Source organism: Haemaphysalis longicornis, unplaced genomic scaffold (assembly GCF_048455015.1).
Source record: "Haemaphysalis longicornis isolate Haplotype H1 unplaced genomic scaffold, Haemaphysalis longicornis Haplotype H1 scaffold_5, whole genome shotgun sequence".
Lineage (NCBI taxonomy): Eukaryota > Metazoa > Arthropoda > Arachnida > Ixodida > Ixodidae > Haemaphysalis > Haemaphysalis longicornis.
In genome coordinates, this window is record NW_027526385.1 from 195,081,704 (window position 1) to 195,152,829 (window position 71,126).

The window sequence follows — 71,126 nt, forward strand, 5'->3', positions numbered from 1 at the left end:
AATTTTAATGTCGAGGCAGTGCTGTTGCTTAGCTCACCGTGCTTGTGACGTCAGCTTGTGAAATGAGAGCAGCCTTAGTAAAACTTTACTGAAAGAAATGCTGAAGATAAACTAATCTGAAATCCACTTTCACTCGCTAGTAACTTTTTTCCGAAAGAAATTGAGCGCAATAAACCTTTTGCCCAAACAGCATCAGATTGTTTTCATTTTTTTTTTCTGGATCATGCTCCTCACCTTTTCACCCACAGACGATAACTCCGGGTGGTTGATGTCAGCCTCAACTGTAGTTTATGGTCTAGTTTTTAGGTGAAACTGTGCAGACATTAGAGGGTGTTTTTTGGATGGAATCGGTGCAACAGAAACAAAGAGAGGGGAAGAAACATAAGGACGGTCGCTGGTCTAACAACTCATGTTACACATGTTGGATTTATCACGTAGCCATAGCTTTAGTCATGAAAAACATTATGGCTTCTGAGTGCACGACAAACTTTCCCACTGCACTACAACTAACCTGAAGTTGATATTTGAAAGTGTTCGGTATTTTTCAGCAGGCTATTCGACTGAAAATGGTACCCTGGAGCCAATGTGCAGCGAGTTCATACATAGTTTCACTAAGCCTGCCTGTGCAGAAGGAGCTAACATGAGGCCAAATGTGAAAAATATGCAAGATTTTTCAAGTGACAAAGATTTAGTCTCATCTATATGCATTAAGTTGACTTAATTCCTGAACCATATACTGGGTCTTTACAGTGACATTTCACCCTTTGTCCACGGGTAGTCACAAGATTCTCCACACCACAGGAATACATGTGAGCAAGAAATGCCAGATTCCCTCTCGGGGAGTTCGTAGAGAGTCCAGGACTGATAATTGAAAACCCCTACCGTTGTTGCATAACGACTTCTGTTGAGCACTTTTTGGCTTGCAAGTTTTTTCTACTCCCCCTACGCATTTTTTTCTTCCTTTACAGGTTGCCTTTTAGAGTAAAAAAGGGAGACCTAAATGGGATTGAGAAGAAAGTGAGCGAAAGGCTGGGAAAGGCAGTAAAGGAAAGGACAGTGAAGAGTAATCATAGCGGGAACGGTGCAGTGCTATCAGCAGTCTCTCACACAGGTCAACAACCAATAGACTACCTTCACTGCACACACTGCCAAGAATGGCCTTGGTCCCACAGTGGATTATCAGCACCCTCCTCAGCAATAGGTCGGCCTGTCAAGACTGCATTTGTGTGAGAGGAGCTTCCTCCTCCTGGAAACAGCGCAAGCCAGGGAACAGGACATTAGAGGGCAGAGATTTTTGAGCTAAAGAAAACAACGGAACCTGACGGCGGTAACTTGGCAAGGATTCACATAACGCGAAGGGAAAATGTGGTCGGCAAAGTGGTTACAAACATTCAGGCTGTGCTCTTGCAAATACCTGTATAGAGATCTTGAACAGCTACCATGGATACGCTGACAAACTCAAAGCATCATCAAGCTACTTCAGGTGCTTCACTGTGTTGATTGAACTAGCATACACGTTATCTTGGGTCGTACAATGCTTACAGCATTGACAGCACAACATACGTCTAAGAGTACGAGTACAGGTGACGACGTCTGGGTGGGTGAGGTTGCGGGGGTGATTCCCCCTCCTCTCAGTGGAATGGATACTTCTGTGTGCAACACAAAGTGGGCCTGAGAAATAGTAGCAATGACTGTACACCACCACGAGGGAAGGTGTTACGGTCAGAGAAGGCTCGCTGTGAAAATGAGGATAGAGCACCAAGGCCATTAGCAACTGGAGGAACTTCGCTCTTTTTTGCTCTCATTTACAAAGTTTACGCCGTCACCGCAATCACAAGACGAATGTGGCAGTACATCGAGCACTACACCCCGATGCACACAATCATCTTCACCTCACAGTATTCGCCATATCACAGCACGGCATTTGTTCGTGTGGTGATCTCTGGCACATTGTTGCAACGTGGCTTGTAGGATAGGAAGTGCAGAACTAGCGATGGCAAACTTCGTCCTCGATTCTTCAGGAGATGGGTCCGTGTCGTCGTGGTCGCCGTTCTCCGACGAGGGCTTAGCACGCCGGCTTCACCCGTGAGCTGGCTGGCTCAGGACAGCACACAACGCGAAGCCGAGCGTTAGCAGACCGACGCTGCACTTGGTTTAAGTAAGGAAATCATCGTACTAGCGAACACTAAAGTAACCAGCCACGACAACGTAACACGCGGATAGCATCCAAGTTGAGTGCGGAAGGAACTGGGGCGTCCATAATAACACCCGGAAAAAGAAACTCGGCACACGGCACTGCATTGGCTGCATTCGGGCTCGAGGCGTGCGGACAATTTTAAAAGTTATCCGCGCGAGGCGTGCGGAGAGTTTTAAAAATTATCCGCGCGAGGCGTGCGGACAGTTTTAAAAGTTATCCGCGCGAGGCGTGCGGACAGTTTTAAAAATAATCCGCGCGAGGCGTCCCCGAAGTTCTAGCGCGCAGGTGGCGCCATCTTTCGGCCGTTCGCCGCACCGTGGTGCCGACAGTGCTGGGTCGGAGCGCCGAACCTCCGCTTCCGGTCAGCGTAGGCCTCCCATCGCGGCAAATATCTGAACGCCACTTTTAAATTCAGCTCTGATAACAACTCCTAGCACAATTTTCAACACACTAACATCTAGTTTCTCGCATGTAGAGCTTTTTCGTGATCAGATTGATTAGAAGAGTGGCGACAAGCTGTTGCTATCACGGTCTGCGCCGGTTCGAGCCGCAGTCAGGGCCGTACCCAGAGGGGGGGTTTGGGGGTTCAAACCCCTCACGAAATCTTATCCAGGCAGTACGTAAACAATACTTACTGTTGCTTTCAGCAAAACTACCCCCTTCCCGAAATTCATAACCCCCTCCGAAAAAAATTTCTGGGTACGGCCCTGGCCGCAGTGATATTAAAAACGGACGACGGCAAAGACATCGCCGGCCTAATCGCCTGGCCAAATAAAGTTGTTCTGTCTGTCGGGTGGCAGTGACTCATCCGAGTAGTAGTAGTAGACTTTATTGGAGCCCGAAAAGACGGCGGCACCTTTAAGTGCCGGACGGGGCGGTTCCCTGTTCACGGGACCCGTATGTGGCCAGCAGCTCCTGGCCCCTGGCCGCTAGCACAAGTTGAGTCTGCAGGGCGGGGCTGGCCAGCAAGGTCTCCCATCGCTCGTGGAGTGGGGGTGGGGGGGTTGGGGAGGGGGGTGGGGGGTAGGGGTGCCTGGGGTTTAGTGCACTCTGCGATTATGTGTGCAAGAGTGCCAGTGCTGTTGTTGCAGAATGGACATGTGTCCTCTTCTTTCTTGGGATAGGAGGAGGAATAAACATTTAATTGAGCAGTCAATGTTGTTGGGTTGACCGCCAGGTGGGGGACCTCTTTAGTCCAGGAAGCCCTGGGTCTTGGCGGCCTGTCTCGCCCGGTCTACCAGATGTTGTTGGTGATCCGGGTTGGAGCTGGTCAACCGACCCTCCCACTGCTCAAGTGAGGGATTTCGGTTTGGGGCAAGGGATGGTGTGTGGCGGCACTCCCATACCATGTGGTAGAGAGTGCATGGCTCCACGCAGAATTTACAAGTGTATGTGTGCAGTGTCGGATGCATTGAGTGTAGTAATGTACCATGTGGAAATGTGTTAGTCTGTAGCTGTCTGTAGATGACCGTGTCTTCGCGAGACATGTTGAGATGTGGAGGCGGAAAGGTTCTTCGTCCCAAGCGGTAGTGGGCCAGGATGTCACTGTACCTTTTGGGGATTATTTCTCTCGTTGGGCTAATGGAAGGACTGGCTGACATCCCAGAAGGAGGCGCCCGGTGAGTGTGGGCTCGGGCTGCGGCATGAGCCGCCTCATTCCCTTCCAGTGATGAATGAGCCGGTGTCCATATGATGAAAATTTCGGGTAAATCAGGGTGGGCCGATAAAATTTTTGCTGCTGTTGATGAAATGCGTCCAATTTGAAAGTTTCGACACGCCGTCTGGGAGTCTGATAGGATGATGACATGGTCTTTGCCAGTGGTAGCTGCTAGGGCAATGGCTGCTTCTTCGGCGGTGTCGATGTCTTTGGTAGGTATAGAAGCTGAACCCACTGCTCAAGTGAGGGATTTCGGTTTGGGGCAAGGGATGGTGTGTGGCGGCACTCCCATACCATGTGGTAGAGAGTGCATGGCTCCACGCAGAATTTACAAGTGTATGTGTGCAGTGTCGGATGCATTGAGTGTAGTAATGTACCATGTGGAAATGTGTTAGTCTGTAGCTGTCTGTAGATGACCGTGTCTTCGCGAGACATGTTGAGATGTGGAGGCGGAAAGGTTCTTCGTCCCAAGCGGTAGTGGGCCAGGATGTCACTGTACCTTTTGGGGATTATTTCTCTCGTTGGGCTAATGGAAGGACTGGCTGACATCCCAGAAGGAGGCGCCCGGTGAGTGTGGGCTCGGGCTGCGGCATGAGCCGCCTCATTCCCTTCCAGTGATGAATGAGCCGGTGTCCATATGATGAAAATTTCGGGTAAATCAGGGTGGGCCGATAAAATTTTTGCTGCTGTTGATGAAATGCGTCCAATTTGAAAGTTTCGACACGCCGTCTGGGAGTCTGATAGGATGATGACATGGTCTTTGCCAGTGGTAGCTGCTAGGGCAATGGCTGCTTCTTCGGCGGTGTCGATGTCTTTGGTAGGTATAGAAGCTGAAGCTAGGTCCAGTCCCTGGTCATTGACTATGCTGATGGCGTGGGCTGATCTACTGGGGTATAGTGATGCGTCCGCGTACCTAACGTCAGGCCGTTTCCCGTATGCAGTTCGAAGAGCTTGAACTCTTGCCTTGCGTCGTGCTCTGTTGTGGATCGGGTGCATATTTCTTGGGATTGGGGCGACAGTGATTTTCTCTCTAACATGTAGAGGAATGCGTTGTTTAGCGTTAGTTTCTTTCGGGACTTCGTAACCCAGTTTTCGTAGGGTGTGTCTTCCCGTCTTGGTGAGTTTGAGGCGTTCCAATTGGCTAGTTTTGTGGGCTTCAGCCAATTCCTCCCAAGTGTTGTGCAGGCCTAATTGCAATAATTTGTCTGTAGAAGCAGTGAGGGGTAAACCGAGAGAAAATTTGTAGGCTTTTCGGATCAAGATATTGAGTTTTTCTTTTTCGTTATTTTTCAGGGCTAGATACGGCGTTCCATACGTAATTCTGCTCGTTATTAATGCTTGCACAATTTTAATTGTGTCCTGTTCTTTGAGGCCATGTCGGCGATTTGTGATACGGCGTATGAGATGTAGAACTTGATGAATTGTAGTTTGCAGTTTATGGAGCGTTGCCATGCCGGCTCCGTCTTGCTGTAGCGTAAGTCCTAGCAGGCGGAGAGTTTTGACCTGGGGGATTGGAGCGTTGTTGACTCGAAGTTCGATATCAGGAACTGGCGCCGGGGGTCGACCTCTGGTTCGCTTTTTAAGGAGCAGTAATTCGGATTTATCTGGAGAGCAGTACAGGCCACGTCGGCGAAGGTACTGTTCGGTGGTTTGAATTGCTTCTTGCAAGGCGTCTTGCTGTGTGCCGGCAGAGCCCGTGCATGTCCATATTGTAATATCATCGGCGTAGATACCGTGACTGATGCCTGGGATATTATCCAATTGTGCTGGAAGGTCTTTCATTGCCAAATTGAAAAGTAGAGGGGATATGACAGAGCCCTGGGGTGTCCCTTTCGGTGGTGTCGGTAGTTTGTCTGTTCTAAGGTTCCCGATGCCAATTGTCGCTGTGCGGTCTGTCAAGAAATTTTGTACAAAGTTGTATGCCCGCTCGCCGCAGTGGGTTGACTGTAGGCCTTCTAATATAGCATGGTGTGTGACATTGTCGAAGGCCCCCTTGACGTCAAGGTCCAAGATGGCGCTTTTGTGTTGGCTGCTTAGATTGTCCAGGATGTCTTCTTTGATTTGGAGGAGTATATCTTGTGTAGAAAGGTGCGAGCGGAAGCCGTACATGCTGTGAGGCCAGTGATCCTTGTCTTCGAGGTAAGGGGCAAGCCTATTATGCACCATATGTTCATATAACTTGCCTACGCACGATGTCAGGGAAATTGGACGTAGGTTTGCGAAGTTTATGGGTTTTCCAGGTTTGGGAATTAAGCTGATGTCAGCATGTTTCCAGAAAGCAGGTACTTGACCCTTTTCCCATTGCTCGTTGATGTAGTGCAGCAACCATTCTATGGCACGAGAGTCCAGGTTCCTAAGTGTCTTGTTGTTGACTTTGTCGTGACCTGGCGTTGTGTTTCTTGTCAGGGTCTGAAGAGCTGCGGTTATTTCCGCCTCCGTAAAGGGTCTGTCAAGGTCTGGGTTGGGGTTACCGGCGTAAGCGGGCAGCCGACGATGGGTGGCGGGGATGGGACCTATGTAACGGTCAGCCAGGTCTCTGAGTAATTGTTGGTCGTCCCCTTGGTATTGGTGAATGAGACGGCGTATATGGTGTGTTGTGGCTGCCCTCGTTTCTGTATTGCCGATAAGCTTTTTCAGAATGTGCCATGTTCGGCGGTTGCTCAGCGTGCCTTGTAGTTGGTCGCAAAACTGGTCCCAGTTCTGTCTACTGAGATGATGTGCATATTCCGTGGCCTCTGCAGTAATTTGAGCTATGCGTAGTTTGAGGGCACGGTTGGTTTTCCTTTTTTTCCACCGCTTGATCATGCTTCTGCGAGCCTCCCATAGGTGTAGGAGGTGCGGATCAGTGTCAGGGTTATCGGTGGTAAGCTGAATTGTTTTGGTGTGTTTGGAAACCGATTGGATAATTCCTTCTGACCATTGCTCGATGGAATCGAAGTTGCTCGGCTGGGTCTCCTCACGGAATGCTTTCCAGTCAGTGATTTTTGCTTTTCCGATGCGTTGCGGGGTTCTGTGATGGGCAACAACAGACTGTATTATATAGTGATCGCTCCCTAACGTCTCATCCAGTCGCAGCCACTCCAGGTTTTTGATGTTATAAGAGAAGGTGAGATCAGGGGTTGTGTCCCTGGATACACTATTTCCTATTCTGGTTGGGGTGGTTAGGTCATTCCAGAGAGTTAACTGATATTGCTGCGCCATGTTGTACACGTCTGCTCCCTTTTTGGTGGTTACGCGATAGCCCCAGGCTACATGGGGAGCATTGAAGTCACCTAAGAGGAGGAGTTTTTGCCCCCGAGCTTGTTGTTTTGCTTGTTGTATCAGGTGACTCAAAGGGGCGAGGGATGCCTGTGGAGGACTGTATATGTTTAATATGAAGAGGCTTGCTTGGGATTTTGTCTTTGGCAGTAGCTCAATAAACGTGTATTCCAATGACGAAGAAAAATGATGCTGCACCGTTGTGTGGTGTTTCTTGACGAGGATTACAGTGCGGCACTTGCCTGTAGTAAAGTAGGTATTGTAACCACGGAGACAGATGTGGTCTGTTTCTGCCTCTTGAATCGCGATGACATCTGGGTCGTGTAACTGACTGTAGTGAAGCAAATTTTGTTTTTTATTATTTAGGGATCTGCTATTCCACTGCCAAATTGTGAGCTTGTTGTATACTTCAGTATTATTCCGCGGTCTGGTCATCCGGAGGGAGGGGGGCATTCAGATGCGCGTTTTCTTCAGATAATGTTTTTTGTTTCTTGTGGGCTAGATCGCTTTTCTGTTCTAGGACGGAGAGTCGCTGATGAATCCTATCGAGCTGTGTACGTAACTGCTGGACAGCTTGTTCGACTTTGTTTTGGTGTTGACGAAGGGCTTGGTCGAAGCGCGACTGTTGTTGCCGAAGGGCTTGTTCTGAGGGTGCTATCCTGGATTCAAGGGCAGCTACGCGTTCATTTGTCTTTTCGCAGAGCTGCATTAGGGTCTTTATGCCTGTCGTGATGTTTGCCGTGAAGACGCTAAATTGAAGTTCAATTTGTTTTGCAATCACTTGTTGTATGCTTGGCTCAGTCTCTGGCACTGAAGTACATCTTGGGTTTACAGCATTTTTGTCCTCGTTGTTCTGCGTGGGGGATTTTGAGGTGGATGGCTGTTGAAATGTGGTAGATGGAAGTTGTGGTGTTTGCTGCATGTTGGGAGATTGCGTAGGGTGCGGTGGGAGGCGTTGAGCAGTGGAAGGATTGGTTAGCGTCTGTGACCAGCTCACCTTGTCGGTTGTTCTTGCTTCTTTTGTGGGGCTTGGCTGGGTCGGAAAGGGGGGCCATTGTTCCCTGTCCTGTGGAGGGTTCTGCGTAGCCGTTGATGTTCGGTTTGTAGTTGTGGTCTGCTCCGCTAGGTTTCTGGGGACACGCGGGGGTGGGTTGGGTTTTAGACGGCGTTTACAGTCCTTGCTTGCGGTTTCGTGGGACAAACCACATAGTTTGCAGTTAGGGACGCAGTGGTGATCAGGCAGCGGATTGTCCAAGCCACACGAGGAGCAGATTTTTCTATCCGGAGTGGGGCATACGTCTGGTCTATGGCCAAGTGCACCGCAGAGAGAGCAGTACTGGTGTGTTCGTTTGTAAGGTCGGCATCGAGTCAGTGTGCAGGCTACTTTGACGTAAAAGGGAACGTGAGGTCCTTCGAACGTGACAACAGCGGTAGTAGAGCGCCCCAGCATCCTGGCGTGAAGAATTGGGGGACCAGTGGTGATTAAAAGGGATGCCAGTTCTTCCTCCGTCGTCCCGGCTTCGAGGCCATGAATGACCCCGCGGGATGTATTTGGAGGCGGCTTGACGTATGCAGAGAGTTCGTAGGTTGCGCCTTCCAGTTGAAGTTGGGTGATGGTGCTGAGTACTTCTGCCAGGTCCTCGCTTGCGGTACTTGCGACGATCAAGTTTTGATCCCACTGTGTTTGTATGGTTACTTGGCTGTAGAAATCTCTTAATGGTACGTTCCCAGCTGTTGCAAATCCTTGTGTGATTATTTTGTCCGACCATTTTGACAGGCAAAGCCCCGTGCGTGGACGGTAGATAATTTTGTATTCGTTGTCAGGAAGCTTAGGTAGGGTGTGTCGGCGTGATTGGTTAGCTGTTGATGTGTTTACGAGCCCCTCAAAGGGTTGAGTGATCTTGTTAGGCATTGGTCCTTTGGCTGGCGACGAACGGCCAAGTTGAGTGGGGCTTGAGGCGCGTTGTTTAGAAATTTCAGCGTGTCTTACTTGAGTGCTTGCTTGTTTGCGGGCCCGAAGGATCTTTATCCACGGTCCTGCCGGAGCGATGGTACGGCCGCTGTTGTAGTCGTATTCCATGGCTTGGTTTCCGCCAGGATCACCTGATGAGTTTTCAGCAGTGACCATGTTTTGCCCAGTTGCAGGGTAAGTCTTGCCACTCGCGCTTTGGTGTGTGGTCAACGCGGCACAAGGGTGAGGAGCAGGCGGCACATCTGCGGCGGATGCGGCATCCGGCAGTGAGCACTCGCATTCCATGGTTTGGTTCCCGGCGGAATCTTCTGAGGGATTTTCAGCGGCGTCCATAGCTTGCCGTGGTGCAGGGGCTGGAGTTGAGATGGTGGGAAGGCGAGTAGTCGGTGCCACAGCAGCAGTTGCAGCTGTCAGGCGACAAGCGCCCGACCTTCGCGGCTAGGGTTAGGTGAACGCTGGGGCCGGTCCGGGTCTTTCAGTCAGGGAGACAGTCTGTACTCACACCAGTAAAACCGACGAGTACTGTCCGACGCAGGGTCACTTCAGGGTCACACTGGCGCCATTTTAGGGAGATACTCAACGAAGAACCGCAAAAGTAACACAAAAAGCATCAGGAGCAGTCGGAACCGAAGTGCTGAGCTTCTTCCTTCTTGGGATACATTCTATATGTAACAGGACGGGGTGTGTGAGCGACCCTGCCTGTAGTCTCCCGAGTATTGTTTGCTGGTCCCTCGTCAGGGTGCGGTGTGGCTCAGGGAGGGTGCACCGCTCTTCTCGATATGATCTCGTTATATCTCTGTACGTGAGCACTGGGGTTGGGGTGTCTGCGTCGTGCCCTGCCCGGAGGGTCATTGCTCGGGCGTGGTAGTCGGCGATGGTGTTGACGGCTACCTTTGAGTGGGCGGGCACCCACGTGAGCTCTATGGCTCTCCCCGGTGCTCGTTTCTTGGAGATGATTGCAGCCGCCACTGAGGAGATCGTCCCCCTCCGGTAGTTGCCGTACGCTCTTTTGGAGTCTGTGACCACTACCTCTGCCCCCGGTTGAACGAGTGCTAGGGCTATGGCCACTTCCTCCGCCGTCGTTGGGTCTTTGGTCTTAATTGCGGCGCTGGTAACAAGCCGCTCCCTGTCAGTCACGACTGCTGCCGCGCGGTCGCTGCCTTTCTGTAGTGAGGCGTCGGTGTAGAGGACTCCTGGGTGTCCGTCTAGTGCTTGGAAACGGTTAGTGATCTTGCTTCCCTCCTGCCATCGTCCTTCCCAGGGGTCATGTTACGGGGAAGGGGCTTTGTGTATATGACCTCTTTCCATTTCTCGGTCAGGGGCGTTGTTGTAGGCATTGGCTCTATGCGCCATCCTATTTTGGTGAGTATTACGCGTCCGTGGGCCGTTTGGCTTAGTCGTACGCGCTGACTAGAGAGATGGGCCTCTGTCAACTCATCGACCGTGTTATGTAAGCCCATGGCTTGCAACCGGTTGGTTGACGAATAAATAGGTATGCCTAGGGCCTGTTTCGTTGCCTTGCGGATAATCGTGTCTATAGTATTCTTCTGCGTTTTGGTGAGACTGAGGTAGGGGACCGAATATGTAATTCTCGAGATTATGAAGGCTTGTACCAGTCGGATGGCGTCGTCCTCCTTCAGGCCTCTGTTCCTGTTAGCCACCCGACGGAGCATGGATAGAATTTTGTCTGCGCTGTTCTTAATTTTGCCTACTGCAGCATGCGCCTTGCCGTTGTTTTGCAGGAGGAGACCGAGGATCCGGCATTGCTCTGTTGGTTTGATCACCGTACCATCTATTGTGACTGAAATGGTTGGTGGCGGGGTCTTTTTGGGTTTTCCTGGCAGGACCACCAGGAGCTCAGACTTCTGTGGTGCACAGCTCAGACCGCATGACTTGGCATAGTCGTGGACTGTGGACGCTGCCAGCTCGAGGGTTTCTTCAATCCACCCATCCGATCCGGCTCGCTCGGTCCATATCGTGATGTCGTCTGCATAGAAGGCATGTCATATGCCTTCTATCTGCTCGAGCATGCGGGGCAACGGTAGGAGCGCCAAATTAAAGAGCAGGGGTGATAGAACTGCCCCCTGCGGGGTGCCCCGCTCCCCAAGCTTAATAGGGTCCGACCTTTCGCTGCCAACCGCGATGCTAGCCGTTCTTGCGGCGAGAAAGTTCTTGACATAACTGTAGGCCCGTTGTCCGCACCTCGTCTTGTTCAGGTTTGTAAGTATGCTGGCGTGGGTGACGTTGTCGAATGCCCCTTTCAGGTCGAGGGCTAGGATTGCCCTTGGGCTGTTTCGGGTAGCCTTCTTGATGACCAATTCCTGTAGTTGGAGCATGACATCTTGCGTGGAAAAGTGCTTCCGAAAGCCGAACATGGTTCCAGGCGTTTGTCCCGTTTCCTCCAAGTGGGCTTGTAGTCTGCGCAGGACCATCCTCTCCATCACTTTTCCAGCGCAAGAGGTGAGCGAGATTGGGCGCATGTTTTCTATGGAAGGGGCCTTGCCGGGCTTGGGGATAAAGCGGACTTCCGCCTCCTTCCATTCCGGCGGTAGCTGCGAGCTCTCCCATGCGTTGTTAATATGCTCCAGGAGAGTCTGCGCCGTCTTACCGCTCATGTTGGTCAGGAGTTTGTATGTTATAGCGTCCTTTCCTGGGGCGCTCTTCTTATTGCTCTCGTCGATAGCTAGCCAGAGCTCCGAGATGGTGAATGGCCTGTCCAGGTCTTCATTTTCGGGTCCTTCATATCCCTCCGGGGTTGGGTACTGTACTTTTTCCGTTTGGAGATATTTGTCTGCTAAAGCCTTGAGTAGTCTGCTGCCATCACCATCGTACGTGTTTAGCACCTTCGTCAACGTACGGTTAATTGCTGTTTTACTTCCTGTAGGGTCGATGAGGTATCTTAACAGCCTCCATGTCTTCCCCAATGAGAGTTGGCCTTGAAGACTGTCGCATAGTTTCAGCCAATTTTCTTTGCTAAGCTTTGCTGCATATTCGGATATTTGCGTGTTTAGTAGGGCTATGCGGCGGGCTAGCTTTCTGTTGCGCTTCTGCCGCTTCCACCTTTTGGTTAACGAGTGTCGGGCTGCCCACATGCGAATGAGTCTGGTGTCGACAAAAGGCGGCTGCGTTGTCGTCGTGATTGTTTGCGTGAACTTCTCAAGTGCCTGCTTCTGTTTGTCGGCCCACTCCTTGTATGACTGTCCTTCTGCTATTCCGTCGTCGGGTTCCTCCTCGACATCCTCTTGCTGGGTGTATTTTCGCATCTTGTCCCAATCAGTGATTCGTACTTTTCCTAACTTGGCTTGGAAGTTGGGTCCTCGTATCGTGATGGTGATGATGCTGTGGTCTGATCCCAGGTCTTCGTCCTCGCACTTCCACGTGACGTCGAGCGACCCACTCAGCCATGACAGGTCGGGTGTAGTGTCTCTTGCTACGCTGTTCCCTCTTCGCGTTGGAATCCCTGGTTCGTTCAATAGGGCCACATCTTGGTCCTCCATTGTTTTGACGAGAGCTTTGCCTCTCTTTGATTGAAATTTATACCCCCATAGCGTGTGCGGGGCGTTGAAGTCGCCGAGGATCAGGAGCAGCCTGGTCCCCGCCAACCTTTTCGCCTCTTGCACAACGCGGTCGAAATCATATTGCTTCTGAGGCGGTCTGCAGTAAACGCTCATTATGAATACGTTACTCTTGCTTCCAATTTCTCTTGCATGTACTTCGATGAGTGTGTGCTCACATCCTGCCTGAGCCGTGACGTGTTGGGTCACCGCCACGTGATTCTCTACGAGGATTGCAGTGCCCATTCCTGTGGGGTCGGTGTATGTAACATACCCCGGGATTTTCGGTCTTCCGTTTGTTTCCTGTAGTGCTATGATGGCAGGTTGATTTTCTAGTGTGTTCATATATAACATAAGCTCCGTATCTTTGTTTCGGATGCCTCTGCAATTCCATTGAAATATCGCTGTGGGCTCCCTGGTTCCCCCTCGCTTACTGTTCCTGTTTATTTTATGCTTCACCCTTGTTGATCATATCGAGCCGGCCACGTCGTTTTGCTATGGCCTCTTTAATCCTTTCCGTCCGGTCGTGTTTCAGCGATGCGGATTTCATCCTAACTTCAATCGCGGCAACTCGCGATACCTGTCTTTCGTGTTTCGCTTCTAGTGTGTTAAGGCGGTCTTCTATCCGTCCTAACGCCGTCAGGATCGCAGACTCCCCTTGGGTAAGTTGCATTTGTTCCGCGGCTTTTGGCGGTTGTGCAATTTGCTTGTTGGCTGGGGCTTCTTCGGCCTCCATTGCCTCATGCTTCTGGTCTGGCTGCTCTGGCGTCTTGTCGTTAGTCGGAGGGGGTGACCTCCTGCGCGGTATTTTGCGTGGTCCTTCAGCTACAGCTGCTGTCCCTTCCTGACCATTTGTAGTAGCCTGCCCTGACTTGGCGACCAGCTGCTCTATCTTGTTCATAAGATTTCTGATTTGAGCGTTCTGCTCTTGTATTTGGGCATTTTGGCGAGTAATAATTTGCTTTAGTTCTACGATTTCTGCATTTTCCTTGGGGGTTGTCTGGGTGGGGGTGGTAGGGGAAGTGAGGGGGGGAAACTCATTATCGAACGTGCGAGTTTTGGGAGACCCGCTAGCCCGGCCCACCTTCGTGTCGGCTGGTCCGCGTTGGTCTCCGGGTCCTCCTCGGGATCTCGACCGCTCCGTCCTGCTCGGCACCTCCTCGTTCCCGGGCCCGTTCCGCCGTCTCGAGACGCTCAGCGTGATTGGCTCCGCTCGTTCCGCCGTCTCCCATCGGCGGCTGCTGCCCTTCGTTGACTTCGACCGGGAGCGTCCTTGACGGCCACCTGCGCCGCCCCGCAGCCGATACTTTGACCGGGAGCGGCTGCGCTGGCGACCGTCAGCGCTCCTAGCGGGGGTCTTGGATCTTGATCTGCCGCTGCGTTGGGGTCCGCCTGCAGGACCTCTACAGTCCCGGCTGCGTCCTCGTTGTTGCTGGTCCTGATGTCTTCGTTGCCATCTTCTCTGGCGGACGATGTAAGGAGTCTTGTATTTAGCTTTACACACTCGGTCGGCTGTGAGATGGTTTCCGCCGCACAGTCCGCACTTGGGTTCGCAGGTGTGGTCTTCCGCCGGCCTGGCTACTCCACATCCCCTACAGATCTTGTTTTTGTCTGAAGATTCAGACGACATGTCGACTGCGCGGGCGAGTCGCGGACCATGTACAATCGTAGCAGACGATGCGGCGAACGCATGGAGGAAAGAAAAACGTCCCTGACGTCACGGGTGAGACCGTGACGTAAGGCTGCCCGCTTGCAGGCTGGCCTTCGAACGGCCATTTTCCCGCGCGGCGACCAAATTTGAAATTGGTTGCAATAAACGTGCTATAATTAATTCTGTGTTGGCGGCTGACGGCTTTCGGTTCGATTTTCGTAATTACTGGGCCAATAGGTATTCTTTACAGCATAAAAACTGAAAGCGAGAAATTTCGTGTCAGTACTCCTTTAAGGTCAAGGCTTGTCCGGCGTCCGTGCTCACGGCACAGCATCATGTAAATCGAAACATCTGTGAACGAGGTTAACAAGAACAAAATAAAAGGTTCACAAAAGGTTAGAGAGAGCGAAAGAGAGAGAAAGAGGGAGATAGAGTGTGTGTGTGTGTGTGTGTGTGAGAGAGAGAGAGAGAGAGAGAGAGAGAGAGAGAGAGAGAGAGAGAAAGAGGGAGTGTGTGTGTGTGTGAGAGAGAGAGAGAGTGTGTTCCTGGAGAGCCATGCTACGCATGCACGAGGAGCATTGAATTGGATTGAATTAAATTTGGATTAGATTAGATTGAACTGAAATGGATTCGATTGGATTGGATTGGAAATCGTTTTAGCAGCAGTACGCACCCTCACGGGTGATTTACGGAAAGAACAACCCCCAGTGCTTCCCCCACTCGTCATGATTTACTTCGTGAAAATGCGTGATCTTTTTCTTTTTTTTTTTTTTTGCGGAAGGGCGCACCTTTGTTGTCTCGGGTCCAAGCGGCACCGATCTTGCCTTGTTACGCCGGCGAAATTTCTAGCTATTTCTCGGGGGGTAATTACCGCATTATATATCGTGCAAAGCGCGGCTATAGGCACTATATATAGCGCGGGTGCGTCCTGGTCGGCAGGGTTGCGCTCGCTGCCAGGTCATTTGTAGGGCCTGTGCTCAATACAGAAAGGCGAGCCGCCGCGCCTGGAGAAGTTCACTGTCACGAATTCCGAAGTTCAAAAATTCACCGTCTTCATTAGCGAAAGCATTCTGCGTGAAGAGAGTTTGCTGAATTTCGCGAAGTGTCTAGGTTTGCTCTCACTGCCGCAGCTTTGCAGCGCTCTAGCCATAAAAAATAAAATTTGTCTGAAGTGGACAAGTTCTATATCTTGTTAAGGTTCATGTGCTTTGTTAAGGCCTGAACAATAAACAAAGAAAGGTCACAGGCAATGACAAAAGCCCCTTAAGCTGTGCCGCTACTAGTAGTGGGAAGTATGCACAGTTTAGGTTTGACTCCTTTCTTGAGTATCCGATTTGTTCTGTCACTGCGTTCAGTGTTCTGTAAATAAAGTGCTTTCTTTCATGTCTGCTGTAACTGCAAACTTACCCAGAGTTTTATTTTCATAATTTTACCGTTTTTGTAATTTCCAGGTATCCGTAGATCTAATTCGTAAAGTGGCCCGACTCCTTGGGACAAAGCAATAGACAGCGGTGTAAAATACGCCTTTGTTGGAAATAGCTTGCTATTTTTTCCAGGGTGCGAAAAGAGGAACAAGTTAAACAGCCGGCACGCTTTTGGCATACCAACCTCTGCGCGCTGCGTTGAACCCAGTTCTTCAGTTCGTAGCATCACACTGAGCTATCTGGCAGGTGGGTTAGTTGAATCACGACGAAAGTCTTGCGATCGGTTAAGGTATAATAAATCGCGGTTGTAGCGTTGTGGGTTAGGTGCTTCATGACAACCAATTTAAAGTAGTAGATATAACAATGGCTTAATGTCCTGCCTTCTGAAGTGCAATAGCTTCTCTAAAACGCCGGTGTAATGTCATTTTAACATGTTTTTTTTACAAACCTAATAAATATACGTTCTGTGCACTTTTTCAATGCCGTAATAGTTGGAGTTTTTGTTAAGTTGTTGATTCTTCAACAAAGACAGTGCTTTACAGACATTTTCAAATATCAATATTCATTTAAAACAAATCGAAGGTGTCACGTTTAATTTCGCTGCTATAATGCTTTCCGTTTCACCTCTGATATACAGCGCAACAAGGTACTTCCGAATCTCAAAGTTGCTTTAGTGTCCGGTCAATTGCTTAATTTCTTAATCCGGTTAATTTCTTTTCACTTCATCTCTGGCCGAATGCAGGCTATGTGGTAAGGGTTTTCAAACTTTGTGGTATTTATGCTCTCAAAAGCAAAATATATAAAAAATCGATTGGGTGGTTACTGACAGGTTAAGTTTTTTGTGGGTGGGAGCAGACGACGAAGTTTACGTGACGCATTTATCTACATTTATTATTACAGATTGCATTCACTGCAAACGCACTCGCGAAGTTCTTTTATAACATGGCGTTTTGTAACGGACACTCCAAAAATACACGAAAGAAATTGCGGTGATCCTCCTTTCGTAGGAATCGGTAAAACACGAAATTGAAAGGTTCCTTCAGAGGAGCAGTTGAATGTTAAAGGAACCTCCTTCGTGTGCGAAGGGTTCGCGAGCCTGACCCCGCCAGATGAAGTGACGCCAACACGCAAGAAACAATAACAACAAAAAAACGGTTTATTCCGTGACAAACCAAACATGGCATGCACAGAAACAGCTGCTTGAAACACATAACGGTCATGGGAACAACGCGATAACAGAGGGTGCCTCAATTCACGCGCGTCCCCCGTACACGAAGCACTGGCATCGAGGCGCCAACTGTCGGCGCTCATTAGCGACATGATGCGCCACTTCCCTTCGCCTCTCCTAGACGGCAGCTCCACCTGAATGAGTCATAGGGAAGGACATAAGGCGCGTTCGTAGAGCTGCTCCCGTCTCTGTTCACAGCGCATTAGGCAGAGCGCCACGTACCTCCTGTTGTGTCGAGAAGCTTGTGGGCTCGAATCCTGGCTCTGCCCCGCCAATTGCACTTTCTGGTGACGTCACTTCCGTGACGGATATGACGTCAGTGAGATCTTTGTGTACCCGGGCATAAAACACTTGTCGTGTTAAAAAAAATTGGCCGCGTATCTGCTCCTTTCGTTGCAAATGTCGTTAAAAGACGATAGTCTTTATCGAATTTTGCAAAGTAAATGCCTCCCTTCGCTTTCCCGCTTACCTCTCATGTTGTTCCTGTTGCGTCGCGCTCCTCCCAAGGTAAAAACGCAAAAGGTTTGCTTAAATCATTTTAAATTTCCCGCGTTCCACTGCTCCAAACCGGGTGTCTCGATTCCAACGCTGCCGTACGGCGAAGACGCGTGTTAATCGAGGCGCCCTATTTCAACGTTTATAGAACCGCGTTTCCCTAGTCCACGTGCGTTCTACGCAGAACGTGGAACCTATCTAGTGGAACCTTTCGTAACTCTTGCCACTTGATTTCTTCAAATGCCGCCAGAAGCTGTATGGCACGGGCGACAGCAGGCGACGGCGGAGTGATATTTTTTTTCTTCAGTTGATGAAGTATTTTATCTCGCCAAAATCAAACATGTACGATTTTTTATAAAGGAACGCTGCAAATATCACTTCTGTATTAATTTGTGGTCTTATATATGCGTAATATCTTGTTGTTCTTCAACAATATTGACAAGTGTGAACATTACACCGGACTTAGACGGGCACATTTAGCTGTGACTATATAAGACTATTGCACAGGCATTGTTTTACTTTGGCCGGGTGGCTGAATCGAGTCACAGACAGACAGACGGACAGACAGACATACAGACAGACCAAAATTTCTGGGTTTAAGTAGCCGAAGAAAGACTATCGTCTTTAAAAGTAAACGCTTGCTTCACGCTACTCGACTAACTTCAAGCTGCGCAGCGCTTAGGGAGCGCGCAGAGCGCTGCGCGGACGGCGCGGATTGAACGCTGATGCACCCTCTCGCACAGCAGCGCACCAAGCGGGCGCCGCCGCAAGTCATCACAGTCGAGGCCTTTTCCTCGCCCGTCCTCAGCACACTAGCCAGTATATATTCTAGGCACTATACCTTTAGGCATGCATACCGGCGTTGGAAACTAAGGTGACGCCAATGATCACCACTGCTTTTGGGAGCCCATATCTACAACTTTTATCAAGTACAACCCCCAAAAGATTCTTCGAAAAATTCCCAAACACTATATTAGGCATGTTGGCAAGCCCCGCACCTTAGGGTGACTGGCAAGATTAGAACGTGACTTAAATTTTGAGGCATTCTCGTTGAATATCAAAATGCAGCGCGTCGACTCAATACAGCGTGAACAGTGCCCCAAAACTACAAACGTCCGCTGGAATACGTATGTAGTACCCGCACGAGGGCCCGCTTCGACTCTCAAACCTAGTCGATCGAGTCGCCACCATCTAAAACGGTACTATATGAAATGTGTCATTTTGAAATTACAAAGTATTTGGGGACATCGTGATGTTAGAAAAAAAGTTGTATCTCACTGGTCTACGACGAAGCACAGCCAAATCCGAGACAGCCTTTTCTGCAAAGGTGTCGAATTTCTAAATTTTTAATGTCTACGGGACGTCGGAAATCACTGCCACGGCCAAGACGTAAAACACAATCACGTCTAACAGCTTCTTGTTATACGCTAATTACTCCCCTGGCGCGTCGTCCTTCGTTGGTGTTCACAACTGCGTCACTTCCGGCGTATTCGAGGGTAGCCAGGTGTCACACCGCGCGGAACAGCGAGCAACAACACTGGACACGCTGAGCACCACTGTCGGAGGCAGGCGTACAAGTTCCAAAAGGAAATTTATGGAAAGTTCTTTTCACAGACACATCACGCAGGTAAACTACTTCCCGCTCTGAGTAAACACCCCAGCGCAGACAACGTTGCAGACGACGTCTCGTTTATCCCTGCTGCAGGCGTTCCCTTAGCGCGGCTCGACAGGCTGTTGACGGACTCCTTAGACACTAATTGAGGAATCTAATCTTGCACCTTAAATGGTGGCATCTAAGGTTTCGACGCAGGCTTCCCGTCGTCGCGCGGCTGCGGCTTTGCGCCGGGAGGATGTGTCTTCGGGTCAGCAGGCTTGGCCGGCTTCTTCCCACCGGCAGGCTGTCCCTTCCCGGTGTCAGGAGGCTGTCCCGGCTTCGCCGTGCCCGGAGGCCCCGAGGCCGGCGGCTGACCCGGCTTGATGACTTCGTCGGCCTCGCCTTGTGGCTCCGGAGGCGGGCTCCTGAGGTGGCCGTCGTGGCGGCGCGCGGGAAGGTGGCCCCGGCAGTTCTCGCAGTCGCCCTGCTCGTCGTCCGGCTCGTCCTCGCCGAACTTGGTCGGCTTGACGTAGATGCAGCAACACTTGGAGCTCTTGCGGCCCATGTTCTCGTTGTCGACCGTGCTCCCCGCAAAGGACACTCTCCTGCGGTACAAAATTTGTCCTGGTTCATCGTTAGGACCAAGAGTAAAACTGCGAGGTTTTTGGTAGCCGTACGGCTGTATTCCAGGTGGATGTCAAACTTTCACTTGCAGAAACTCATTCCATCTTGGGGATTTACCCTGAACTGGTTTATTTACCTTCAGATCTACAACGTGCCTAAAAGAAAGAGAAAAGTTGATATGTTGGCCTTTGCTGAAGCCCCTTGAGAAGCCCTGAACGTGCTGTGCACAGATTTAGATATCTTTCCGACAAAAGTAACGCTACCTGTAGACACCCAGGATTTAAAATAGTCATTCCTATACCAAATTCATGTGTACAAAAATAAATTGAGGCCATTCCACTAAATGTGAAAGCTGTCAGAAGTGCAGAGCAGTGATTCGCCATAATGGGCTGCAGCACCGTTATCCGCTCACTGCTGCCACCCAATGCATTTTAAATTTCCCGCCTCCGCAGTGCCCCCCCCCCCCCCCCCGGTGCGCCCCCTGCCTGAAACTGCGCCAGCGGGAGTTCTGTTCTTTTTGCGCATCCTTTAATTTCGTATGCTGGAGCTGTATTGCGTCATTGCAAACGCGTAATTTTTCTCTTGCGCGGCTGGAGCCTTTTTGCGTCATTTCGAACGCGCCATTTCTTTCTTGCGCGGCCGCTTTTTTTGCTCACTACCGTAAAAACCAACCCAACTAGCATTTCTAGCTGTATGAACGGGGGGCTGGCGGTTATATACACAGATTTCGCCTAGAGAGACAAACATTTATTATACTGGTGAGCAGGACGATGTTCGTAGGGCCTCCACCGAGTGAGAGGCATCCTTATTCCAAGATGCCTTGGAGCTGGCTGGCCGTCCGGGCCCGTTCCACCAGTCGGCGCTGGTCCGAGAGCTCGGAGCTGGTCAGCCGCTCCACCCACTGCTCATAGGTAGGGTTGAGATTTGGGGTTAGAGTGGGGGTCTGTTGGCACTCCCATACCACGTGGTATAGGGTATTTCGCCTAAAATGTACCTGCAGTTTTCTTTGCCCTAAATAACGGGGAGATGTATGACAAGCGCCACAGCTTTACGAGGTTTGAACGGTTATGACTATTTAAACCACGTGGTTTTCGAAGGATCAGCGTGACTTCCGGACGCCGGTACAGAAGACTCTAATTGGGTCCGTTATCTCGCTGCGCCGCCTGAATCCGGCAGTCGGATCGACCGTTAGCGAGCTAAGATGACAAGGCCAGCCCATAAAGGGCGCTGCACAAAACAGGCTATAGAAGACGCTAAAGACACCCATAAGAATGTCGATACGAATAGCTAAATACAGCCATAGAACCGGCTATAGAATAAGCTAAAGACACCCATAGGAATGTCAATAAGAATAGCTAAAGACAGCCGTAGAACCGGTCATAGAAGAAGCTAAAGGCACCCATAGGAATGGCGATAGGAATCGCTAAAGACAGCCATAGAAAAGTCTAAAGATTATTGGGCCAAATAGCTAAAGATGACCATAAAAAGGATTTTATATAGCCGACCATACAATATTTTTGTATGGGCTCTGTCAGTATTACTCAAAAAAGTTTTATTTACATTGCTATTTTCTAATGAAATCCAACGTTTGACAAAATCTCGTCTCGTCACGTAAAAGGGTCATACTTAAAACTTGTGGTCACCGACCAAAGTTTGTTAAAAGGGCAAGAAAGACGTTTCGTCTTCCGTACGGAAGCCTTGTTCACTGAGCGAATAAGCGCGGAGCACGAAGCTTTCAAATGCGCCGACGTAATCGCCCCAGGCATCTTGCATACGTCGGCGGGAGATTGCCTGCATTGGAGTTCAGGGTTTTTTCGGTCGTTTGAATAACCAGAGGCTCAGGATATTGGCGTGACAGTCATTTGTTTTCTATGGCGATACCTGGTGCATCTTCCACACTAAAAACAGCGCAGAGACGAAGACGGAAGAAGTGAGAAACTAGAGCAGGGACTCCGGAACCGGGGGGGCAGGGGGGGCGGTCGCCCCCCCAACATTTTGCACAGGGGGCAGGGCCCTCCCACTTTTCGACCGCTTACTCTGAAATCAATTTTTTCACAAAACCTATAGTTAAGTGTTCAAACTGGCGGTTGTGTGGTCCAATGCTTTCCAAAAGTCTCTCTTTGCGAGCTTTGCGAGTCTCTCCCCAGGCTCCAGAGGCTCTCGCACTGCGCACTGCCGCGTGAGGTCGTTCTTCACAAACGACAGCAGTAAGTCAAAGACCCTCGGTGTCACCCTGTAAAACTTGAAAAAAAAAAGCGTGGTCGCCCTCCCGCATGAGCCGCATCTGAAAAATAAGGAAAAAAGATCTGTCTGGAGGGTGGGAGAAATGTGCGGCATCGTAAAATGCACCCCCTTTCAAAATGCAGAATGAGAATAGGTCTGCATAGCCGCAGGCCAAGTTTTTTTCCGGGCAAAGCAAGTGCGAAATGTAGGCGAGAATATACTCATGCAAGGCAGAATTGGATGCATAAAAGGAAGTTTATACTAGTGCCGTCCAGTAGACCCCTTCCCGTTTCCTGGCAAGGAAAACCGGTCGGACCCAACAGCCCGGCAGATCACGTGTGACAAAGTCGCATATCCTTCGAACTGACGTTGTTGCTTCGAGCGTGCGACCATTAAAGAAATTCGCGTCTAAACACCTATCAGATGCATGGGCTTACAAATAACGAAGCACAGCAATCAAAATAATTGCGGAGGGGTGCAGCCCCAGGCGACGGCCCCCTCGGGTCAGCTCAGCCCCAACCACGTTCAGCGCAAGGGACGCCAAAGCCACGCGTTTTCGTTTGTAAGGTGAATTCCTTGTACAGAAAACTGCAGTTTTCTGTACAAGGAATTAGCGGTATTCAAGGAATTCAATGTGTGGTCGGGTCACAACATACATGAAAACAAATAAATATACTCCAACCAAATACCTCTTCAAAGCTTCATAGGTTCCCTTTATCAGAACTGACTAAATTTGGCCATGAACGGCAGTTATACAGAAAATGTTTCTTTTAAAATTTTTTTCTCCCCATGGCGCACCGAAGGTCGTGCGTGGCCTCGGAGGGGGAAGCACCAAGAAAACTACTATTCAGCTTTCCCCGACTTGGCCTGAGGAGAATGCCTCGAAATAATTTCTCTCGGTGTCAGTCACCTGCGCCCTTCCGAGGTATATGCGGTGGTCTTATGTTTCGCAGTGTTAAGCTAATGGGCTGCGCTGCTTGACATCAGGACGTCATTGTGTGTCGGCGGAGTCATTCCGGGAAGTTTTGCGTTTCACCGCTGTAAATGGTATGGCACTGCCCAAAGGAATTTCGCAAATAACCCCTCGCGCTTTTTCTTATGGTTTTGTGGGCTACAAGAAGGCCTTCCTTTTTGGGAATTCGGGATATCGTCTTGCTTTCCGCTTCGGCGTACACGTAAAGCAGACGCGGGGAGGTCGTCGGGAGATGGGCTTGACTGGGCGTCATTTCGCTTTTCCCCGCTTCTTGTAATATGTTGTGCCCGTACTGACCGAGACCCGTCTGCGCCTGCGCGCGAGGAAGGGCGAGGAGGCGCGCGCGGAACTAATCCCCCAACCGCGACGAATGCCCTCTCTAATACCACACCTCGGCGACGCTACGTGCCACCGGACATGCCCGGAAGGGAAACGCAAGGCTTCATCTCAGCGGGGAAAATTGGCGCGTCACGCTTTGGAGGGGGAAGCAAGGAAGCACTGGAGTAATTTGAGGCGGGGAAGAGAGGGACGCTTGTCATTGATTGCTGAAGAGCGCTGTGATATATTCTCCGAAGGGGACAGGTAATCTTCCCCTGTCTATGCAGCACTGCGTGAAGCACAAGCACACTGCAGCACAGGCACCGGCAGACTGCTACAATAAGTGGTCAATTAGCTCTCCCAAGCGGCAGAACAGTGATGGGTCAATGTATCCTGCAAATGGGTGCTTTAGCTGGAAGTGAGTCGAGCGCGGGCAAAATTCATGGAGGTTTTGCGGAATAAGCACGCAATAAAAGATGCCCATGTTCGTTGTGTGTGTCACCCCTGAACCCCTCTCTCCCGTTTCTTACGAACCGGCAAGGGTGCCGTGCCCGTGTTGACTGTACCATGCGGTTCCCACATCCCCGTATGGCGGAACCCCTCCCGAGGACGGTTTTGCAGAAAGAGGCATTTTCATTCTTGCGATTGGGTAATTTTGTTTTGCTGTGTTTATCCCTAGCCTAAGAGTCTAGGGAACGGTGCTATAAAATGGCAGTGCCGAGGCTCTCCGGACGCAACAACGGCGATGTCTAAAAAACAGAAACGCCTCTCCGAGTTTTGGGAGAGCTCATCATTAAAGCGTCCACGTACAAGCGATGCCTCGACCTGTAAGTCAATTTCTTCAACTGATCTTACTTTACATTGTAACTGATGTCTTGTGTTGGCTGGCAATGTGCACAATTTTTCTGAAATATATGCATGTTGACTTCATGATGTTTACGCGAGTTCATAGTAATTTTGAAGTTCATTAATTTTGCCTCATTTTACTTGTTTCTATTCCACCACTTCCACATTCTTTTGTATAAATATTGCCATTTCCTCTACGGAGAGACATCGCCTTTCCTAACAAACTATTTCAATGGCTTTGTTCGCGCTTTCGTTTTCGTGCATGCATTTTGTATTTTTCCATGACATATCGCCCGTATACATTCTTTCACAACCTGTTTTACGAAGAGGTTTTTCTCACACTTGTTTGTGTTGATGGTCATGTCTCGCCCTCAATTTTTAACTTTAATGTTGTATATTTTTGTTACACATCGCATAGCATTGTATTTATTCTTTTACTTATCTTTTAAAAACTGCATTATTTTTGCCATTGCCCCGCCACCTTCCCCTAGTGGCTTTTCCACATGAGCGGTGCCATGAATGTTTGAATTAGAACTTTACAATTCTTTTCTGAACGATCGCCATCTGCGGGAGATTACAACTGCGCACGGCAAAATACAACCACAATAATCAACGTCACTAGCATAAGAGACCCGAAACGCGCTTTATAAACCCCCGAGCGGACGGTTGAACCTTAGCCCCCCTCCCCCGAAAAAAAATCTTGGCTACACGCCTGTTCACAAGGTATATTGCGTCACATTTTTTTTGTCGACAGTTTGATTATTAATGTGTTTATAATGACCCTTCGTATTTGTGCTTGGGCTGGCAGCAGGAAACAACTGTCATGAAAGTCAACCAGATGACCATGCGAAAGGAGCAGCGAATATTGACGGTACGTCTTTGCGATGTTTTTTTTTTCTACCATGCTATTCATGTGCTTTTCATACTCTTTTGTGCGTGTCGCGCATTTTTAGCACTTCTCGCTATTTTTTTCAACGCATTATAAAAACGACTCATACAGTGTGGATCGACTAATAATTATTTTTTATCTGACTTGTTACAGAGACCCCAGAAATGGTGGCACCAGGTGGTGAGGCCCGCTCGGCAACAGACTTCAGTCAGGCAACCTCGAATTGCGGCGCCTGCGCTCCGATGGAAATGGCAAGCCACAACGACTCGCCCCCGCATGTTCGATCACTGCCGCCAAAGAGCTACAAATTCCCAAGCAACCACAGTGGAAGGTCCTGTAAATATGCATGGTTTGAGAAATTCACGTGGCTCTCGTACGACTACGAACGCGACGTCGTGTTTTGCCATTTATGTCAACTAGCCTTCAAGGAAACAGGAGAAAAAGACGTTGCAGCAGTGGAACAATGTTTTATTCGCAATGGGTTCAATAATTGGAAAAAGGGTATTGAAAAATGTCAGCGCCATGAGAAGAGCCAATTTCACTGCCTCTCCGCGAGCCGCCAACTGTCGAGAGAAAAGGGAATCCGTGTAGTGCAGTTGTTATCTCAACACAGCAGCAGACAGCAGGAGGAAGCCAGGCAGGCTCTGCGCGCAATAGTGAGTTCAGTGCGCTACCTATGCCGTACGGGACAAGCTTTGCAAGGGCAAACCAAGGATGACGGAAATCTCCTTGACCTGCTAGATGAACGATCACAAGACGTGCCTGCTTTGAAGAATGGCTGGAGCAGCGAGATAAATGGCTCAGCAGCGACATACAGAACGAGCTCATTGAAATCATGTCGCACACTGTGCAGCGGGACATCATCAAAGACATCAAATGCAGTCCATTTTATGGAATCATAGCTGACGGTACTACTGACGTAACAGGGAATGAGCAATTCACATTTTGTGTGCGTTGGGTAGACGGAATAACACTGGAAGTTCGCGAGGAATTTCTTGGCATGTACAATGCACCCGACAGCAGGGCTGAGACCTTGTATAAAGCCGTGAGGGACATGATTTTGCGTCTGGGCTTGGACTTCCATAACCTAAAGGGGCACTGTTTTGATGGGGCCGCGAACATGGCAGGCAGATTTACTGGCGTGCAGAAAAGGATTACCGAAGCGGAACCACGGTCAACATTTGTGCACTGCAGCAACCACTGCCTAGACTTAGCACTCCAGGAGGTAGCAAGGAACTGCGGTGTCGTCGGCGACGCCCTGAACATTGTAAAGGATGTTTCCAATGCAATCCTGGAATCGAAAAACAGGAAGACTGTTTATTCAAGCGTCGTACTTCCTCCGGGTAATGATGGTGGTGAGCAGGATTGTTCCGGGCCAAGCACCCTACTGTTACCACTGTGCCCAACGAGGTGGACAGTAAGAGTAAAATCAATGGGAAGGTTCGTTGAGAACTATGAAAGGGTGCAGGCGACTTTGAAGGAACTGCTAGAAGTTCAAAGCTCTCTAAGTGGCACAAGTAAGACAGCCATGAAGGGATATGAGAAGGTATTAAAGAAGTTCGAAACTTTACTAGGGATTAGCCTTTCTATAGCACTGTTTGGCCCATGCGAGCAATTAGCGAGGATTCTTCAATGCCCAGTTTACCGCGCTGCAGGAGCCAAAGAAGCAGCAGAAGTCCTTTGTGACCGCTTGGCAAAGTTACGGTCTGACGCATCATTTGACGTCCTATGGCAGCGCACAAACTCAAGGGCAAGAGAGTTAGGTCTAAAGGAACCTAGTGTGCCTAGAGTTTCGCAGCCGCCCAGAAGGCTTAAGTTCACAGACAAGCCTCGGGAGCCTGCAGCGCTTGACACCAAGTCGTCACAGAGAAAACAGTTTTTTGCCGCTATCGATCGTATTACCAACGAGATCCGACGGCGATTCGAACAGCCTGGCATGGAGCAGCTGATTGGCCTCGAGCGCATTTTCGCCGACGCTGCTGAAGGTCGATACTTCGCGGCAGACGACCTAAAGGATCTTTTAGGAGTACACGCTGCAGATTTTGACATCAGTAGGCTTTCAGCGCAACTCGTGCTTCTCCCAACGCTCCTGCGTGACGAGGGTCCGGCCGCAAGTGAACGCATTCTACAGATACTGCAGGGTAAGTCTGCAGATCTGCGAGAGATGATGGACCAGGTTGTGCGGTACCTGCAACTCGTGTTTTCTGTGCCTGCGTCAGCTGCTTCAGGAGAGCGATCTTTCAGTGCTCTGAGGCGAGTAAAAACATTTTTACGCAATCGAATGACGCAGAGGAGGCTGACACACCTTCTTTTGCTCCACGTGCACAAGAAGAGAGCTGCGGAACTGCAATTGGATGCCGTTATGAGAGAGTTTGTGTGTAGAACGGCAGAACGAACCTTAACCTTCGGCCGCCTTTGAGAGCCTCCCCTGCCCTATCCCTCCCGTGCCAGCCATGAAGCTCGTCTATCAGCGCTAATAGCTTTGTAACTATAGTGTCTACTTTCTTGTTTATTGCAACATTTCTGGAGTTTCGCCCGTTCAAATTTACTTCACTGCAGGAGCGAATGCTGAAATATTAAAAAACATGTTTTTCCAGCTTTCGAACCCGTTTCATCATTTGCGCAGTCTGCGCAAGCATTCCTTACTTCTGAAACTATTTTAAGTGTATACCAATGCAGAATAAACGAGGATACAAACATGTGAAATAAATACGAATAAATTTAAACAAAAAATAATAGACGTCAATAAAATTATACCAATTAATAAAATAATGAAATAAAAATATATAAAATGGCAAAATATGAGAAATAAAAAGAAAACAAAACATACAAAGCCGACAGATGAGATCAAGAAGCTTGCGGGTATAAATTGGTCGCAGTTATGGGAGAAGCTTTGCCCTGCAGTGGGCGTAGACAAGCTGATGATGATGATGATGATGATGATGAAAAATACGGCAGTACTTGCCCCCCCACTCCCAAAATAGTTCCGGAGTCCCTGAACTAGAGCGCTGCTAATGCGAATAATGTGTACCCTACTAGCCACGCGTCAAGCCTTATGCATCTTCCCAGTCTATTTTATGAGTCTTGCCTTCCACGTGTTCCGCTAGCGCGTTCGAAACTATCTTGTTTCTGACGTCGTTCTTGTGCTCACGCAATGGTCTCTAAACGTTGCCGCTCTCACCGATGTATTCTGCGCAGGGAATTTCATACACTAGGGAGTATGTTGCAGATTTAGTAACGAAGAGGAAGAGGACAAAGGCGGCTAACCGCCAACTATCATTACTATCGGAGAGAGGAGAAAGAGGAGAATAAACTCGGTCCGGCTCAGCCATGGCCTCGCGTCTGCGTCCCGTTCCATAACATTTCTGGTGCCGACTACCCTAAGGAATTTCTCTTTGTTGATCCTATTCACAATGACAGTCTGCGCAGGGAATTCCGAACACTATCCTAGGGAACTTCTCTTTGTTGATCCTATTCACAATCACAGTCTGCGCAGGGAATTCATACACTATCCTAGGGAACTTCTCTTTGTTGATCCTATTCAAAATCACAGTCTGCGCAGGGAATTTTGTACACTATCTTAGGGAACTTCTCTTTGTTGATCCTATTCACAATTACAGTCTGCGCTGGGAATTTCGTACACTACCCCAGGGAACTTGTCTTTGTTGATCCTATTTTCGACAGCCACCAGCTCGTGCCTCAGCTCGTGAGCGACGTGCACGTCGTAGGAGCGCAGATTTTAGTACGGGAATGTTTTATGCCGGGATACACCAAGATTTCACTGACGTCATATCCGTCACGGAAATTACGGCAGTATAACTTTGCCGAAGCGACCCGCCAGCAGGACGTTGCTCGCCAAGCACACCCACAACACAGCCGCCGACCAGCAAATCATGCTCAGCAGCAGATTTCACTGCACATTTCACTTTCGTGTTGTACTGATTCCTATGACAGAGGAATTGACCACAGTTCTTAAAGAAAAAAAAAACGACGATTTTCACTTGTCTGTTGAACGGCCCCCGTTTGTTTTAACGCCAAGCTTTTTAAGTACCACTGATGGCGTATGTCGCGCCGAAAACGCACTGCAGGCAAGCCAACTTTCCCTGACGATGATTATGACCATGGAGGAATGGGTGAAGCGAAAGCGAAAAAACGATTCCCGCGGTCGGAATCGATCGAGGGCCCCTAGCGTTAGGAAGGCGACGTCCATCCGGTTGCGCCAATCCGACACGGTCGAAGCAGTTTGGATTTGGAGAGCGGTGCATGGACGCGTACAATTGTACAGAAAAAAATCATGCAGCCCTCCGTCTAACGACGACGATAGTTGAACGCGAGGCTTTTTTCGAGAGAAATGAAATGGCGAAGTGTCCGCGTCAAATCCACTGCGATCAAAAATCCAAACCCTCGGCGAGTCAAAGTCAAAGCTCAACGAGTCAAAGTTTAAACTCAGGCGACAACCAAGCTAAGAATCCCCCTCGAGACAGCGTCCCTTTTACCATCGTCGTCGTTAGACGGAGGTTGCATGATTTTTAAAGCAAAGCTTTCTACCTCTACGAGCCAACGGTTCTTTCGCGGCGTGCGGGACAATAAACTCCCAACCCGGCGGAGGCGGCGGCGTGGGGGAGGGGTGGACGGAGGGTTTCACTCAAGTTGCACACTGTAGGTGGCGCGGCGAATTCACCCAGCGTTCCCCGCGTGAAGGCGCCAGTTCACTGACGGCCGCGTCAGCGGTACGGCTTTGTCGTCTGCTTTAGCGACGGTTGTTTTGGGCTTGTTTTGGTGCAGCTTCGTGTCCATTGCGCGCCTCCTTCGCACGGCTTGATTACCTTTTTAGACAGCTTGATTAACTTGTTCGACGGGTCCGACGGAATTAATCGGTCGTACGGCAAATATACGTTAAGGATTGGTTTGCAGGGCGGGAAAACAAAATGTAGAGACCACATACAGACATCTGGCCGTTAGAGAAACATATACCTTTTGAGCACTGCTTACCACGAATAGGACGCCGTTTTCTAAACTGATGAATATTACAAAAGGCGAAAGTAGCAAGTGGTCCTGATAAAAAGCGATTATAAAAGCTCCCTCAGCTTGCTCACAATTCTCAAACTTACTAAACTAACTAGTTTAAATCGGCATAAATGGGAATCACTATGCTCACATGCCGAATTGTTTCGGCGTCTGCGCTTGTGTCGCGCGGTGGTGTAGCCCCGAGCTAGCACATCAGGATGGCTAGGTTCCGCTGTCTCACCCTTCGGTAGACGCTCCTCTACGTTTTCTTACTGCCGACGCACGACCGGGCTACAGCATCGGCGTCCACCGCTCGAACCCGGCCGTGGCCGACGCTGCTGCGTTCGGGACGCCGCCCCCGCGAATTCCAGGTAACGGCTGGCAGAATCTCTGGTTTCGCTCTTTGTAGAGCCACGTGTGTGAGTTCAAGTGACGTCGCATGGGCAATTGTTGTGGGTGTCGTTTAAAACTTTGCTTTCCAAGCCTGTTCACAGCGTGTATTGGAGCCATTCTTTTCGTCGTATGTAAACAGTCTCCGAGGTATAACATGAATAAATACCAACTAGCCCACATCATAGCGCTAGACAGGATCTCGCGTAGTTCCCTAACGTGAAGGGTGGGCCCTGCGTAGTCGTATTACCTTGACATGGGGCGCTTGGCCTTCTTGTCGATCTTGAGCGGCTTCTCGGGAGCGCGGGCCTTGGCCTCTTCGGCGTTGAGCTGGCGAGTGGTGCTCGCGGACCTGTCGTCGTCCGTCTTGGTCGTCTTGGACGACATGACTTGCGGGCCCCCGCGGAGGGCCCACGCCTCCGCGTTTTATTTCGCCTGCTGGCCCCAGCGCATGACGTATGTGCACAGGAGATTGGCCGCTGTTCGAGGCGTGGATATTATGGCATCGTTGGGGAACTGTATTTCTCAACCAGGGATGGGGCGCATTCGGCAAGCACTCGCAAATAATGAAAAGTAGGATGCCTCTATCCCTAAAAAGAAAGGTATTCAACCAATGCGTCCTGCCGGTGATTACATACGGAGCGGAAACTTGGCGACTTACTAAACAATTGGAAAGCAAGCTTAGGTCGGCTGAACGTGCCATGGAGAGAATAATGTTATGAGTAACGCTTAGGGACAGAAAACGAGCTTCCTGGATTAGGGAACAAACTCGGATAGATGATATCATAGCCCAGGTTAAGAAAAAGAAATGGACTTGGGCTGGCCGTGTGGTACGACGAACGGACAACAGGTGGACCACAAGGACAAGAGAATGGAGGCCGAGAGACGGGACCAGAAGAAGAGGAAGGCCATTAACTCGATGGAGAGATGAAATAAGAAAATTCGCTGGCAAGAAATGGACACGGGCAGCACAGGACAGAAACGGGTGGTGGTCGATAGGGGACGCCTTCGTCCTGCAGTGGACACAAATAGGCTGTTGTTGATGATGATGATAACAGTGATGATGACGATAATGACGAATAGGACAGGCATAGAAGGAACCTTATTATTACACCACCAATTGCGCTAGGGCCCCTGCATTAGTGTTAACGGGTGTTGCGCATCGTGATGGGGAAACTCGGCGACCCCCTCTAGGGGGCGCAGTTCTTGTAGAGAGGGTATAGTCTCTAGAAGTTTGGTAGGGATCCGGGTCGGTGACGATAGGGATGCAGAGTTTCTCACTAGCCTGCTCCGAGGGTATGAATGCCAGCATGATTTGTTGACGGGAGGCAGATAGAGTCATGCAATTTAGACAAGCATAGCGGCAGATTTGAACTATCTATAGAAGAAATTCCCCCGCATTTCCCCGAGGGGGAGAATGTGAAAGTGCGAATGCACGGTTGTCGGCCCGCTTGCGGCGCTTGCGCTCGGCCCCCGCAGCCCACCGCCTCGCCGCCTTCTCTTCCATCTCTTCCATCGGGTTTGTAGTATCACGTGTACACCACGCAGTTATCAAGCCGCTATAACGCCGCTGAGTCGCCAACGCACGCCGCTGACGACGTAGTTTGAATGCGTTAAAGATATAAGGCGCGTTACTCACGCTAATATCAGCGTGGCGTCCGTGGCTTAGTCGGTAGCGCGTCGCGGTGCGGCCGCAAAGTCCTCGGATCGAAACCTGGCGCCGGATGCTGTTTCTTTTTTAAATATAGAGGAGCACTGCGGACGCCGACGCCGCCGCCGCCGCCGGCGGTGGATGGTTTGGGGTCGCTTACAAAGTGCATTCGCACTTAAAAGGAACGATAGACAGCGGAGCGATGTGGGAAAATTTCTGGACGCGAAAACACACGCTTTTTTTTCTTTTAGATGCGACGCTGAGAGCATCTCTTGTCGGCGGCCCTGTTCTTCCTGCGTGCGTCCGTCGTCATCGTCGTCGGCGTCCGCACTCTCCTCCGCTCACCTCCTCTCCTCTCCGATAGCAAACACTCTCTCGCGAGGGGCATTGGATTGGATTCGATTGGTTTGGTTTGGCTTGGCTTTGATTGGATTGGATTAAAGTGGATTTTGTTGGATTGTGTTGCGTCATAGCCGCGGCAGACCCACTGGCGCCGGCGCGTGCCCAGGTGAGAGCGAACACACTCTCAACATCTGCGGGTGTGCGGCCCAGCGCGCTCTCACTCCGCCGGTGGGCGGCGCTGCGCGCGGTGCTGCGCATGTGCAGTACTCTCTCTCCGCGGTCTCCTCTCCTTCGGGCGCGCTGCGCATATAACCGGTGTGCCGCTCTCCGGCGGCCTTTCGGTCGTCGGTTGCTCTCCACTTGCGCTTGAACCCCCCTCAGCGTCGCATCACACCAGGGTTCCCGCGAGGGGAGGTGGGCGTAATTTTTGGTGAAACAAGTAAAGTTGACCATTAGATATATGTGCTGTTATGGATAATTCTGGGCTGTGCTTATTCGTACCAGGCTGAATACAAGAAAATCGCACAAAATACTCAAGCCACAGCTGTTTTCAACGCCCGTGTGTCTTGGAGTCTGATCTTTGTAAACAAAGGACACGACACCACTGCAGTGATTCAGGCAGCAATATTTCTTTCTGTACTAGGGTGGCCAACCGATAGCGTATATTCTATAGAAGGTGGGAAACGGTAATTGGCTGGCAGTAATCGGACCTTTATTTTTGCGGCGTTCTCAACGTACCTTTGCCGTACGACCACTTAATTCTGTCGGGTCCAGGTGAACCAGGAGGTGCTGTCCAACCAGTTCATCAAGCCGTGCGAAGGAAGCGCGCAATGGACGCGAAGCTGCGCCAAACAGGCCCAAAACAACCATCGCTAAAGCAGACAACAAAGCCGTACTGCTGACGCGCCCACCGGCGAGCAGGCACCTCCGCGCGGGGAACGCTTGGTAAATGCGCCGCGCCATCTACAGTGTGCTTCGTGAGTAAAACCCTCCGTCCCCCCCCCCCTTACCCCCCGCCCACTGCCGCCTCCACCGCGTTGGGAGTTTATTGTCCCGCACGCCGCGAAAGAACCGTTGGCTGGTAGAGGTAGAAAGCTTTGCTTTAAAAAAACGGCTACCACCGCGACCTGTCAGCAGCAGACGGCAAGCTCCGTACGGTTTGAAGGTAATCGCGCGAGCTTGGGCCGGTAAAGACGATAACGCCCGCGCGCGGCATTCTCGGCACACCTGGGACCTAGTTTATGCATTCTCCGGTCTCGATTGAGCAGTGGGAGGAAGTGCTGGCCAGCTCTAGCCTCGAAGAGCAGCTTCGGCTGATCCACCGGGCTGAGGCGGCTGGACGCTCCAACGGGGTCCTGAACTGAGGAAACCGCCCGCTCGACTCCTCTCATTAAATAGAGTTTATTCTCTCTCTCTCTCCTTCGGTCGCTGTTCCTTTGAGCAGTCAAAACTCCCGCGGCTAGTAAACCACGCTTTCCGGTTTTTGGTGATTTTGTGTGGTAATCACGTCTGCGCTTTCTGATTGGCTATCGTCAGCAGTGATAGCACGCATTGTTATAATTGCCCTGTATTTCCCGACGAAGTGTTTGCGCGCACCTTTTCGAGAACTGCTGTCACTTGCAACGCCCCTGTACTATATATCTTGCACAGCTTTAGATAAAATTTTATTACCATCTCGTTTTGTTGTACTTATGCACCAATCAAAATTTTGGGCTTGTCGTTATATGGGATATATTAGCTGGCGAGAGACGCATGCCGGCAATCATGTGAATGTGTCGTCGCTGGTTACGTAGGGCTTCGCATGATGGCGGTACTTGTACGTGCTAAGCACATGATGCGTGTTGGACGTTCCAAACTCTACCCCAGCGAACCCAAAGGATTGCCTCGACTCCAATGTGAGTGCGATTTATAACAGCTCTGTTGACCCCACCGTTGAGAATCTGGTTGAACCGGGGCAGGCGACGCACGCTGGTGTTTTTTTTTCTTTTCTGAGGTGCGGGCGCAGCGGCACAAGCCGCGCCATTTCCGTGGCGCATTGGCCATGTCCGTGGCCGTTTCCAGTGTTGTCGAGTGAAGAAATTGAACACTAAGCTTTTCAGTGAATACCATCTATGAATACTGCATTAGAAACACCAGAACAATTTAAGCTGAAAAAATGCCACGCCGAGTATCCCTGGAAGAGTGACGAGAAATAATTAAGCTTAGCCAAGTTTTGTCTCAGAGAAATTGCCAGGAATGTTAACCGTCCACAGAAGACAGTTACCCGAATCCTACATGCGTTCTAGCGGCACAATCGTTTGGGGGAGGCACAGCATCAAAGGAGGGCGGGGAAGACAACTCAAGTAGAGGATGTCATAATCATTGCTGCCGCCGTCAGTGATCCTTTTATAACAGCGACTAAAATCAAAGAAGAGCTCTGGCTGTGCATCAGCGCTTCTGCCATCAGGCGCCGTCTTAACGCCAATGAGCTAAAAAGCTGTGCAGCAGCAAGAAAGCCGTCCTTGACATCAACGAGTCGGCAGAAGCGTCCAGAGTTTGCAAGCGACCACGAAAACTGGGCCACGGATGAGTGGCAACAGGTCATCTTCAGCGATGAATCTACGTTCGCATCAAGCTGGGACCAGCGACTTCGTGTTCGGAGAGTCCCCTGTTCATGGTAAGGGCACTGCATCTGTGCGTACATTAATACATAATCACTGTGTTTCGTCGGTTTTGTTGCTGCTACGAGGAGGGCAACATTCGCGACGTAGCAGCAAGCGGTCAAGTCTCCGTGAACGTTTGGGGCGCCTTACTGGGTCCCTTCCACCGGGTTCCCGGATGATGCGGCTGACAATAACATCATTGATGCCATCTTGCTTCCTTTCGCTGTAAAGGTCCCATTCTCGGACGGCTGTTTTTATTTTCAAGACAATGGTTGCCCTGTCCACACATCATCATCAGTGCAGCGTAACTTAAATACAAGTGGTGTCACGCAGCTAAGCAGCCCCCCAAAGCCCCCGAACATAATCGAGAATGTTTGGGAATAACTGAAGGCAAATTTGGCTCGGTGCAACGTCTAAAACGTTAATGCAGACACTTTGGGCGGCAGTGGAAGCAGAATGGAATCGTCTCCTACATGACCCCGACTTGGTGCCTTCATTGTACGCTTCTCTGCCGCGCTCGGTTGAGCAGCTGAAGCAAAACAAGGGTGCTGCGACAAAGTTTTAAGAGCGACATCGTGATGTCGTATGCTGTAATCGCTATATTCAACCCGATTTCCTTACCGTAGAAGTATAATGCAACAGACGCAAATGTATTTGTTTTTGTTTTGTTCATTGCTTTCGCTTGTTATATTTGCCAGACATGCCCTGCAAATAAATGCAATCGCAAGTAAACAGTTGTGCCTTTTTATCTCCCATTTGTGCTGCCCGCCATGCGGTAAGCCACATGCGTGCGCGAGTCTGATTGTCTGTTGAAAACGTACGAAAAGATACAAGCTGGACGTCGTCGCTGCGTGTGGCATAAAAAATTAGCAGTGGCTTAGCTCGGCTATGCCAGGATATACGTAGCGTGAGATAAGGTTCAGCAACCCAATCCAATCCAATCCAATCCAATCCAATCCAATCCAACTCAATTCAGTCCAGTCCAGCCCGGTCTAGTCCAGTCCAGTCACTGCTCCTCGCGCATGCGCAGCACGGCTCTCCAGGAGCCATGCGAAACGGCTATCAAGTGGCTCCGGCGCAGCGTCAGACTTGGCTACTGCGCAACAGAGGCGCACAGCTGGGCACACGCCGGCGCCAGTGCGTCTGCCGCGGCTATGACGTCACTCCTCTGGAATGCGCCGACCGGCGAATGTGCAGACCCAATTCTCTACACACCCGTACTCCAATTGGATTGGATTTCCATTCAAATACAATGCAATACAATACAATTTAATCCAATCCAATCCAATGCTCCTCGCGCTTGCGCAGCACGGCCCTTCGGGGTCCACGCGACACTGCTCAACCTCGGCCAGTGTAGCTTACGCTACAAAAAAACAAGATGTTATTTGTTTTGCGGCGGGAGAGTGATGGCTGCTTCAATAAACAGCGAGCGAGGGAAAGAAGAATGCGTAAATTAGGAAGCAGGCGCAGTAAAACAAGCAGTGCGGGGACGTCATCGTCGTGGTCGGTCGACGCTCACGCGACTACCTTCAAATCGCACGCGACCTTACTGGCGCCAGGCGGACGGTAGCAAGAACCTAGTAGTAGTTTGGTTGTATTTTTAAAGGGGCCTTGAAAGGCGTTTTGAGCACACTAAATGAACTAGCGCAATCGTTAGATGGGGTCGTCACCGTCATCTGTGCCAAGTATTACTCTTTTACGCGCAGCGGAAAGCTCACACCTTTGTTGCAAAGTTTGTCACTTTTTTCTCACCCTTCCCTTCGTGTTTTTGGACGCCGCCATCTTCACATGTCTACGTCATCGATTCCCAGATGTTCGTCATGAGCTAGACATCTTGCTATTGGGCGGCTTTTCACGCACTTCCGGCAAAGAGATGAGTCGTCTGCAGCGTCGGCTCGCCGGCTGATCTGCCAGCGGAGTGCCGGAGTGCTTGGACATTTTACGACAAACGAAACAAGTGTAAACAAACGCTTAACCGTTTGTATTGAATGCAATACAGCCATAACACGACATGGATATTCTCTTACCTGATTACGTTCCATAAAAAAAGCGTTGAAGCCCCGTGGCACTTATTTCGTGCAATCGCAGAGAACGCCCTGAGCCGAATGCCCGGGTTTGACGCATACATTTTATTCAACTTCAAAACAATCCAGAGATGCGTTTCGAACGAACACAACGTCACGACATGCGTTGCAAGTCTGAACCGCGATTGACAGATGATGGGTTGCCTCCTCCTGCCCGTCGTAAATTCGGCACTCACCTCGCGCGCGGTTTGCGGGGACGAACAGCACGTCACTTAACTCTGGCGCACAAGCCGAGATGGCTTTTAGCCACGCACACTGCACATACCCCATGCGAGGTTGAGTCGTACGTCGCTCGAGAAAGATAATCCAGACCATGGGAAGCACTATCCACCCGCAGAAGCACAACGTCGCATTCCATCGCGAAACAAAGGCGTCCACAACACACACACCATCGCCTCCTGTAATGCCAAACGCATCTCGAACTTCCCAATGGGAGTGAGTGGTACGCCTTCAGTACCCACATGTCGCGAGGGGGAGACCGAGCTGAACCGGGATTACGCAACCGTAATTGACTTTAGAGCGGTTTGTGCCTTGTTGCCAAGGCAACCGATGTTTGAGATTGTCAAAGAAATGGCGCTCGCTCCAGCGCTCGAAACATCAGAGCCGCGGCGGAGCATGTTTTGCCAACGTTGCCGCTCTCCACCACGCGTCGCTCCAAGCTGAACTGGTCACATGATTGAAGCGTTTTGTGCACGGGTTCTGTATCGGTTTAAAATGTCTTTTTCACATGCCGCCGGCATGAATTACCACCGCCGCAAAATAAGACCCGGCACCAGCGGGGCCACATCTGATACGGCGCTTTTTGGATAAACAGTGTCGGTGCATCAAAGGGGACGAGCGCACGATCCTCCCCGTGCGGCTGCGAATTCGCCGCCGATAAAAAGTCACGTGCCGCCGATAGCAACTGCAGCAACGTACACCGCGAAAGGGCAAGGCCAGGCCGCGGCACACATGCGGCCAGATTTTTCGTTCGCTTTTCCAGCCTTGAGCGGAGTGCGGGTGGTGCGGGATTCATGGTGTCAACAAAGCTTGCCCGTAGCAGACGCCGCGGAGCGTAATAGCGGAAGTACGTCACCGCCGAGGAGCGCAGCATCATGGGAGGGAGTGCTCACGCGCTGTCAACAGCGAAGAAAGGAGGAGGAAACGCGGCGCGACGATAATGCGCGGTTTTTGATTTACGATTTCTCAGCTAGTACTCATCGCTTTAACAAAATTCTTGCGGGAGGAGATTGCTAATACATTGCTTTATTTAGTTACGTGTACATCCACGCATCGGCGGAAGGTATTTCAGGACCCCTTTAACACGAAAGTGTTTTATTCCCGGATACACGAACATTTCGCTGCCGTCATATTCGTCACGGAACGTCCTGTTTCCTGTGTAGCGTGTCAGCAATTGTTAATGTGTAATGACGCATTATGGCGGGTGCGACCTACTAAACTAGAAAAATTTAAAAGGTAACAATAATTGGACAAGTGAATACTACTGTAAGAAGATATAATGAAGCATCAAAATCTGCTGCCACTATGCGTATTTTCTCTTGGGCGTCATTTTTGTCGCACGTGAACAACCATTTCGCGTGTTGGACACGACCAGTGTTCCAGTAGGAAGCAGAAGCATTTAAAAAATATAACCACGCAGTTGAACGTTTTTTTTTTCATCTTCGGACAATTGGATTGGTAGCAACCACAAGAATACACCAAAACCAAAGATGCACTATTACTGACGATCGCCTAAAACTTTCCCATTAGTTTTTATGTTGTTTATTTCTCTTATAGCAGTGCTTCACAGAACCACAAAGTCTGAGCTGCCAATGAAAGAACATTATAAATACAGCTGTTGACATTTTTGTTGTTTCCTGCTCTCCGTAACAATCCAATCCCGATTCAGGTGTCAACTTTTCAGTAGGGTTTGCCAAACCACACCAGTTGTTGGTTGAATGCTGGCAATAATTCCAGATAACACGAGACAACAAGTGCGCAGCCAATAAAACTTCAAAGAAAAAAAAAACCAAAATCGTAATGCTTAAACAGACCAGAAATATTTTTGCTAAGTTTAGGAATTATATGGCTCGTCCAGCTAAATTATGAGCGTTCAGTGGGGCAACTTTCGCTGCAGCAATCTCACACAACATTTTGTCTTTCTGTGGCGGCATAATGATAGCTTCAAAGACACTTTGAAGAAGCTGAGCGTGCTACTTCTCGTGCGGGTAGTTCCTCCTGCCAGGTGTCGTCCTCATAGCGAAGCCTAGGTTCTCCCTTGATTCAACGACCTCTCCAAGTGTCACAACGTCAACTAAGCAGGGCGGGAGCCAGTTTGATACGCAAACGCGGTCTTCATTTTGGGCGCACTTCAAGCAAGACAACGAATTCAGACGTAAGACATTGTTTATTTTACTGGGTTTAATACCTGCGACACACGGCAACGCTAGATCTCCTTTAAACTAAACCCCGTTTGCCACGTCATGAGACATTTTGTGGAAAGGAGTGGCGCTCCCATGGAGGAAAAAAAAGCTTAGGAGAGGCCCCCAGCTAGCCCCGCGCATTGGCAAAAGTGGGGAGGAAGTCACGTGTTTTTGGCGGCCATTGGAAGTAGCGTTAGCAACGGCGTCCTAGCAACGGCCCGCCCACCGTCCGCCAGTCATGGAGGAAAGGCAGCGCCTGCCTTGTCGTCCGATTGCGAAGATTGCTGCTTCGCTTTGCTGCGCTGTGGTCTTGCGGAACTGGAAAAGGATGCTGAGAGTTGCGACATCTGCGCCGATGTGAATATGTCATTTAATTTCTACTTGCAAGTGCACCTTGTACCGCGTCAAGCTTTTGCTCCGGTCGCGATCAGTACGCGCCTATTGAAGTGCAGATATCGTGAACCCGCCGTCCCGTCGTACGCGCGGACACCCGTCAAGTAGATTTTCGGGAAGTGCAGTGTGCAGTGCAGTGCGTAGGCGACTACGCTGAACAAGTGCGTAGGCGACTTGCAAGCGAACGATTCGCAACTGAATTTTTTGGTTATCGCCGCTGCATGTAGTTTGCTAGGCCGGCGATGCGCGGCAGTGCCTTTGCAATCGTTACAAGGTAGATTCCAGGTTGATATAATTCCATCGTCCTATTACCTTGGTAGGTGTCCGTCTGTTGACTGGAAGAGTGCTGGATCTGGAATCTGTATCTTTTTTCTGGTCTCGCTCTGGATTTCGCTTTTCAACGCTTCAGACTGCGAGGTTAGTGTATGAACGTTTTCAGCATCACCTTGAATTTATTGACACTGAGACAAGTTGAAACTTGGCGAAAAAAAGTTTATTGACGCCACCCACCCTCTTTTTTTTTTTTTTTTTGCTCGATAAAACGTTTGCCTCCCCCTCCTCCTCCTCCTCCTTCGCAAAAAATTCTATCGAAGGCACGCGAACAACGGTAAAAACATTCCACAATTTTTTAGCTTGAAATCTACATGAAGTGCTGCTTACCTATATATATAGAACGGCCGTTTAATTGACTAGTCATCTCTGGGATTGCCAATGAAACTGCAACGCAAACTTGGGCACTTTCCGGTCCGGTAGCCGCACGGAGTTCGCCCACTGTTTGCGGCGTTCTCCATCGCTTGGGAACCAATAAACGGCGGCGATTGCAAACAAAGGATGAATGCACACCAATGTACAGCAATACTTGTCAGCGGAATGATGCATTCACCGTTGGAAAGTGACGCCCAATTCCTTGGGTACCGATCGCGACTTGCAGCCTGGCACAGAGCATTGAGGCATTGTTAGAGCGAGCCGCTTCGCAAAACTGCTGCGGCCACACTGAACTAGCCTTCCTCCTCTCCTTGTGAATCTCTGGGTGCATATTTCTAGGGAGGGTAAGGTCTTTATGTGTTTCCGCTGCTCTGGCGTTAGATCGTGCTCCTTTTCTAGGATTTCCCTTTCCGGTGGGTCTCCGACATCCCACAGTATGGTTGTTGTTGTTGCGCCTTTAGGAATGGCACATACCCAATCAGGGGATCGGCCAATCAACAGAGGATGGTTAGAATTAATGGAATTCTTATCTAATCACGAGACGTTTAGGAAAGATAATTTAGACCGGTTGGAAAAATTTTTGAGAAAAAATGGAAAAAAAAATCCTGAAAAATCAAAGCGAGGGTGACCAATCGCAATCATAAAGAGAATTGTTTTGAATTTTCAATGTAGCGCAGGAGTTAGAGCATACATCCCGGCGGCAGAACCCCGTTTCGGATTCCCCGAACGATAGAATAGCCGGCACTGTTAGGGATATCCCCAAACTGCAAAGCGGCACCTCCAGGGACTGACGTCTCAGTCGGGAAAAACGTCGGCATGTCAAAAGGTAGTGATCGACAGACTCGTCTTCGTTGCAATAGCTGCACAGAGCTGTTGGCGCCAGACGAGACCTGTGGAAATACCTATTTAACTTGGGTACTCGACAACGTAAGGCTGTAATAACCACCTCTAAGTTGCGTGAAGGGCACCATTCAAGTTTCCAAGAGAATTTAAGATGATTAAAATCCCTTAATGATAATAAAACCGATTCTTGCTGTACTTGAAGTTTCAGCATCCTACGGTACCTAGCTGCTGTTATTAAAGGTGTCGGCTCTGCGAGGTCTACTACAGGCCCAGAAAGTGCTACCCTTGCTAGAGAGTCGGCAGTCTCGTTGAATGTGATCCCTGCATGACCAGGGACCCAAAGAAGGTGAATTTCAGTGAAGTGAGGTGGCAGGAGTGACCGAAACGTCCGCAGAAGGGGAGTGTCTTTAGGGGAAGAAAGGGCTAGGCATACAGAAAAAGAATCGGAAATTATCATTGGAGATGTAATTGACATATCCAGCTTTCATATAGCGCCAGGACAATTGCCAGGAATTCCGCAAAGAATATGGGGATAAAATCACGCAGACGAACCGAAAAGGTCCAGTTAAGGGAAAGGGAAAATATTCCGATACCGGATTTTTCTTCTCGTTGAGAGGCGTCTGTATAAATTATAGCACCTGGCTGCATAGAGGCCAAATAATCTTCGAGAAGACGATTGAGCAGGCGGGCTGGTAAAAGGTTAGCATTTCTGGGGAAAATGTTCCGGAAATTGATAGAAAGAGGTGAACTCCTGTCAGTATATGGAATAATCTGATTTACTGCTACACCTAATGGAGAAAGGAAGCTCTGTATCAAAGTGCTTTGTGGACATAAGGACCTGGGCCATTGGTGCACCATAAACGCACTTGGTTCTGCAATAAAGATAAACTGCTCCCTGTTCACCTCAGAGCTATAAGCTCTCAGAAAAGTTTCAACAGTCAGAATCCGGAACCTATTAAGTAGAGGAGGAACGCGCGCTCCCTAGTAAACTACTGCATTTGCTGCATTCTTAGGCAACCCTAAACAGCAGCGAAGAGCCTGGCGCTCCAGAATAACACGCACCCAAACTCTAAAATGGGGCGAACGTACATTCTGTATAACATAAGAAGGGTCTCTCGGCGCATGCCCTTCTTTCTATGACAGACTACTCAACATCCCAACAACACGTGCACCTTTAGCCTCAATGAGGGCTATATGTGGGGTCCAGTCAAGTTCACTGGTGTAAATAATCCCGAGGTACTTTAAAGAAGGAACCTGAGGAATCATGCACTGTCGGTAACTGAGAGTAATGTTAACAGGACCTGAGATTGGAAAAACCAATAAAGAACATTTGTTCACATTCATAGAGAGACAAATACTGTCCAACCAGGAGGCAATAATGTTCAGATAAGACTGCAATAATTTGTAAAAAGATTGAATGTCAGGTGCTGATGCAAAAAACGCAATATCGTCGGCATATACATATGTAGAAACACCAGAAACCACCGGAATAGCGCTTACAAGGATGTTAAAAAGAACAGGGGGAAGGACCGCCCCTTGCGGTACGCCCCTAGACTGTGGCCGCTGTGAGGAGGTAACATTAAATTTTACACAACTGAACTGCCTATCTCTCAGAAATTTACAAATCCAAGCTATGATATACCTTGGGAAGTTTAAGACTTGTAACCGGGACAACAACACAGGGTATTCGACGCTATCAAAAGCTTTTGCTACATCTAGGGTTAATAGGGCCGAAAACTGGTTAGTGCGACGGGCTAGTTTAATCCGGCTTTCAAGGTCCATATGCGCACTCCAAATCGAACACCCAGGGCGGAAACCAATTTGTCTTGGGCTAAAGATTCTAGAACTGGACACCAATTGCATTATGCGCTGCTGCGAAATCCGCTCGATTAATTTAACCACATTCCTAGATGTCAACGCAATAAGCCTGACGTTTTCAATCAAGAGGCCCTGACCAGCATTCTTAAGTACCGGAAGTATTTTGGCGAGACGCCAGACATCGGGGATCCATGCATGTCGAATAGAATAATTGCTCATGTTAAGTAAATGATTGGGAGCCTCGTCAAATAATAACTTCATCATTTCAGTTGTAATGCCATCTGGGCCAGGAGCTGCAGCATTCAATTTAGTCATGACGTCAGCGAGCTCTGATAGCGTTACCTCTATGAAGTCGCCTACCACGTCTGGCGGAGTAAATGACATCGCTAAGGAAGACGAAAAACGAGCTTGAAGCCCGTCAGCTATCGACTCTAGGGACTCTGAGAGTTCACCTGAAGATAGCACCACATAGTCTGTATTATCTGGAGAGGGTACTGCTTTCCGCGATCGAAGAAAGCGCAAAAGCGCACGCTTATTGTTAGGCTTGGAGAGACACAGAGATCGATCTGTGTCATAAGTCTGTTTAGCATTAGAAACAGCGCGTTTGAATACCGCTGAAAAATATTTGTAGTTGCACCAGTTAAGCGGGGATAGGTTATGGCAAAGTTTCTTCCAGGCCGCCTTTCTACGTCTAAAGCTGCGCGAACATTCTTCGTCCCACCAGGGACTCGGCAATACTGACTTTCTTCGACATCACTTCAAATAATGACGACTGAGCTGAAGAGGAAAGGGCGGAACAAAGGCCTGTCGCACATTCAGCTTCATTTTGTGTGACCAGAGAGGACAGGGACTCCTTCAGAGAGGTTTGAAACCTTTTATAGTTAACAAAAGAACGGCTCTGGCGGTTAACGAAACGGATGGGACACCCAATGTCAAAAACTATTGGGATGTGGTCACTACTCGACCCGCCATCAACGGTCGACCAAGAAGGCACTGAAACACCTCGAGAAGATATAGTTAAATCCAAAACAGATTGCGTTTGTCCCTTATGGTAGGTTGAAGAATCCGAATTTATGCATGTTAAGTTGTTATCTGTAATCCAATCCAACAAGCGATTACTGCAAGAATTCGTCCGGAAGCCCCAAGTAACGTGGTGGGAATTAAAGTCTCCTGCAAAGATAATGGCAGGTACAGCCGAAGCAATAGCCAAATCAAGTGGTTCGGAATCAACGACGCCACTAGGAAAGTACACGTTGGCCAATGAGAAGGGGAGGCAACCAGGTAGCTTTAATTCCAGCACTAAAATTTCACAGTCTGGGCGTTGAAGTTGGAAGGACACCTTCGCGGTGTGGGCAAACTTTGTAGATATCAAACTTAACAGACCGCCACCTTGGGTTGGCCTGTCTAGTCGAAAAGTGCGGTAATTATAAAGTCCAAATTTTTGGTTGCTACTAAGCCAGGTTTCCTGTAGCAAAATTACGTCTGGGGAAAATTGGGAGCACAAACAAAGTAAATCCGCAAAGCCTGCCGAAACGGAGCGATAATTCCACTGAATGACTTTTAGAACCCCTATGATTCAGAGAGACCGGCTGCAGCAACTGCAGCTTGTAATATCTGATCCTTGGGCTTTGAAACAGATTTACCTTTCTTGGATTTTGCTTTTGGCTGCACTTCCAGAGTTTCGGTACTAGGTGATCCGGAACGTTTACTAGACTGAAGAACAGTCTCCATAGGCCAAGCCTGAAGCTCCATGTCCGAGTCTGAAGAGGGCGAAAGGGGAGGCAAATACTCGTTGTCGGCCGTAGGACCACGAACAGACGAAGTACCAGTCTCAGCGTAAGTAGGATGTTCCGATCCACGCACCGAAGTAGCGCGAGTAGACGAGACTTTAACAGAATCCGAGGCAAGATTAGCTGCTGATAGCAGCGGACTTTCAGGGGCGGTGGAAACTTGCTGGATCACTTGGGGAGAGGAGGTACACAAAAGGGGAGCGGGCTGCAAATGTGGCGCCAGCTGAGTCACCACTGTGCGAGACACGCACTCGATTATGGTGGAAGTTAACTGGGTGATTACTGAAGAGACACCCTTCTCAACAGCCGCTGCTACAACGGAAGCAAAAGCTGGGTCAGCGAAGGAAGACTGTTGGAGCTTGGAAACGGCTTGTTCAACCGCTGCAACAATGGTATTCACTACGGCTGCATCAGTGAGTGATGGAGAGTGTTTGGCCGTAACTCCAGCATAACCATGTGTCCTTTCTTTGACAATTGTAACAGCATCCCCGCGCGAGCAGCGACGCTTACCCATGACCTCGACAACTTGGACTTCTTGAGCTCTCGCAGGGCAATTAGAATAGTCAGCTGGGTGTGCCGCTCCACACAAACAACATTTGGCATCTTGGGCAGTACATAGCTCGACAGAATGGCTCTCACCGCATGCACGACACCGGGGAGACGATTTGCATGCCTTAGATGTGTGGCCAAAACGCCAACAGTTGTGGCACTGAAGAGGCCGGGGAGAGAGAGGTTCCACACGGTAAATGAGTGGCCATACTTTAATCTCCGATGGACATGCGGTCCCTACAAATGTAGCGATGACAGATTCTGTTGGCACCCTGTTTTTCTCTACAACACGGCTGCAACGGTAAACTGAGGTGACTTCCGCTACCGAAAACTGCTCTAGTACCTCCTGAGGTGTCATCTGAACATCAACACCTCGAACGATGCCCTTCACGCAAGCAAGGTGAGGGGGGATAAATGCACTCACCTGAACAGAGGTAAACATTGTACATTTCAAGAGGTCAGTGACACAGGCCTCGTCTGACGATCGGCTCAAGACGCCACCTTTGCCAAACGGGCGGACACCGTAATGTGCTCGAACTTCTCAGTAGCCGCTCGAAGTGCCGCCTGTACAGCCCGCGGGTTTTTCAGCCGGATGAATCCGCCACTTACTGGCACCAAGGCCACGGGGATGCTGCCCACCCCACTGCGCTTTAGGGCTTCCAATTGCATGTCCTGCGGACGAATCGAGGCCGCCCAGGGGGAACTCCCCCGGCCGGGAGACTCAAAAGACATATAGGCGCGGAAACCAGCAACCTGGAAGAAAAGAAAAGACCAAAAGAATGGCGGGAAACAACCGCTAATCCGCCTGAAGGTTGGCCGATCACCTGAACCAGGAAAGCGAAAAACCAAGCAGCTTAGAAGCAAGCGACCACGCAGACAGACACGTCAGCGTGCCTCTTGCCAATGGCACTTCTTCTTCTTCTCCTTCTTCCTGCCGGTGTTTCTTTTTTTCTTTTCTGAGGTGCGGGCGCAGTGGCACAAGCCGCGCCATGTCCGTGGTGCATTGGCCATGTCCGTGGCCGTTTCCAGTGTCGTCGAGCGAAGAAATTGAACACTAAGCTTTTCGGTGAATACCATCTATGAATACTGCATTAGGGTTCCCAGACAGTTTATCGAACGCCGTTTTATCGAACGCCGTTTTATCGAAAAAATGCCCGTTTTATCGAACGCCGTTTTATCGAATGCCGTTTTATCGACCCACCTACGTCCGTTTTATCGAAAGTGCGGTTTTGCGGCTTGCATTGTAATTTTCGGGGTTTATTTTGTTTAACTGGCCATCGCATTAACCTAACCTGCAGTAACCTTGCTCCTACATTGTCTCTGCCGTGCATTACATAAAAAACCTATCTATATATGTTGACGCGCCTTTACAGTGCTTTCGATAACCTTTGTTTTATTAAATTATTTTTATTTTTTGAGTCTTTATTGATTTCACTCAAGCATGTATGACCCCCTTGTTTATATTACAGAATTTGTCCCTATAGTATCAACCCGAACCCCGTGCGCAATATTCCTTAGATGTGTATCGGCGTGTTTAGGTTAGTGTTGAAAAATATATCCCTTGCGCCATGGTTCATCATTACGTGATCCAGAGTCTTGTACCCCACATTTGTTCTAGTCACGTGGTTTACCCGCGACTCCTACTCGGACCTTGGGGTCACACTGTTTGCATCTGGAGAAATGTTGGGCCAAGAACTTCTGAAAGATTAGTGCTATGTGACTGGAACAGGGGGGTTCCGACAGTGATAGTGAGACCCCAACAGAGGTGGTGGAGTCTAGGAGAATCGTCACAAGGGAACCTGACACAGCCAACTCGTCATAGGTGAACTCGTCAAGTAGGACAAGTCGTCAGAGGTCATCTCGCACTAGGGAAACTCGTAAGCTAGTACAGCTGGACAATTGCCCATCCCACCACAATTTACGTTTTTTGTTAATCATGCTCAAATAAAAAAATACAGGATTTCGTATAATTTTCTACTTTTGCGTCAACACTCTTAGCCCCTCTTTTGATTCACCAACCTTACGTTTTCGTGGTGGCCTTGGAGGAACACGCCCGACCAGGCAGCGCATTTTGTTGGTTTTTTGTGTGCCTTGTTCAGGTATAATCGCACGGGCCATAGTATTGCTCGTTCTCATTTTTTTAATTTTTCCATTTTTATTTAGAGGTAATCGGGTCACGACGCTGTATTTTGAGTAGACCTTCATGATTTCTCCATTTTCGGTGTTTACTATTTTGATCGTACTGTTTTTATGCCTTATGATAAAAAGGCAAAAGCATGCACCCCAGCAGACATGCTGGGGTGCAACCAGAGGGAGATGAAAACGAACCAACCTGCAGTACGGTGACAATTTTGTACCTAACGTTTTTCTCGTTAGTTCATGCAAGGCAACGAGAACAGTAGTACAAGGCTTGGTAACCTCTTAGCAACTGAACTCAGATCCCATTAAGAATTAGGAATGCAGAAATCGGGAGAGACTTTTGCTAGCGTTCCAGTTAGGTTTTTGACATTGGACCCTCAAGCGCCAAGAAGTGCTTTACTTATGTACAACATACGCGGCGAAATAATTAGATTATGTGTCGACACAAAAGCGGTTTATACAAAAAGGTACGAAGCATATCGAGGCATTTTAATCAATACGCCACAATGCCGTGATATGCTTCGGATAAGAGGGGATAGAGACACAAGGAGATTCGTTATGGCAGTACCAGTTGCGCAATGAACACAGCAAAAAATTCTGGTGACATATTTCGCGCATCACAAAAACAAACAAAAAAACACGCAGGAAATAAAAGTTAACTAGAAGACAGACTATAAATGTTTTTAAATAGGCCTGCTGTGGAGACAAGATTTGCAAATTACATAGCGAGGAGGAAATTAAAATAACGTATCGCAAATTCTGTTACTCGAAAAGGCCGAGAAAAACACTTTCGATAAAACGGCTTCGATAAAACGTCCGTCGATAAAACGGCGTTCGATAAAACGGCGTTCGATAAAACGACTTCGATAAAACGGCGTTCGATAAAACGGCGTTCGATAAACTGTCCGGATCCCCTGCATTAGAAACACCAGAACAATTTAAGCTGAAAAAATTTCAGATAGCTTTCTTGCTAAAATCTACAGCGTGATCAAAGTTAAGTCGGCAGGTTTTTTTTTTTTTTTAATTAGGCGCTGATATTTACGTGAAGACCACCTCTACAGTGAGGTTATGGGCCCAGGGGGACACATAATTAGGAGGTAATTATTGAGTTCGGTGGCTTAAATAACTAAAATTGGTTAATTAACTTTTTAGTGGCTACAGTAACCAGGCATGTTTGTATTGGAAAGTTAGGTGCAATCGTGTTTCTACGCCGTTTCATTTGACAGAATTGTTCTATATAGCGCATCCTTACCCCGAGATATCAAACTGCGGAGTTTAATTGCCGTTCACATGATTACGCACGCAAGACAGTGAGGACCGGCGCAAAGCTCCTCCCTTCTGTGACGTGCCTGCTGTGTACGGTGTTTAGTTCGACAACGGGGTGGAGGCACAGGCAAAAGTGATAACTGGTACCCATTCAGTCTTGGCTGGTGTTATCGCAATTTGCAGTACTAGGAACCGCTATCGAAACACAGAAAATAAAAAACATCCCCCTCGCGAGGGGCACGATCAAATGCAGAGCATTTCTGCGGGGGGGGCGCGCCTGCAAGTCGTATGGATTACGTATTGGTTGTTGTTGTAATTGTTGTCTTCCAGCGTAGACATTGTCGATGAAGTCGATGGTGAAACGTGCCGTGAACCCCCTGCCGCGGCTATGACGCAACGTGGAGCGGCTATGACGCAACGTGGCGCGGCTATGACGCAACACAATCCAACACAATCCACTTTAATCCAATCCAAATCCAAGCCAATCCAAGCCAATCCAATCGAATCCAATCCAATGCCCCTCGCGAGAGAGTGTTATAGCGCCGAAATCGCCACCACGCGAACGCGTGATGCTGACGTCACGATCACGCCACAGATGTTAGCGACCGCAGCGCGCGCGAACGACATATATGGTTTAAGCGCGAACCGACCGCGGCGAGTAGTAGTAGTAGTAGTAGACTTTATTGGAGCCCGAAAAGACGGCGGCACCCTTAAGTGCCGGACGGGGCGGTTCCCTGTTCACGGGACCCGTATGTGGCCAGCAGCTCCTGGCCCCTGGCCGCTAGCACAAGTTGAATCTGCAGGGCGGGGCTGGCCAGCAAGGTCTCCCATCGCTCGTGGAGTGGGGGTGGGGGGTTGGGGAGGGGGGGTGGGGGTAGGGGTGCCTGGGGTTTAGTGCACTCTGCGATTATGTGTGCAAGAGTGCCAGTGCTGTTGTTGCAGAATGGACACGTGTCCTCTTCTTTCTCGGGATACATTCTATGTAACAGGACGGGGTGCGTGAGCGACCCTGCCTGTAGTCTCCTGAGTATTGTTTGCTGGTCCCTCGTCAGGGTGCGGTGTGGCTCAGGGAGGGTGCACCGCTCTTCTCGATATGATCTCGTTATATCTCTGTACGTGAGCACTGGGGTTGGGGTGTCTGCGTCGTGCCCTGCCCGGAGGGTCATTGCTCGGGCGTGGTAGTCGGCGATGGTGTTGCCGGCTACCTTTGAGTGGGCGGGCACCCACGTGAGCTCTATGGCTCTCCCCGGTGCTCGTTTCTTGGAGATGATTGCAGCCACCACTGAGGAGATCGTCCCCCTCCGGTAGTTGCCGTACGCTCTTTTGGAGTCTGTGACCACTACCTCTGCCCCCGGTTGAACGAGTGCTAGGGCTATGGCCACTTCCTCCGCCGTCGTTGGGTCTTTGGTCTTAATTGCGGCGCTGGTAACAAGCCGCTCCCTGTCAGTCACGACTGCTGCCGCGCGGTCGCTGCCTTTCTGTAGTGAGGCGTCGGTGTAGAGGACTCCTGGGTGTCCGTCTAGTTGCCTGGAAACGGTTAGTGATCTTGCTTCCCTCCTGCCATCGTCCTTCCCAGGGGTCATGTTACGGGGAAGGGGCTTTGTGTGTATGACCTCTTTCCATTTCTCGGTCAGGGGCGTTGTTGTAGGCATTGGCTCTATGCGCCATCCTATTTTGGTGAGTATTACGCGTCCGTGGGCCGTTTGGCTTAGTCGGACGCGCTGACTAAAGAGATGGGCCTCTGTCAACTCATCGACGGTGTTATGTAAGCCCATGGCTTGCAACCGGTTGGTCGACGAATAAATAGGTATGCCTAGGGCCTGTTTCGTTGCCTTGCGGATAATCGTGTCTATAGTATTCTTCTGCGTTTTGGTGAGACTGAGGTAGGGGACCGAATATGTAATTCTCGAGATTATGAAGGCTTGTACCAGTCGGATGGCGTCGTCCTCCTTCAGGCCTCTGTTCCTGTTAGCCACCCGACGGAGCATGGATAGAATTTTGTCTGCGCTGTTCTTAATTTTGCCTACTGCAGCATGCGCCTTGCCGTTGTTTTGCAGGAGGAGACCGAGGATCCGGCATTGCTCTGTTGGTTTGATCACCGTACCATCTATTGTGACTGAAATGGCTGGTGGCGGGGTCTTTTTGGGTTTTCCTGGCAGGACCACCAGGAGCTCAGACTTCTGTGGTGCACAGCTCAGACCGCATGACTTGGCATAGTCGTGGACTGTGGACGCTGCCAGCTGGAGGGTTTCTTCAATCCACCCATCCGATCCGGCTCGCTCAGTCCATATCGTGATGTCGTCTGCATAGAAGGCATGTCCTATGCCTTCTATCTGCTCGAGCATGCGGGGCAACGGTAGGAGCGCCAAATTAAAGAGCAGGGGTGATAGAACTGCCCCCTGCGGGGTGCCCCGCTCCCCAAGCTTAATAGGGTCCGACCTTTCGCTGCCAACCGCGATGCTAGCCGTTCTTGCGGCGAGAAAGTTCTTGACATAACCGTAGGCCCGTTGTCCGCACCTCGTCTTGTTCAGGTTTGTAAGTATGCTGGCGTGGGTGACGTTGTCGAATGCCCCTTTCAGGTCGAGGGCTAGGATTGCCCTTGGGCTGTTTCGGGTAGCCTTCTTGATGACCAATTCCTGTAGTTGGAGCATGACATCTTGCGTGGAAAAGTGCTTCCGAAAGCCGAACATGGTTCCAGGCATTTGTCCCGTTTCCTCCAAGTGGGCTTGTAGTCTGCGCAGGACCATCCTCTCCATCACTTTTCCAACGCAAGAGGTGAGCGAGATTGGGCGCATGTTTTTAATGGAAGGGGCCTTGCCGGGCTTGGGGATAAAGCGGACTTCCGCCTCCTTCCATTCCGGCGGTAGCTGCGATCTTTCCCATGCGTTGTTAATATGCTCTAGGAGAGTCTGCGCCGTTTTACCGCTCATGTTGGTCAGGAGTTTGTATGTTATAGCGTCCTTTCCTGGGGCGCTCTTCTTATTGCTCTCGTCGATAGCTAGCCAGAGCTCCGAGATGGTGAATGGCCTGTCCAGGTCTTCATTTTCGGGTCCTTCATATCCCTCCGGGGTTGGGTACTGTACTTTTTCCGTTTGGAGATATTTGTCTGCTAAAGCCTTGAGTAGTCTGCTGCCACCACCATCGTACGTGTTTAGCACCTTCGTCAACGTACGGTTGGTTGCTGTTTTACTTCCTGTAGGGTCGATGAGGTATCTTAACAGCCTCCATGTCTTCCCCACTGAGAGTTGGCCTTGAAGACTGTCGCATAGTTTCAGCCAATTTTCTTTGCTAAGCTTTGCTGCATATTCGGATATTTGCGTGTTTAGTAGGGCTATGCGGCGGGCTAGCTTTCTGTTGCGCTTCTGCCGCTTCCACCTTTTGGTTAACGAGTGTCGGGCTGCCCACATGCGAATGAGTCTGGTGTCGACAAAAGGCGTCTGCGTTGTCGTCGTGATTGTTTGCGTGAACTTCTCAAGTGCCTGCTTCTGTTTGTCGGCCCACTCCTTGTATGACTGTCCTTCTGCTATTCCGTCGTCGGGTTCCTCCTCGACATCCTCTTGCTGGGTGTATTTTCGCATCTTGTCCCAATCAGTGATTCGTACTTTTCCTAACTTGGCTTGGAAGTTGGGTCCCCGTATCGTGATGGTGATGATGCTGTGGTCTGATCCTAGGTCTTCGTCCTCGCACTTCCATGTGACGTCGAGCGACCCACTCAGCCACGACAGGTCGGGTGTAGTGTCTCTTGCTACGCTGTTCCCTCTTCGCGTTGGAATCCCTGGTTCATTCAATAGGGCCACATCTTGGTCCTCCATTGTTTTGACGAGAGCTTTGCCTCTCTTTGATTGAAATTTATACCCCCATAGCGTGTGCGGGGCGTTGAAGTCGCCGAGGATCAGGAGCGGCCTGGTCCCCGCCAACCTTTTCGCCTCTTGCACAACGCGGTCGAAATCATATTGCTTCTGAGACGGTCTGCAGTAAACGCTCATTATGAATACGTTACTCTTGCTTCCAATTTCTCTTGCATGTACTTCGATGAGTGTGTGCTCACATCCTGCCTGAGCCGTGACGTGTTGGGTTGCCGCCACGTGATTCTCTACGAGGATTGCAGTGCCCATTCCTGTGGGGACGGTGTATGTAACATACCCCGGGATTTTCGGTCTTCCGTTTGTTTCCTGTAGTGCTATGATGGCAGGTTGATTTTCTAGTGTGTTCATATGTAACATAAGCTCCGTATCTTTGTTTCGGATGCCTCTGCAATTCCATTGAAATATCGCTGTGGGCTCCCTGGTTCCCCCTCGCTTACTGTTCCTGTTTATTTTCTGCTTCATCCTTGTTGATCATATCGAGTCGGCCACGTCGTTTTGCTATGGCCTCTTTAATCCTTTCCGTCCGGTCGCGTTTCAGCGATGCGGATTTCATCCTAACTTCAATCGTGGCAACTCGCGATACCTGTCTTTCGTGTTTCGCTTCTAGTGTGTTAAGGCGGTCTTGTATCCGTCCTAACGCCGTCAGGATCGCAGACTCCCCTTGGGTAAGTTGCATTTGTTCCGCGGCTTTTGGCGGTTGTGCAATTTGCTTGTTGGCTGGGGCTTCTTCTGCCTCCATTGCCTCCTGCTTCTGGTCTGGCTGCTCTGGCGTCTTGTCGTTAGTCGGAGGGGGTGACCTCCTGCGCGGTATTTTGCGTGGTCCTTCAGCTACAGCTGCTGTCCCTTCCTGACCATTTGTAGTAGCCTGCCCTGACTTGGCGACCAGCTGCTCTATCTTGTTCATAAGATTTCTGATTTGAGCGTTCTGCTCTTGTATTTGGGCATTTTGGCGAGTAATAATTTGCTTTAGTTCTACGATTTCTGCATTTTCCTTGGGGGTTGTCTGGGTGGGGGTGGTAGGGGAAGTGAGGGGGGGGAACTCATTATCGAACGTGCGAGTTTTGGGAGACCCGCTAGCCCGGCCCACCTTCGTGTCGGCTGGTCCGCGTTGGTCTCCGGGTCCTCCTCGGGATCTCGACTGCTCCGTCCTGCTCGGCACCTCCTCGTTCCCGGGCCCGTTCCGCCGTCTCGAGACGCTCAGCGTGATTGGCTCCGCTCGTTCCGCCGTCTCCCATCGGCGGCTGCTGCCCTTCGTTGACTTCGACCGGGAGCGTCCTTGACGGCCACCTGCGCCGCCCCGCAGCCGATACTTTGACCGGGAGCGGCTGCGCTGGCGACCGTCAGCGCTCCTAGCGGGGGTCTTGGATCTTGATCTGCCGCTGCGTTGGGGTCCGCCTGCGAGAGAGCGCGATGCGAGCGCCCCACCTGTTCTTGCGCCCGAACCGAACGCGGCGAGAGAGGGCGTTGCGAGCGGAGAGAAGGCGAGGAGGACGCGGGGGAGAGGGCGCACCTCTGGCCGACGGTTGAATGAGTCAAGGATATAAGGCACGTTCGTAACCTTCCGTTCTGTGTCGGCTTTGTGGCTCAGTTGGTAGAGTACCGTGCACCTTGCGTTCCGCCCGCAGAGTCGTAGGATCGAAACCTGGCGCCGGCAAGTATTTATATAGTGTAGGGGGAGCGATGCGGACGCGGACTACGGACGCCAACGCTGGTGACATCGTGAGTTACTGAAATGCTCTGCATTGAAAAATGCCACGCCGAGTATCCCTGGAAGAGCGACAAGAAATAATTAAGCTTAGCCAAGTTTTGTCTCAGCGAGAAATTGCCAGGAATATTAACCTCCCACAGAAGACAGTTACCCGAATCCTACATGCGCTCTACCGGCAAAATCGTTTGGGGGAGGCGCCCCATCAAAGGAGGCTGGGGAAGACCATTCAAGTAAAGGATGCCATAATGATTGCTGCCGCCGTCAGTGATCCTTTTACAACAGCGACGAAAATCAAAGAAGACCTCTGGCTGTGCATCAGCGTTTCTGCCATCAGGAACGTGTCAAGGCTAGACAGCTATGTGGCAGCAAGAAAGCCGTCCTTGACATCAACGCGTCGGAAGAAGCGACCAGAATTTGCAAGCGACAACGAAAACTGGGCCGCGGATGAGTGGCAACAGGTCATCTTCAGCGATGAATCTACGTTCGCATCAAGCTGGGACCAGCGACTTCGTGTTTGGAGAGTCCCCTGTTCATGCTAAGGGCATTGCATCTGTGCGTAGATTAATACGTAATGAGTGTGTTTCGTCAGTTTTGTTGCTGCTACGAGGAGGGAAACATTCGCAACGTAGCAGCAAACGGTCAAGTCTCCGTGAACGTCTGGGGCGCCTTACCACCGGGTTCCCGGACGCCTAGAGGCTGAGCTGACATTTACAATAACATCATTGATGCCATCTTGCTTCCTTTCGCTGTAAAGGGCCCATTTCCGCCGGCTGTTTTTATTTTCAAGACGATAGTTGTCCTGTCCAAATATCATCATCAGTGCAGCATAACTTAAATACCAGTGGTGTCGCGAAGCTAAGCGGCCCCCCAAAAAGCCCCTGAACATACTCAAGAATGTTTGGGAATAATTGGAGGCAAATTTGGCTCCGTGCAACGTCTACAACGTTAATGCAGACACTTTGGGCGGAAGTGGAAGCAGAATGGGACCTTCTCCTACAGGACCCCGACTTGGTGTCTTCATTGTACGCTTCTCTGCCGCGCTCGGTTGAGCAGCTGAAACAAAACATGGGTGTTGCGACAAAGTTTTAAGAGTGACATCGTGATGTCGTATGCTGTGATCGCTATATTCAAGCCGAATTCCTTACTGTAGAAGTATAATGCAACAGATGCAAATGTATTTCTTTTTGTTTTGTTCATTGTTTTTGCTTGTTATATTTTCCAGACATTCCCTGCAAATAAATGCCATTGCAAGAAAACAGTTGCGCCTTTTTATCTCCCATTTGTGCTGCCCACCATGCGGTAAGCCACATGCGAGCGCGAGTCTGATTGTCTGTTGAAAAGATACGAAAACATACGACAAGCTGGACGTCGTCGCTGCGTGTGGTATAAAAAAATTAGCAGTGGCTTAGCTCGGCTATGCCAGGATATACGTAGCGTGAGCTAAGGTTCAGCAACCCAATCCAACTCAATCCAGTCCAGTCCAGCCCAATCCAATCCAGTCCAGTCCAGTCCAGTCACTGCTCCTCGCGCATGCGCAGCACGTCTCTCCGAGAGCCATACGAAACGGCCATCAAGCGGCTTCGGCGCAGCGTCAGACTTGGCTACTGTGCATCGGAGGCGGAGGCGGCACGCGCCGGCGCCAGTGCGACTGCTGCGGCTACGGCGTCACTTCTATGGAATGCGCCGACCGGCGAATGTGCAGACCCAATTCTCTAGACACCCGTACTCCAATTGGATTGTATTTTCAATCCAATCAAATCTAATTTAATCCAATCCAATCCAATCCAATCCAATGCTCCTCGCGCTTGCGCAGCACGGCCCTTCGGGGTCCACGCGAAACTGCTCAACCTCGGCCAGTGTGTCTTACGCTACAAAAAAAGAGGGGTTATTTTTTTTTTTTTGCTGCGGGAGTGATGGCTGCTTCAATAAACAGCGAGCAAGGGAAAGAAGAATGCGCAAATTAGGAGGCAGGGCAGTAAAATAAGCAGTGCGGGGACGTCATCGTCGTGGTCGGTCGATGCTCACGCGATAAAAACCGCACGCGACTGTACTGGCGTCAGGCGGACGGTAGCAAGAACCTAGTAGTAGTTTGGTTGTATTTTTAATACGAAATACGAATCGCTGACGTCATATCCATCACGAAACCTCCTGTTTCCTGTGTAGCATGTCAACATTTGTTAATGTGTAATGACGCATGTTGAAGGGTGCGACCTAATAAACTAGAAAAATTTAAAAGGTAACATTCATTGTACAAGTGAATACTACCGTAAGAAGAAATAATGAAACATCAAAATCTGCTGCCACTATGCGTATTTTCACTTGAGCGTCATTTTTGTCGTAAGTGAACACCCATTTCGCGTGTTGGACACGACCAGTGTTTCAGTAGGAAGCATAAGCATTTAAAAAAATATAACCACGCAGTCTGACGTTTTTTTTTATTTTCGGACAATTACATTGGTAGTATCCACAAGAATACACAAAAACCAAATGTGCACTCTTACCGACGATCGCCTAAAACTATCCCATTTGTTTTTATGTTGTTTCTTTGTCTTATAGCAGTGCTTCACAGAACCACAAAGTCTGTGCTGCCCATTAAAAAACATTATAAATACAGCTGTTGACATTCTTGTTGTTTACTGTTCTCTGTAATAAGCCAAGGCCGATTCAAGTGACTTTTCAGTAGGGTTTTCCAAACCACACCAGTTGTTGGTAGAATGCGGGCAGTAATTCCAGATACACGGAAAGACAACAAACAAGTGCGCAGCCAATAAAACTTCAAAGGAAAAAAAAAATCGTAATGCTTAAACAGACCAGAAATATTTTTGTAAAGTTTAGGAATTTTATGGCTCGTCCAGCTAAACTATGAGCGTTCAGTGAGGCAACTTTCGCTGCAGCAATCTCACACAAAATTTTGTCTTTCTGTGGCGGCATAATGGAAGCTTCAAAGACACTTTGAAGAAGCTGAGCGTACGACTTCGCGTGCGGGTAGTTCCTCCTGCCAGGTGTCGTCCTCATAGCGAAGCCAAGGTTCTCCCTTGATTCAACGACCTCTCCAAGTGTCACAACGTCAACTAAGCAGGGCGGGAGCGCCGGTTTGATACGCAAACGCGGTCTTCATTTTGGGCGCACTTCAAGCTAGACAACGAATTCGGCCGTAAGACATCGTTTATTTTACAAGGTTTTAATAATGCTCCAAAAAGGCTACCGTAGAATGCGCCCGGAAAGGCAATGTTCGGCCCCACAAGCGCCTCTAGCAGTTTTCGAAAAATGCAGGCCTGCAAAATTTTATGAATAAGCGTGCTGTTTAGTTTGCCGATGGTATCGTAGAACTTGGCCTCGACCTTTGAACTTAGTCGAGAAGTCAGCTGATTTCACAAGAAGGTGGACAGCGGGAGAATTCCCAGAAGCCAGAAGCACTAAACCAAATACTTCGCCTGAACCCTAATGCTCTGTGGTGGAATTGTAGAAGCGTTAGCGAACAAGGAAGCTGCGAGAAACATGATGGTGTCTAGAGACGTCCTAGATAGAATCCTTCGTGGCTTTAAATTTAGCGTGATTACAACTACAGAGCACCAAAGAAAAAAATGCAGCTGTAAGCAGTAGGGTGTCCTTTGATTCAGCGAATATTTTGAACAAAGATACAAGCTGCGAATCACCACAGCGCGTATAAAAAGTTTCTTAAGTGTACGCCACTGGTGGAGGAATAAAGTCCCGGAAGTCGAATTTGTTTAGAGAAGGCAAGTCACCTCTAATATCACCATCGCCTTGCAAGAGGAGGCTATGAATCATCATGGAAGTTTTCCCAAAGATGATTGACGGCGTTGAGTTGTAGACACGGAGAGCTTCGAAAATTGTATCTAGCAATGCAGTGCCGCACGATGATGCCTTATTATCCAATGAGGAGGACCGGAGGCATCCGAAACGGACAACAGTGTTCCTGAACGTAGTTATGGTGGAAACTTTCTCAGTTTCTTTGGTAAAGAGGCTGCAGCTACATCCAAAAATTATTGTCGGTGCAAGACACTCTATACCACACGAACTTCCGGAGAAGCCCGCTACGCACATGCCCCATTGAACCCCACAGAAAGATTCATTGTACCAGTCATCCCTCAAGACAGCGTAGCTCAACGTCTTCGGCTGCGTGTTTTTTTCCGGCGTACAGTACACGTAAACTCTACCATGCGGCAGATCCAAATCAACATCGATACATTTCTGTCCGTCTTTATGATGCGGTGGAACCAAGGCGACCGTAATTACGCCGCTCAGAACGTTGCGTTCTAGCATCTCCGCGAAACTCATTTGTGTGGGTTTCCACAGCGAAGCTGCTCATGGAAGCTTGCGTACCCAAATATTATCGAGTGCGTCCCAACGAGGCCTGCAGCTTGCTACAGCTACATGGTTGCGTAGGACTAATTTGAGATCACTTAGTGATTCATAATGTGCTGGTCTCAAAAATAAGATTAGTTCAATAGCTACAGTCAGGATGTACCACGAAGACATAATAAAGGTACTCTCGCCTGGTTCTTTCCCGATGTGGTCAGTGCTTTAAAAACTCGACCTTCGCTTTTTGACAGCGAGGTACACACATGCCTGAGGAAGAACGCACTTCTGTAGTGTGATGTATCTAGTTGAATGCTTACGCCCCTTGGACGCCTAACTTTTTACATAATATAGCCCAGCTTTTGCTACAGTGAAACACAACGTATTGCCCAACTTGACAGAAACTGCTCACACCTTATGTTTGAGAGATTTGTTGGGCATCTCTTGAATATGCACCGCCAGAACAAGTCATTGCATGCAAAATGGCAAGCTAACGGCTGTTATGGAAGTTAAATTTCCGCAGGTTCACAAAGTTCTGTTGAGCACTGGAGACACTCAGGCACTGCCAAACATTTGTTGCTTATGCTGGTTGCTCTCATACAGGAAGGTATGGCCAGGTACTTTTCGGGACGTCTCCTTCCCAGTGGTTGTACAAAAGCCTATAAGGACATTTTGGAGAGACCCCAACTTTGCCACACAAAAATGGGTTGCTAAGGGCAACGTGTGTTTCAGGACAGAATTTATTTTTGTTGTGTTCCCGGTGAAATCTTTCATGAATAATGCATTCAATTTAGACCTCCATTCAATCACAACACCATTTGAAAGTGAACTGTGTCAATTAATGCACCAGTTTACATGAGGCGAGATCATAGATAAGCACGACCAGGAAGTACGTCGGAACAGCATAATAGCAGCACACCTGTAGGACGGCGCGTCAATGCCCCATTTTGGTCTAGGTCAAAAAAGCTCATTTTCTCAAATCTCGATCAACACATCGTTCCAGCAATACGCGTCATTTAAATTGTGTGGCGTGTAAACGTTTTGCTGTATTCTTCTTGCAATTCGTCTCGTATATACCCTCGACTTTTTAAAATAAAATGTCTTGAAGTGAGCGCTCGTACTACTCCAGTGCTTTCCTGGTCATCGTCTGTACTGTTATGTATAAATCTGTCATGAATTAATTATCACCAAGCCAACGAATTCTTAGAAATCAAAGTTAGGAATCGAATCAGTTTTTTAGCTTTTCTATCGTATTGTAGCTGCGTTTGTCACTAGAATAGCTCAAAATGCATCCAACATATTTACAAAGGTCGGCGGGCTCACTCGTGAATCCACTCACTCAGACTCATTTGGATTTAAACTCACGCGTGAGTTTGAGATTGAGTGAGCGCGAGGCTAGTGCGGCATGATGAGTTTGAGCTTGAGTGAGTTTGAGCCCGACTGAGTTTGAGTACGCCTGAGACCGAGTGAATTCTGCGTCCATTTTGAGTTTGAGTACATATTGAGTTCTGAGCATATTTTGAGTTTTGAGGCCATTTTGAGTTTTGAGTACATGAGTTTTGAGCACTCACCTTTTCAAACGCAATAGTGTCTGTCAAATCAGAGATTCAATCAGGGCTGTTATGTATTCTGGGTATTGATGATGTTAGATTGTTATCAGATGAGATACCGTGATAATGAGGACGCCATGCTGCGGCGCCGAAGTGTGTGCCACCACCGACCAGGAGTGGCGTTTATTTAAAAGAAACCAATTGAGTGTAGGGGGCGCTAGTAAGCATACATAACACGCCACCATACAAGATATGACAATAACGAACTAGAACAAAAAAAAAAGAACAATCACATGAGGAATCTTGAGGGAAGTCTCACTGTCCTTCCCAAGCGACAGTGAGACTTCCCTCAAGATTCCTCATGTGATTGTTCTTTTTTTTGTTCTATTTCGTTATTGTCATATCTTGTATGGTGGCGTGTTATGTATGCTTACTAGCGCCCCCTACACTCAATTGGTTTCTGCTGGATCAGGTGCTCGAGATAGTGTGTCTGCAACTGTCAGGTGTTTGCCAGGCACATACACCAAGTTCACAGTGTAGCGCTGGAGTCGCAGTAGAAGGCGTTGAAGCCTGGGGGAGATCTTGTGGATGTCCTTGGACTGAAGAGCGATGGGAGGTTTGTGATCTGTTTCAACAACAACACTGCGACCACAGATGTAGTAATGAAACTGTTCGCAGGCAAACACAACGGCCAACAGTTCCTTCTCAATCTGTGCATAGCGCTGCTGTGCTGATGTCAGTGCTGCCGATGCATATGCCACAGGGTGTCCTTTCTGCAGGAGGACGCTGCCGATGCCATAGGAACTTGCATCTGTCGATATGACAACAGACTGTGCTGGGTCAAAGTAGTGCAGGACTGGTGCTGTTGTCAGCTTGCTCTTGATCTCGTTGAAGGCATCCGTCATCTTAGGAGTCCAATGCCACGTTACATCAGACTTGAGAAGATTTCGCAGAAGTTGCGTCTTGGTTGAGAAATTCGGCACGAACTTCATGAGATAAGTTGCCATGCCAAGGAAGCGAAGAAGCTCAGATTTGCTAGTTGGTGCTGGAATAGCTTCGATAGCCTTTACCTTGCTAGGATCAGGGGTGATGCCCTGTTGTGTTAGCTGATGTCCTAGGTAGGTGACAGAGGACAAACCCAGTTTGAGTTTATCATAATTCAGCTTGAGGTTGTTAGGTCGTGCTACGCTGAGCACTTCACGCATGTGAACGATATGTTCATCAAGTGTTCTTGATGCGACTAGAATATCATCAAAGTACGGAGTTACAATACCTTGACGCTCACAGATACTGTCTACTGCTTGCTGAAAAAGTTCTGGGGTTGTTTTGAGGCCAACTGGCACCCTTAGGAATCTGTAGCGTCCCCAAGGAGTGGCAAAAGTGCACAAGTAGGAGCTGCTTTCGTCAAGGGCTAGCTACCAAAAAGCACTCTTGGCATCCAAAACTGAGAAGACAGTACATCCACTTAGTCGTGCAAACAGTTCGTCTGCAACTGGTATGTGATAATGATGTCGCTTCACGGCTGCATTCAAGTTTCTTGGGTCCAGGCAAATTCGTACACTTCCATCTTTCTTGGTAACAATGACAATAGGATGAACCCAGTCTGTTGGTTCTGTCACACGCATAATAATGCCATTCTGTTCCATTCGACTGAGTTCAGCCTTGACAGTCTTTTCCAGGGCACTTGGCACACGGCGAGGGGCATTACTGTAGGCTTTGCGTCTGGCTGGAGGTGTATGGTGTACTCTCCTGGTAGACTACCAATGCCTTCAAACACATCACTAAATTCTTGAAGCACAGCTTCAAGCCTCTGTGCTGCTGGAGGACATGCTTCTTCCACTGGTTTGATGCTACTTACTCTGCGCACCAAGTTTAGCCTTGTGCATGCAGCTGCTCCAAGTATAGGCTTGAGGCTTCCTTTTACTAACAAGAATTTGAGGCAATTCTGCTTGTCTTTCACTGAGCAAGGGAGCTCACATTCACACTCAATGTTTAGTTGCTCACCCAGGTATGTTGCGACCTTCGCCTTTGTTGATTTCAGGGTTGGTTGTGGTCTCCATTTCAACACTAGTTGCTCACGAAGAATGTTCACGTCGGAGCCTGCGTCCAACTTAAAGTTCACGCCATGCCCATTCACGTCGACAGTTTCGAACCAGTCTGTAGATGAATCTTCTACAGCGTTCACTGTGAGGGTTCCCAAGAATAATTCCTGTTCGGAGTCATCACCTTGGTCGGCACCGAGCATGCGAACTTTTTTCTGTGTTGTTTTGTGCGTCTGACGGCAAACACTCGGGTAGTGTCCGAACTTTCCACACGCATAGCAGGGGGAGCCGTACGCGGGACACTGTCGGGGTTGATGTATGGTTCCACACCTGCCGCACTTGCCGCTTGTACGCTGAGGCACTGTTTCGTTGGGCTGACTGTTTCTTTGCTGAGTCGTTGGTTGCCCTCTCGGTTGTTGCTTGCGAGCTTGTTGTTGTCGACAGTGTTTGCTTTTTTCTGTTCAGGTAGTCCACAGTCGGTTCTTGTCGATGTGCAGTCATTGCGAGCGAAGACATGTGCTGCTTTGAAATTTCGGCCGCTCTGCACGTAGCGATGATTTTCTCCAGTGTTAAGTCTCTCTCGCGAAACAGCCTCCCTCGCAACGCTTCGTCACGAATGCCGACGATGATCCTGTCGCCTAGAAGGCGGTCGTGCTTGTCACCGAAGTCGCACTTTGCTGCTTGATGCTGGAGCTCAGCGATGAAGTCGTCAATCGGCTGGTTCTCCTTATGACACATAGTGTTAAAAACGGCTGTCGCTTGCGTCACATTTTTGTACGGAAGGTATCTCTCGTCTAGCCGCGCAAATATGGCTGCCACGGTATCGCTTCGCTGCTCACCTTCAGCGGGTTCCGGAAAATGGAAAGTTTCCACGATTTTCCGCGCTGTTGGTCCCATGACGTGAAGTAGCAGTGCTCGCCTTGTTGCTTCCGGCTTGGTGGAGTATTCACACGCTGCTTCTTAGAGCTGATATGCCGATTTCCAGTCCGACCACGCTTCAGCGGGATTGCTGCCCGGCTCGAAGTGTTGAGGTGGTTGGATGAGCGTAAATGCCATTGCTGATGCGTCGAATAGCTGCTACGTTGCGTTACCCACTCGTGATCCGGCTTCTGACACCATGTTATGTATTCTGGGTATTGATGATGTTAGATTGTTATCAGATGAGATACCGTGATAATGAGGACGCCATGCTGCGGAGCCGAAGTGTGTGCCACCACCGACCAGGAGTGGCGTTTATTTAAAAGAAACCAATTGAGTGTAGGGGCCGCTAGTAAGCATACATAACAAGGGCTAGAAGTAAATCAGAGGGGCGTTGGTCGATGGGCATTAGGAGCACACAGTAAAACAACAAATGAGGCAGTGCAGGGAGACATGGGATGGGCATCCTTCGAAGTGAGAGAAGCACAGAGCAAAATATGTTTTGAAGAACGACTTAGAAATATGAATGATCAGAGATGGGCGGCCAAAGTGTTACGGTATCTTTACATGAAAAGTGTGGACACACAATGGAGAGAAAGAACCAGAAGGCTCAGGACAAAGTATATGAAATCTGGAAGTGCAGGGGAAACGACCAAGGCAATAAAAACTCATGGTGAAAGAATCAGAGACAACGACCTGGAAAAACAGGATGGATGCGAAGAAGTCCTTAGATATCTACAGGATCGGGAATCAGGAGATCACAAGGGAAAAATTATGCGATAATACCAAAGGGAGTGCATTGCTTTTTGAAGCCCGGGCATGTTGCTTGCGGACAAAAACGCTTATCCGCGAGCCGGTACAGGAAGAACTATGCGGAGGCTGCGGAAATGAGCCAGAAACCATGCGACATATTGTAACGGAGTTCAAAAGTATCCATCCAGTCCTCAGTGATGGAACCATCCAGCTTCCGGAAGCCTCTGGCTTTAAGGTTAGCGGAAAAGTGAAAAGTGAAAAAAAAGAAGGTTAGAATGTTGGTGGGAAAAGAGCAGAGAACAATCTGGGAAGATATGCGAACAAAGAAGTCAGACTAGCTCAAAAATTTCGTAAAAGTGTTTTCTTTTTATTTTGACATTATTTTTTATTTTTTTGTTTGTGTTTTTTTTTTTGGGCGAGTTGATTGTACAGTGGCATTGCCACTAAGGCCGCTGACAACACCACGCCGTTACAAAGGAGAAGCCACTAAGTATCATCATCATCACTCCAGCGCAGGAGATTCGCATAGTTAACGGCCTTGGGCACTACCGCTACCCGCTTTTCCCGTTCCTTCTCCGCGTAGGAAAAAAAACCACAGCATCCGTTTTTACTGAATCTAAATGACTATAATATTCTAAGTAACTTTCATTCCAGCGTGATGTTTAACCCTGAATGCGTAATGAAGGGAGCTACCCGAAGTAAAGACATTTCACGTGCTACGAGTTCGCATAAACCAGAATCGATAACGCTGTAAATGATTCGCTGACCTGTCCTGTATCGGTCGAGCAATGCAAGACACGTTCCTTAGCGGCGTAAAGGTCCGTTTATCTCGTCGTGGTCAGCATGATACCGGTAGAAGACGATCTGCCGCGGTCCAGTGCTGGACCTGTCCGGCAACGGACGACATTTTTTTATCATTGAGTACGTACAAAGTAATTAAAATGGGCCCGCCAAAGCACCGGCCGTCGGTGCTAGTGCTATGAAAAGTACTCATTGATAGCGATAACGGAATACAGAGGGGAAGAGGGGGAATAAAGAAAAAAGAAAAAAGAGAGCAAGAAGACAAGCAAAAAGACAAATAAAAAGCAAACACAACCAGGCACACAACAAATCCTTCAGACCATGGAAACCCCTCCCTTCCGAGCAACCCTGCATTTTGTTTATAATGCACAAATTTGCTATAACTACATACCGGGCGTGATAAAAGAAATGTGTTTCTGGGAAATGAATCAATTAAAAAAAGGCTGCGCCTGCGCAATCAAACCTGGTTCATTTGAGTGACAGCCACAAACAGAACCTCTATAGTAACAATAAAGAAACTGTACCACCAAATCCGACAGTCCAAGGGCATTTAAACACTGCATAAAAAGCACGTGCATAAATGCTGAAACATGCCTATAGATGGCGCCACGCGTCATGGTAGCGTCTGGGTCCCTACGGGATATGGTTCGGTAATGCACTCCCTGCACCCTTCCTTGAGGTAAGGTGAATGGCACATACCCAAACAGGGCATCGGCCGGTCGTCAGAGGCAGGAATAAAAAGTGTCCGCGTACCTGCTCCTTTCGTTGCAAATGTCGAGAAAAGACGATAGTCTTTCGTCGACATTTGCCAAGTAAATGCCTCCCTTCGCTTTCCCGCTCACCCCTCGTTGTCCCTCTTCCGTCGCGCTCCTCCCAAGGTAAACACGCCAAAGGTTTGCTCAAGCCAATTTACATTCACCGCGTTCCCCTGCTCCAGTCCGGGTGCCTGGATGCCAGCGCTGCCGGACGGCGGAAACGCGCGGGAAGAGAGAGAGAGAAAAGACTTTATTGAACGAAACCGGCGTGCAGGGTTACACCGGCCACGCAGGGCTCGGTTTCACCCCTGTCGTAGACTTAGGTAAGAGTCCTAATGTCTTGGACGTAGACCTCGGAGACTTGGGCCCGGCTTAGCTCCGGCTACTTGGGTTCCTCCGTCCTTCCCACCGTCCCTGGCATCGCTGCCGGGAGGGGTAGGCGGATTGGAGATCCCCTTTCGCCTTTGCTTCGCCAGGGCGTCTTCGAGCCGCTGGATCGCCCGTCGCTGTTCTTAGAGTTCCACGGAACCCACGCACACGCGCACTTCCGGAGGGTATGTGTCCGTCGGGCACAGCACATTGTCCCCCCCATCGCGCACAGCACTGTTGCATCCCCACATTATATGGGCGAGCGTCGCTGTCTCCAGTTCACAGACGCTACACGTAGCACTCTCATAGAGTTCCGGGCACACGTGACGCGCAAGCGCCGGCGTGAGCACGGTCTCCGTTTGCAATTGCCGGAACTTCGTTGCCTCGGTCCGGGATAATTCCCTATGCGGAGGTGGGAAAGTTCTTCTTTGGTCGCGGTGCCAGCGGAGCACCCCGCCGTAGTCGACGAGGGGCTTCGCTTCTTCTTCTTTGTCTTCCTCACCGTCGTCGACGAGGTGTGGCGGACGATCGGCCGCGGCCCGGCACGTGGCGAGACCACGAGCCGCAGCGTCCGCCTCCTCGTTGCGGTTGCAGATGTTGGGTGCCAGCTCCCTACCCGCGTGGGCCGGGAACCACTTGATGACGATAGTCTTGGCGCGGTCCTGTCGCGCAGCCCGCGAAGCCTCCAGGGACTCCGCCAGTCGCTCCGTACCGCTCCAAACCACGCCGCGCGCGAAGTTGCGCACCGCCGTCTTGGAATCGCTCAGCACCGTGCGGGTGCCCGGTAGGCCCACGGCCGCGGCGATCGCCATCTCCTCGGCCTGGCCGGCCGTTCGAGCTCGCACGCTGCTCGCCGTAATCAGCTCCCCGGTGCTCGCCCGAATCGCCACCGTCACGTACGCGTCGCGTCTTCCCCGGCACCTCGCGGCGTCCACGAAGACTGCGCCGTCGTCGTTCTAAACGCGCGGGAACCGAGGCGGCCTACTTCAACGCTTATAGAACCGCGTTGCCCTACTCCACGTGCGTTCAAGTAGAACGTGGAGCCCATCTAATGGAACCTTTTGTACTGTTTCCGCTTGATTTCTTAAAATACCGCCAAACGCTATAGCGGCGCGGGCGACAGCAGGCGACGGAGTGAATTTTTTTTTTTCTGCAGTGGATGTAGTATTTCATTTCGCAAAAATCAAGCATCCATGAATATTTTTATAAACCAACAGTGTAAATACCTCTTACGTATTGTTTTCTGTCTTATATTTCCGTAGTGTCTTGTTCTGGTTCAACAATGTTGTCAAGTATGAACACTGACACCGGACGTTTAGATTTGGCTGTGGACATATAAGACTATTGCACAGATTCCGTTTCACTTTGGCCCGGTGGCTGAGTCGAGTCACAAGACGGACAGACATACAGACAGACCAAAATTTCTGCGTTTAATATGTCCACGAAAGACTATCGTCTTTAAAAATCCCACTTGACTACAAGGTCATGTATAAGCAAAATTTAATGCATTTTGGAAGCGTTCCCAATGTAAACGTTCTAAGAATGATTCTAGATGGGCTAAGAATGATTCAATTTTTTTTGTTTCATTTGGTTTCAACGATTTCATCACCCATGTGCAGAGACTGGTCTTCTCGATCTTTTCCCACCAATTTGCAAGCGTGGTCGCCTACCAGGCACAATATGAACAGTGCAGCGTTCACGTCTATGGGCGGCCGATCCGACCAGGGCATGTACTTCAAATCGTCGTCTGTCGCGTTGGTCGGATGTGAGAACTCACAGCTCGCAATTGCGCCAGCCTTGCCGTACTGCAACTTCCGGAAGGCGTAAAAGCGGCGCGCATTTGGTGCCTTCTCATTCCGCCGACGATCTCGCAAGGTTGGATCTCGCGCCCTCCGGCAACCCCGACACTGCGGCAGCGCCGGAGCCACTTCGAAGCAGGGTGCATCTTGAAGAAATGGCTCTTCCGACTTCCTCAACTGGGCTGTTGGCTTTGGGAATGATCGCGCCGAGTGCGCGAACTCACCTTCAGAGCTAGGTGTACCAGCTACGGAAGAAAGATGCGCTTTCATTGCGCACCACGAGGCCACGAGGCATATCGCGGTTGACAGTCGCCATTTTCGAACAAATTAACCCCGCTCTCGTTGTTGCCGGGCGGGAACAATGGAACAATCTTCCCTGGCGGCCGGATAACGACCCTATTGCCGTAATTTTCGCTACATTATTATTTTCTGCCAATTTACAAAGTTAACGTTACCTAGAGAAATATTGTGCTTTATGTGTTGTATATTAAGCAACAGCAAGATGTAAACGGGAGAAAAAATGTTTGCAAGTACGCGATGTTACATTGATAAATGGGCGCTCGTTGTTTCTGCGGCGGTGTGCTGCCTCGATTAGAGTGTTCTAGCACACTCTACCTCGATAGTTGGTTTCCGATGCCGGTGAACCAGCAAAGCGGCCCCCGCGTACCACTGGACTAGATGGCGGCAGGTGATTGCATGCATGTTCAAATTTCAAAAACGGAGGGACACTCGCTAGGTCTAAGCCTCGTCAGAAATAGTTATTCTCTCTCTCAAAAACTGAGTTTCAACACTGCACAACTGAACCTGCTGCAACGAACGGTGTTACCATTTTTTATTTTTGCGGGTAGGATAGTCGTCAAGCTGTTATCGATGGGATGGTCATACACAAGTTTTTGGGAGAAATGCAAGACAGCGAAGCTGTACGTTTTAATGTTTCCAGACCGCAATGCGACAGCTTGAAAAGCATCTAAGCTTACCTGAAGAGATATTCCACTCTAAGATAGGTACAAGCCTGGGACTTATGGTACGATGAGAAGACTAATTAAATGCGCCGATTAGCCAAGCCCCATCCCTGAATCGACCTAAAAGGTAGCAAACCAGCCCTATTTAAAAAAAATTGAAGTGGCCTACAAGAACAATCTACAGTGAGAAAAATTACGCCCATCTTCCCGCGAGGGAACCCTGATGTGATGCGACGCATCGGGGGGTTCAATTGGTCGTAACGTTGCCTGGAGCGTTTGCGCTGACGCTGGTATTGGATTGTGTCAGCCCACTCGCTGAAGGGACCGTCGCTTCCATCAAGTCTTCATCGGAAGAATCAAGTCAAGCACGAAGTCATCAAGCATAAAGTCACGCGGAGTCGAACGAGAGCGAGCGCTTGACTGAACCGCCGCAGCGCGGCACCCGCTTTATATTCACAGCGCTTGAAGGAAAGGAGACAACGGAGGAGAGTCGCGCATGCGCGCACTTGCACACACCGGAACAGTTGTTAACGCAGCGAATGGCGCGCAAAAACAAGCGCAGCAGCTGTTGTTATGATAATGAGCCGGAGTGAGAGTGTTGCACACAGCTGTCGGAGCGGTCGGAGAGAAGAACGGAGGAGGGATGCGGACGGTCGGCGCGACGACGCCGCCGCAGGAGGGACATGCCTCAGAGCAAGAGATGCGTCGCATCTAAAAAAGACTGGCCCAGGCATTGCGCAGTTCGTCAACCCCACGGAGAAAGAAGTATTTGAGGAGGGGAAACCGCTGGGCTGGGACAGCGCGGGCCATAGAGTTTCTTACAATATACACTAGAGAGGAATCTGGCGCTAGCATCTATGCGGTTCACATCAAGGTCGTCTGTGTCGTCATGGACCGCCATTATACATCGCGCTCGCCTTAGTTTCATCATTGGCTTGGATTGAAACGTTTTAGTGACCGAAAATTTAATCAAAGTGCCACAAAAACGCAAAAAATAGTGTGCAATTGTGTAAGTGAAAAATAAAAACAGGCTGTTTTAAAACTAAGGAAAAAAAAAGTAAACCGTATTTTAGCCGGAACGGTTGTGCCTGCTATTCCGCAGGCCAAGGTTGTAGTTACGAACGATGTTAATATTTGGGGAGGAAACTCATTAGAGACTGTGATTTTATTAATTTTACCATTATCTCAAATAATAAGTTGTTTAAAGAGTTGCGAAAGTTTTTTGAGCGTGCCTATGAAAACGTTGCCTTCGTGGTGAACCGGTGCACCGCGACCGCCAGCTACGTTAACAAGAAAAAAGAAAACGTGGCGTTAAACAGTCGTGGACGATGACAAGATAGGACGCATACAAGCGCCCGTATCTGCCGTATCTTGTCTTCGTCGAAGTACATTTTGTTTCTTCTTTTCGTCGGCTACAAATTTCGCGGCGGCATATTACCCGCTCAGTCATACGTCCTTCGACTGCGGCATGAGCTATGTCAGGTGCGATCACGCATTGCCTGCTGTTTCACTGAACAAGGCTACCAGAAAAACAAGGGATTTCGGCTTCCTTGTAGCTCGTAAACGCGTTAATGCATAGTGAAGAAAGCAAATCCCCAAAACCGCTTACGAATCCAATTGCCATGCCAAACCTAAGCCAAAAAGGAGATCTTCCCATGAACCCCCATGACGACATGGCTTATGAGGCGCAGTTTCCTCTCTAGTATACTTACTAAGAAACTCTATGGCGCGGGCGGGCGGCGCGTTAATGTCACTCTCTGGCGAGGAGGAAATGCAGCTTGCGGAGCAGCACAACAGAGGGCGCGTCAAGCGCGTAGCCATAGAATACATGGAAGAATACATAAACTACATGGATACATAAACTACATAAATACATAGAATACATAAACTACATGGAAGGCAGCAACATGTTTCCAGGCAGCATGACTGGTTTCAACACAGGACGCCTTCATACAAATCAAGAAAGCAGTCCTAGATCGCAAAGTTCCCGGAGAAAACATTATTTTGACACTATAGACCTCAAGGGAGCTGTCTCTCACACGGCCATACTGGAAGCCCTAAATCGAATAGGGTGCGGGAAGCGCATATACGATTTCGTCCTGGCCTTCCTCACGAAACGAACGGCTACTGTTGCTATAGAAGACTTGAGATCAGAGCCATTCGCTCAAACAAACAAAGGAACACCACAAGGTTCCATCATATCACCGCTTCTTTTCAACATCACAATGCTCTACACAGTACACAAGCTCAGAGGACTCCCATGCAGACATCGGTCATACGATCTACGCAGATGACATCACGATATGGGCAACAGCTGGATCACGCCAAACCAAAACCCAAAACCTACAAAACGCCATCA

General features: G+C 49.5%; 3 protein-coding genes across 3 annotated transcripts; all 3 read right to left on the bottom strand.

The window, feature by feature from the left end:
* Positions 1–11,087: 11,087 nt before the first annotated feature.
* LOC144140064 (uncharacterized) lies at positions 11,088–12,581 on the bottom strand. The gene has a single exon (XM_077672265.1). The coding sequence runs from the start codon at positions 12,579–12,581 to the stop codon at positions 11,088–11,090; it is 1,494 nt and encodes a 497-aa protein (XP_077528391.1).
* Positions 12,582–13,086: 505 nt separating this feature from the next.
* Positions 13,087–14,268, bottom strand: LOC144140065 (uncharacterized). The gene is made up of 2 exons (XM_077672266.1): positions 13,723–14,268; positions 13,087–13,638 (listed from the first exon to the last, which is right to left on the bottom strand). The coding sequence occupies exons 1-2, from the start codon at positions 14,266–14,268 to the stop codon at positions 13,087–13,089; spliced, it is 1,098 nt and encodes a 365-aa protein (XP_077528392.1).
* Positions 14,269–19,229: 4,961 nt separating this feature from the next.
* Positions 19,230–19,608, bottom strand: LOC144140067 (uncharacterized). The gene has a single exon (XM_077672267.1). The coding sequence runs from the start codon at positions 19,593–19,595 to the stop codon at positions 19,230–19,232; it is 366 nt and encodes a 121-aa protein (XP_077528393.1). The 5' UTR covers positions 19,596–19,608.
* Positions 19,609–71,126: the final 51,518 nt, after the last annotated feature.

What these genes read in the sequence shown, in the direction of transcription:
- LOC144140064 (XM_077672265.1), bottom strand. Translation starts at nt 12,581, where the DNA reads ATGGAGGACCAAGATGTGGCCCTATTGAACGAACCAGGGATTCCAACG.
- LOC144140067 (XM_077672267.1), bottom strand. Translation starts at nt 19,595, where the DNA reads ATGGGCCGCAAGAGCTCCAAGTGTTGCTGCATCTACGTCAAGCCGACC.
- LOC144140065 (XM_077672266.1), bottom strand. Translation starts at nt 14,268, where the DNA reads ATGTCGTCTGAATCTTCAGACAAAAACAAGATCTGTAGGGGATGTGGA. An exon ending in GCGGACCAGCCGACACGAAG is followed by an intron (nt 13,639 to 13,722) that starts GTGGGCCGGGCT and finishes ACCCCCACCCAG; the next exon opens with ACAACCCCCAAGGAAAATGC.